The sequence below is a fragment of the Pantherophis guttatus genome, chromosome 8, assembly GCF_059756535.1.
Source record: "Pantherophis guttatus breed Tessera chromosome 8, ASM5975653v1, whole genome shotgun sequence".
Lineage (NCBI taxonomy): Eukaryota > Metazoa > Chordata > Lepidosauria > Squamata > Colubridae > Pantherophis > Pantherophis guttatus.
The window spans coordinates 25,790,733-25,862,821 of record NC_142070.1 but is presented as its reverse complement, the minus strand read 5'-3'; the positions used below and the strand labels follow the sequence as shown (position 1 = coordinate 25,862,821).

The following is a 72,089-nucleotide window of genomic DNA, read 5'->3' as shown; positions in this document are numbered from 1 at the left end:
CAGTTTCAATATGGCAGCCAATGTTACTATGTTATAGAAAAGAAAGCATAATGACCATGGTAATGTAAGATTCTACTTTAATTTTTGAAAGCTCTTGGTAACAAGGATATTCTGAAATCATTTCTCACTTCCAGTAACTGTTTGGATACAATGCATAAACGCATTTGAATTATACCAACTGAAAGTAAACCAGTACTTAACTTAGCAATCAATCAATCAATCAATCAATCAATCAATTGGATCTTTATTTGGTTGTAGACAGTAAAATACAGTAACCATAACATGTATGTGTGCCTCTCTAAAAAGAGTTGTTAATACTATGGTGTATTGTTCAAACTACATAACAATTGACTCAATAATAACATTTTGAGATAGAACAAATTGGAATACTTAGTGAATTTAGTGAAATATTTAGTGAAAAGTGGAGATAATTCCTGGTGTCCTCCTTCATAAAGAGGACAATAGAGTATAATACCTTCTGTTGAGTCTATCATTCCATCACCAGATGGGTAATTTAATCCAGCAAAAAGATCTAATAAATCTAGCAACTGCCAATAATTCTTTTTCAGAACAGTGATCTACAACAAAAGTTATGATTATTCACAAAAACCATGTATTAGATGAAAAGAACAAAAAACCCTTACCATGGACTAATGTTTTTGAAATCCGTAGAATTTACCTTTTTGAGTTAAGTTGCAAATTTATTATGCCATATATTACAGAAAGCTAGAATTATAGCTAAAGTTCCTTCTGATGATCTTTTTGACTATATTCTTAAATGCTCATTAAAAATGATTAGAAATAAAAATTAGTAATAATATCTAAAGCATACCTAGTATTATTTTCTCCTATTCTCAGAGTGGCATGCAAGGTTTGGATAGAGAATGAACATTGCTAATTATGGCTAAGGGAGCAGCAAATTAAAATGGAAAAGATTGTTGATATTCAGGTTTGAGTGAGATACTATTATTCCTATGTTAAAAGGTTCATAACATGGAGTAAAGTTCTCTAGTTGATTTCAACATCAGGAGAAGAACATTGAAGTGGAGAAAATGAATATCAGCTCAAAAAGCTGATATTAGAATAAAACTAATAAAAGAATCTAATTTGGTATGTTTTGTTCCCTGTCCCCCTTCCACCCCCTCATTCGGAATTAACCTTCTGATATGCTGTGCTCAGCTGTTAAAATTGTATGCAATAAACAGTTGGTGTGAAATGTCCAAGAAAAGTTGTTTTCTTTCCCCTCCTTTTTTTAGTGTAAAGAAAGGAATATGCCGGTGCATTAAACATTCAGTGTTTTTTCAGTGCCTGCCAGAATGGTATCCCCAAAGCTTTCACAAGCTGCATTCTGTTTGTGCAGTAAACAAGCAGCAGCTTCTGCACCTTTGCACATTTGTTTACTAAATATAAAGAAACAATGGAGTTCAATTAAAAGTAGATTAGTCGCACATGTACCAAAGGAACATGTACTTAACTGACTATGGCAAATCTGACTCCAATTAAATCCACAGAGAAGCTGCTTCAGCATGCCTGTCTTGGTCTTGCCAATAGCTTCCTGTTAGACTGAAGGCTGGGTGATTTTGAAATATGTTAAAATGAACATGTAATAATTGAAGGGCAGATGTTGTCTTAGCAGAGGTTTGCTGCAACTCTGCAGATGGGAGGGTGGAAGCATTGTTTGATGCTACGTTATTGCCTAGTTGAGCACCATATGTGCCTTTGGTCTCTCATGCTGGTTTTTTGTTTATTTGTTTCAAGGAGCATAAATAAAATTGAGACCAGGATAATAGCATGTAAAAATAGGGCAGCATTGTTCCAAATGTCTTTTATTAGCCTAGCTGAGATTTGTGTGTTTCACAATACTCTTGAAAAACTGGATTGATAACCTGTTGGGGAATTTGGTACTTTACACTTGATAAAGATCAAGAGAGAAATCTACTCAGGAAGGCAATAGCTAAGATGAATGTTTCTGAAGTTTTATATTTTAGCGAAGTCTTGGTCTTACTTTCACTGTGGTTCCTTAATTCAGAAATGAGTAGTGTATGCAGAATGCTTTCTAAAAATCAAGACAATTATAGTGGGGGATGAAGAAAGCAAAAGGCTACACTGAATTTTAACGTGCTGAGACTACATTTCCTAAAAACAGTAAGGCCAGACCAAGTACGTAATTTTAAAGTAGACTTAAGTTTGAAGGAATTAAATACTAGTTCTATTATTTCAGGTTTTTAAACTTCCTGCACCATATCAGTGTGGAGGCTGTCATCTATAAAACATAATTTTATAGCAACTTTTGGAGAAGCTTTGAGGATTATATTTAAGGCTTTGGGCCCATGTGCAATCCTGAGCAGTGGATGCTATAATATCTTGGACCTAAGTTACCATTCTGTTTTGTCTGATTTCTGATGATTTGGTGCATGGAATTCTGTGCATAAAAAGATGATCCTTAGTGGTTTCTCTGATATTAGCTATAAAACTTTTGGAAAAAGGAATAAATATTCACCTATCATCTGACATGAATTTATTTGTTTTCATTTGTATATAACTTTCCGTATCAGAGAGCATGATTTAAAACCTGCACATCTGAAAAACAAAACAAAACAAAAAGCAACAGCCTAAAGCCTTCCAGGTTTTATTTTTGCTTGTTTTCCCCTTTTCAATTATGGATATCCTTGGAAGCTGTCCGGACAAGTTCTTGCAGTTTTCTTGGCAAGCTTTTTCAGAAGCCTCCTCCTTCCTAGAGCTAAGAGACCGTGATTAGTTTAAGGTCACCCAACTGGCTTTGTGCCTAAAGTGGGACCAAAACTCACAATTTCCAGGTTTCTAGCCTGATGCCTAATGCTAATGGGTCTACTGCTGGTTAAGATTGAGGGCAAAAGAAGAAGGGGACAACAGAGAATGAGGTGGCTGGATGGAGTCACTGAAGCAGTAGGCATGATCTTAAATAGACTCCAGAGGTTAGCAGAGGACAAGAAGGCCTGTAGGAACATTGTCCATGGGGTTGCGATGGGTCGGAGACGACTTCGTAACTAACAACAAGAAGCCTGATGCCTTAACCTACACCAATTTAAAATAAATCTAAGTTATACTGAGTGAGACCAGAAGATGGCGCTATTGGCAAAGAATTCTGAATAACGACAAATACAAAATTGCATAGTTACAACAGAAAATCCAAATTGCCTTTTGCTATTATATCCTTTATAATTTTAAGGAGAAATATAGAAGCACATGCTTCCAAAGACTATACAATCTCCTAAACTAATGTCCAGTCCAGAATGTTGGTTTTGTTTTTCACTTTTCACATTATTTGAAAAGGTTTCTACTGGATTTAATTTTTAATTTTTTATTTAATTTGATGTCTGTTCAAAGGTTGGTGCCAGATCATTTTTCATGCAGTCAGTTTGAGGCTTTGGCCTGGCAATATTCTTGGAAATATATTTATGTGTTATACAGATAAACTCAGTAGCCACTTTTATGATCAGGAAGTCACAACCCAATTCTGAGAACTGTTTTAATATTAATAGTAGTAGCAACATTCAAAATAGGAACAACAAAAGTGATTTATTGCAATTCCTTTCCAGAAAACCCTCAAGAAGGGATATAGTTCTGATAGCCTTGGGACAAATAGCACATTACTTTAGATACATTTTCCATTGCATGTTTTTCTTCTAAAATAGCAGCTGTAGACAGGTCCCATCAGGATAACGATCATAGTAACTTTTTTTTTGTTATTTTCCTTCTGCGGCACTACATTACCCACAGTTGATATTTTAAAGCACAACCAGAGAAAGCATTAACCTAGAATGTAATTTGGTCGTTGCATGTATATTTGTCCAAGCTGTGAGTTAAATTTTGTTGCAGAAAAAAACCCTGCATATAATACTTCTTTGTCTTGCTGCTGTATAAATAAGATTGTCTGGATGTTTTAAAATAATAAAGATAAAAAGATTTGAAAAACAACAATCCAATTTTACCAAGCACAGAGAAGGCAACAGAAAATCTTTATATGTCCAAAAATATTTACAGAAACTAAATATACTGTAGATTCATAAACACATTAATCCCCAATACTGAAATATTTCTCACCATTTCTATTGTTTAAAACCTAGATCCTAATATACTGTCCCTGCATATGTGGCACTTTGTTGATCAAATTGACATTTTATTTATTTCAGTTTATTAAAACATATAAATCCATTGGAAACTTGCAAAGGAAAGTTTCACTACAACCCTTATTTTCAACAATGTTTCTAGCATCCAGAGGAATTGTTAGAAAACAAAATGACAGGGGCACAAACCCATTTTGCTTGAAAATATCCAGAAGAAAATGAAACAGGTGACACTAGATGGTAGCAATAGCAGGGAATATGTGTAGCTCAGGCTTGAAATACTGGGACCTTGATGGTCACTGAGCTTGGCCCCTCCTTGAAAATGTTTTATTACAAACTAGGTATCTAGGTTTGGTTACAAAATATTTACAAGAATAAATCCAGGCTCAATGAATATGGCAATTTCAACATGGTAGACAGTATAACTGAGATTAGTAAAATAAAATGTCATCAGTTTGCCTGTTGTAAAAGATGGCTTAATTCACCAGGGCCATCATCACATTTAATACCTATAAAATATAAAATTGAGAATGTCAATAAAATCCATGATGGGCCCATGGTGTGGATCCTGATTTAACACATTGTATAAGCGTATAAATTAATCACTGAGATGGCTTCTGTATGCCAACTACATTATTATCATTATTTTATTGATTTTTAAGGATGCAGCTCAAAGAACATCCTGTAGGTGATTGGATAATATATAAATAGTTAAAAATCTTTAAATATGTCAATAGCCAAAGTAGCCTTTCCTAGTTTTATACCCTTCCACATGGAAGAGGAGTTAAAGCCCAACATATCTGGGATAGCAAGAAACATTTTAAACAAAAGCAGAACAATTTGATTCTGGCAATGTAAGTCATTGCATGGATAGTTGACCTATATCGACGGTATAAATAAGCTGTGATCTTCCTTATTATCTCTGGGATGAGAAATCAGATACACATCAGAGTTTTAGGCATCCCCTTTCCTTCTGTGAATCTGCGCACCTTGTGTAGTGATGAGCGCCCAACGCAATAGATGTTGAAAATCTTGCCTCTAATTCTATGGAATACCTCAACTGTGTATGAGTGGTTTTAAAAATCATTTTAGGTAAAATGTTACATATTGCCCTTATGGAAGATTTACAACAAGATAATGAGATAAAATTACCCCGATACAAGACAACTAAAATAAATTCTGAACAAAACCAACCATTATAAAAACAATTTACAAGTACAGTGCTGAATTATAATCTACTCCCAATTTTACTGGAATAACTGGAATACATGGTCTTAAAAGCCTTACGAGAACAAGCAGAGTAGGCGTCCCTTGATTCTCTGGGGGTGAAGTGTTCCAAATTGTGGGGTCTACTGCCATATCTCTGGTCTTTACCTGTTTTAATGTCAGCAGTTTGACAAATGTGTAAACATAATACAAGAGGAAATTCCAATAAAGGGAGTGATTTCCACCCCCCCCCAATTCATCTGTGTGAAATGTATTAACTAGACTAGAGTACAATTCTGATTGTTTGTCTAGGGATATTTAATCTGTTTTCCCAACATACTTACTTAAAAATATAACTAATGTATGAAGTACTAATGATGAGGCAATGTCCAGCACAGTTTCTGAGCATTCATGAACTGGTTACTAACATTGCACACCAGTTGGTTTTAATTACGGTTTGTTGAATTAATTAATTGTGAATTTTCAAAAGATGCTAAATGGAAACCAGCCAGATGATTTAATGTATAGTGTGAAACCAGATTCTTCTTCTCTCTGTGTGTCTCAGCATATTTGTTCCTATGATCTTTTTGAAAAACCCAGTAACGATTTTGGTAGAATAAAACCTTGTTCTAAATAAAGTGAGAACAATATGGCATATTGCCTGAAGGAATCCAACATATTACTATTTCAGATGGATTAACTTGTCAAACTGTAAGTGATTACTGTCTTCTACAGAATCCTGGAAGTTTATTTAGTAAATCAACATTTTCCCTCTCTTTTATGCACCCATGCACACTCAGAGTTGCATGGATACACTGTAGGTTAGTTTAATTAATACATTTTAATCAAGTTCTAGGTTTAGTGTAGTAAGAATTAATCTTTGAATATTTCTGGATATAAACATGCTGTCGGCTTTGTGATTAAATTTAGATTTGAAAGAACTACATAAATAACATAAAAGATCATCAACCCCATCTCTAATTATAAGACTGAAGTAATTATGGAAGTTTTACAAAGTTTTAAAAAAAATCCATAGACAAATGTTAATAATAATTAAAAGACTATAAATTAAGCAAAGTCAATAAACTGATGACAAGGAATAAACTTTACTAAACCAAATGCAGACATCCTCACATCCTGCAGACATATAGCTACTACTTTAATTAAAAACAACTCCATTCCTATTATTGTCAAAATAGTATCACAAAACTCACGGTCGATGCTCATAAAAATGGGCCAAGTGTCTATCGTACTATTGTGGCAGTCTCCTTAATTTTTTCCACCACATCCCAAGAACACTGTGATCTTGATCCTATTCAATGCCACAGAAAAAGACTCCTTTAAACTGTAAATATGTACGGGTAACCATGACATTTGCACAAGGAATATATTATGAAACGCACTGCATTATAATTATACCAGGACTTTATTAGCATGTTTAAAAACAGACTTTCTTATCTTAAAAGTAAATATAGTACAGATCTAAGGTTCAGGCTCTAGGGACTGTGCGGTGTGTGTCTGCAAGAAGGACAAGTGATAAAATGTGTATCACGATATGAAGCAAACCCTGTGATTTGCATACTGTTAAGATATTAAAAGTTGACTCAGCCTTCCATCTTTCCGAGGTAGGTAAAATGAGGACCTGGATGTGGGGGCAATAAGCTGACTTTGTATAAAAAAGAACACCGCTTGGGGGGGGGGGCGAAAGCCCTACTAAGCAGGTATATACAAAAGTATGAAGACTATTGCTTAACGCATTGTAAGCCACCCTGAGTCTCCGGAGAAGGGCGGCATTTAAATTGAACCAATAAATAAATAAATAAATAAATAAATAAATAAATAAATAAATAAATAAATAAATAAAAATTTAATCTCTGGAGCAGTGAAGGTTGGATAATGAATAAGAACAGACAGTTATAGCTAATAGATTGAAGAGAGTTGGTCACTGCATGAAGCAATCTAAGTTGAGATTGTTTGCTGTGAGCGTAAAGGGGGAGTTTCCTTGTTTCCCGCCTTTTTCTCTGGGTGCTGTGTGTGCTCTGTAATTTACCTCAAGATATTCCTGCAATTGATTTACCTGACCTTGTTCCTGTTTGTCTGTCTAGTTTGCTATATATATAGTTGTAAAATATATTTATTTATATAAAACTACAAGTTACAGTCAGCGTCTCTGATTCCATTTGGACACCGGCTGCACAATTCTCTGACACATACTCACTTCTAATTTGGGACTTTAGTACAATGCCAAAAGGATGAAGTTTTCATGCGACATCATCATGCATTTGTCGCTACTCTTCTGTCATAATAACTAGCATTAGCTATATGGTGAATTTTCACAAGTTTAAGTCTTCATGCTGAAATTGTTCATTTACAGAATTCATCACCTCTCTTAATCTTTCACTCAAAATTTCCTACATGCTAACACTACATCACTTAGTTAATGTTTATTTTTGGCAAGTTTTCGGGAACAATTTTAGACTATTTGCAATTAGAGAACTCTTGGAAGACGGGGAAATGATGCCTTATTAGATTAAATTAGGAGTCAGGCACATTTGGGAGGGGGGGAAATATTTTCCTGAATACCCTTGTGGAGAAGGATACAAAGCAACAATGTTATTGCTTGCTTTTATCTGTCCAAAGCCACACTACCTTGGTGTTGATACAGTTCTTTTCAACTTGTACTTCACAAACCTTTCCTTGCTATCTGTAATAAGAAGGCATGTGAACAAAAGCTTTGCTATGGATCCACTTCTGTTTCAATTACTAGCAGTTTTCTGCTGCAAGTGGATAGGTTCCTATAATAAAGATGATTATCATACAGTATTTAAGCTTGCAATAATTATCATATACTTGAATACGTCTATTTGATAATGGTTAGATATATACATAATAAATAAATGATAGTTATGAGAAAGCTACAGAAATATAATCAGATGTCTTCACGTGACACAGAAAATAATAATTAATCCTATATATCATACACTTGGGACTGTTACAGTGGTGGGTTGCCCCTGGTTCGTACCGGTTCATAAGAACTGGTAGTAAAACTGGCGGGAGCCTCCGCCCACCGACCCAGACGTTCTCAGGAAGCTTATGTGCATGCGCAAAAGTGCACGCGTGAGTGAGCAAAGCAAGCGCACATGTGTGATCCCGTTGCGAACCAGTAGTAAAGGTAAGTAGAACCTACCCCTGGACTGTTAGTTATATCAGTGCTGGCTGAAAGCTTGAAACCAAATTTTCTAAGTGCCCAATTGAAAACTATAGAAAATACATTAATTAAAATCATTTTGTGTTCATACCATAATTTCAGGACTGTAACCATACTGGGTATATTGAATATGAAGTACTTTTTTTGTCATTAGTTAATCCTATGAGTATTTTTATAATTTGATTGAAGTCAAAAAGACTAATTGAAAATTGCTATTGGTAGACTCAAACAGTGTCCTTTTAAAAGGAAGAATATGGAAGAAAATGAGTAGTTTTTTTTAAAAAAAACAAACAAACCACATGACCTGTTTCACATGGGCAAAGCTTTCATTGTAGTTTTGTATACCTCCTTCCAAGACAATGGAAGATAAAACTCCAATTCTCAGAGGTTGTCCACAGTTTACTAGGCAAGAAAGAAGGAAAAATGCATCTAATTCCATTTATACTATATTTTTACTACTATTTTTAGGCTCATACCAATTTTAGTACTTATAATTTCTAATGTCTACGTCACACAAAATACTCAGTATTTCAGGCACTAATCTGCCTTTCTACGTTTTGGCATATGCTACATGAGATTACTATTTCTATTTTCAAACTCATAATATTTCATGCCTGGGTTTCTTATCCTTTTAGTTGTCAGAGTTTAAATTAATTACACAATTTGAATGTCTTCTGGGATAAATACATCTATACTTCTGGATGACACTTCGGCTCTTCTGCTTTCTTCCTTATGGTTACATCAACAATTATGATATATCTGGTTAATTTTTTATTCTCTTGCAGTGGATTTCCTCATGATTTTCACTTGAAAACGTCTGGCAATAAACACCAAGCATGCTGATATTTCCTTTTCCTTCTTAAATTCTACATTAGGATTGTCTGTGATTAGAACTCTGTTTTATGTTCATTGCAGGTTCATTGGATTTTCCATCACACTGCCATGGCTGCCTTCTTGACTTTTCTGACCACGCCTTCAGTTTAATGGAGGGTTTTGAGTTAAATAAAAATTTCAGAAAATAAATAATATTTCACTTTGTCTCATTGTTTCTGATTACTATGCATTGACACATTTCCTTCTGCAAGAATCCAGTGAAAGTTTCACATGTGAGACTCTTCCTCTCCTTCTGCAAGAGCTTTTCCATGATGTCAACAGTACATCCTTCAGATATATCTTTGGATTCCAGCCGTGGAATTTCACAGGCATGTCAAAAGACATGATGACTGATTCACTTTAGGACAGTAATTTCTTCACAGATCTGTTGTTTTAATTAAGAAGCTTCTGCTTTTCACCAGCTTGCTCAGAGGCAGCACAATGACATGATCATAAATGGAGCAGATGAGTGAATGCTGATCACATAATCACAATGTGTGACTCACATTGAATAGGCATAGAGTTTAGCTTATCAGGAGGAGAACATCCCATCATTTGTGATGTTCAGACAATTAGCTGTTCAGTAAGTTCAAGTGGAGTTCTTTTTGGCCTGAGCTACACTTTCCTGTCATGCCAAGACAGGTAGATATAATTGTCCTCATTTACAGTAATGCTGTCAATAGGAAATCTGGTACTAAATAACACTTTTCTGAAAATTTATCTTTATGTTTCTCCAAATTCTATGTATATTTGTTTGCTCTACAACTAAAATCTGTTAATATCACAAGCTTCCTACTTCATCTATGACAAAAGACTTGTATGTCAGCCAGTAGGTTGATGCATTTAGATTAACCTAATATATATCTGGACATGGTGGCTCAGTGGCTAAGACGCTGAGCTTATCGATCGAAAGGTTGGCAGTTCAGCGGTTTGAATCCCTAGTACCGTGTAATGGGTGAGCTCCCATTACTTGTCCCAGCTTTTACCAACCTAGAAGTTCGAAAGCATGTAAAAAATGCAAGTATAAAAAAAGGGACCACTTTTGGTGCGAAGGTAACAGCGTTCTGTGTGCCTTTGCCATTTAGTCATGCCGGCCACATGACCATGGAGACTTCTTTGGACAGCGCTGGCTCTTCAGCTTTGAAACTGACCTGAGCACTGCCCCCTAGAGTTGGGAACGACTAGCACATATGTGCAATGGGAACCTTTACCTTTACCTAATATCTATCTATCTATCTATCTATCTATCTATCTATCTATCTATCTATCTATCTTTCTATCTATCTATCTACAATCCTGGCTTACATAACATGCTAGAGAAAGCTAAACAAGAACATATAATGACTTGTTATAACCATGTTATATAAATATAGGTTAAGATTTGAGAAGTGCCTGTTAGCCTGACCTGATATTGTGTCAGTTTAAAGTATGTTTGAGAAGTGCAAAATTTGAAGGAAAATTGAATTTAGATTGCAATTTAGACCACTTTAATGCAAAAATAGATAAGTTGTGTTCCAATGCAAACCTTCGCTTCAGAGGCATCAATTTCATAGGAAGAAAAAAAAAAAAGAAAGAGAGCAGTATGGGGAGCGGATTGCCCCCTTTTGGCTTTGACTTTACCCAGTGCCATCATGAAGCTACAGAGAGGTTATTTTTTTTCAGGAAAGTACCTCTCAACAACAACAGAAATTTTCTCTGCATGACATGCATACAGTATCTCATTGCAATAGGTATGACTGTCGCAACATAGTTCACTTTAATGAAAAGGTGAACTCTGCTTTGGTATGTTGAATAACAGCTGTGCTATTGCCTTTATAAATTCTTCCCCTGCTACTGTCTGAGCTATATATTGATGGCCTATCTAGAAAAGAAGATGAGAAAACCAAGATAGTCCTGGAATAAATTGGGGAGTGATTAAAATGCAAATAAACCAGAGTTCCATTTGGATTGGTGGGTGTAAATTTGTAGATTAAAAAGGGACCCTGCTTCCCTTTACCAGATGACAGGTCACTGTTTCTAATCTCAGGGTCATGTACAAGTTCTTCTCTTAGTAATTGCTTAGGTTGACATCTATCTTGACCTTTATTTACTTTGTTCCCCCTGACAGAATCAGTGCAGGTGAAGAGGCCATACAAACTCAGGAGGAAAAACTCATAGAATGTAATGAGGGCTAAGGAAAAAAGGATGCAAACCATTTTAGTCTTGGATAGAGATAGAAATACAATCTGAATTGAAGCCTAGTCTGGTAATCTTTCAGAGCACAGATTTCTTTCATGTTTTCTTGGAATTTTCCTTTCAATTTTGTTTTTAATAATGTTGGTACTCCCGTTACATTGCTTTTAATAAGGTCAGTAAAGTCACATCATTACATATCTATGGACAAAATAATCAGAGAAAACTTTCAGTGAGTATTTAGGAACTGGTAGCAAATTACAATGAAAGATGAATTAATAATCAAGAGAGACAATATTATTATTTCTTTATTTCAATAGACACGCATGTACATTTTTTTAAAAAAAGTGTTATTTTTTTTTTAAATCACACTATTGGAGTAACATGCATGTATTGTTACTGTTAACATTTAACTTCTGCTTTACAATGGCTTTTATCTGCAAAGACCCCATTCTCTAAAAAGACCCTAATACTGGGAAAGGTAGAAAGAAATAGAAGAACATGACTAGCAGGAAAGAGGATGGACTCAGTTACAGAGGTGATGAAGGAACTATTGAAAAACATGAAAGAGCAGGTTAGGTAGATCATCTTGAAGAAAATCTATGTGTTTGCAAGGAGTTGAAAATGGTTTGATGGCACATAATCAATAAATTCCAATAGCTACTGTTAATTTATTTGTTTATTTATAAAATTTATATGCTGCCCATCTTACCTCAAGGTAACTCTTAATATTGCACTACCACTGTATGTAGGTCTGAAATTCACTTTCCTCTGATTTCACCCAATGCTTTTACATTTATGGAGATATATACTTTTAATTTACAATATCTGCATATATGCTTATATATCTGATCAAGTGGTCCTCAAATCAACATTTGTTGATTTGTTGTTTTTCCTCTGGTAGACCAATGTCCTGGAGACAAAAGTGGTAATCATACAGTCACTCTATCTACCATTTATTAATGTGAACAAAGAGGATATAATCTGAGATTTTAATTAACAGATATTTTTTCTTGAGAACAAAGGGGCAGGCTAAATGTCTGGATCAATTTTATCTAATTTTGATACTAGGATTCTATGACTCATTTTAGCATTTTTTAAATAATTCCTTTCTTCCCATTCAACAAATGATTTCCAGACATTTAGATTTGACCAATCTAAAATTTCTCAACATCTACATCTATAAATGAAACTCTGAACTGCCAGTTGAATTTGTGTGAATAATGCCTAATAATGCCAAGTATTGGCATCCAAACAATTGTGGGGAGCAATTATTCATAACTAGGGCTGTTTCCAAAAATCAGGACTCCTCCCTCCTTGTGCAATATGCCAATGCCTCTGACTTATTGTTCATAAGTATAGGTTGTCATTTTACTGTCTTAAATAATTCTGTAATTGATTAATCATTGCTCAAAAGAATAATTATCTCTTTTCATAAAGACACAATGGGATTATCATGTACCACCATTTTTCCCTCCCACTCTCTTGTAGTTTAGTAGTGCTTTCAGGATACAAGGATTCCATCTTGGGTGCAAGCATTTTTTACCTCGTGTCCTGGAAATGATTTGGCTGTAACACCTACTTTTCTCTAATAAAAGATAAATATTATTCCAAGCACTATGATCTTCCTGAATCAAAATTTTTGTAGGTATATAGTCAATCACAGTTAGCTATCTGATATAAGCTTCTGGAGGGAAAGGCTTAAAAAAATCAAGATGGCAGCCACCAAGCATGCAGGTCTTCAACCACAGTCCAGCAGAAGAGGTATGCTCCAGGGCTCATCCCTTAAGGAGGAAGATAAACTTTTCTTTTTTCTTTTTTATGAATTGTATAAGACAAGAAACAGCCAATACTCTGTTCAAAAAAGATGTGGGCAAATGTGTGTGTGTATGTGGGAGGGAACCAATACAACTTAAAAAAAAAAGATAAACTTTTCTCTTGTGGAGTCCAGCAGGGCGGTTAAAATAAACCAGCATTCAGCCAACCAGTCAACTTTTTAAGAAAGAAAACATAGCATTCAAAAAATGAAGTAAAACCCAGGCATACTTAAGAAAAGAAACTGCTGACAAGAAGATGTATGCCCAGTGGTTTTTTGACTGCTCTCAGAGGAAATCTTCAAGACTCCTAGGTGGGTCCATGACTGTTCAAAAGCTGTCTTGGGTCATTCCTAAGTGGTCCCATTCAAATCCAGGGAGCAGCACTGCCAAAGAACCAGCTTTAGCAGCAAAACCAGCAGATCATCAGCAAGATAAAAAAAATCCCTTACTGTTCAATAGGCATTTGGGGAGGAGTATTTCTGAATACTTCCTGCTTTTGAAAATAGAAAAAATTCCAGCCTTTAAGACAACTTAAATGCCCCAAGCAATTTAATATAAATCAGGCACGTTGAAGATAGTTTATTTCCTTTTCATTTTAGAATAAAACATATAAGAGCTGAGTTTAAAAAAGAAACTGAACAACACTCAGGTTAAACACTGGAAAAAACTCGTATCCAATTAAAAACATAGAGAATTAAAAATTGGGGAAGATAAAATAGGATAGGATCAGGGATGGTATTCACTTATATTCGCTACACTCACACGGACCTCCTCCGCACATGCGCAGACCATGTCAAAAATGGGATGTGATGATGTCTGGGTGGGCGGGCAGAGCCTCCTGCAGCTGGCGCTATCGGATCGCGCGATCCGGATAGAGCCTGCTGAATTTCACCACTGGATAGGATTTAAAATACAATCAAAAGATCAACATTGAAATCAAGGGAACCATAAATTTTCTTGAGAAATGCTCCTCTCCCCAACTCCTGTATTAAAACAGTGTCAACATAATATTTAATCTGTTATTCCCATCAGCTAAAGGAAGTTCAAATATGACATACAGGAACAAAGAGTTAAAAATAAGTGGAAGCCAAAGATTTAACTGATTAAATTGGTGGGATAGATGGCTTAAGATATACTGCTTGTATCTTTGCTAATGATTCACTGCAAAGAAATGTTGCTAGCTCTTTGGTTGTATTCATTTCAAAACATGATTCATGAAATACATAAGTTGCTCATCTGGGTGGGATAAAAGTATACAGATATGGGAACATTTTTGTGCTATTCTAACATATGCCATTTGTAATATGTACACCAAATGAGGCCACCCATTTTATCTCTCTCTTGAATTTTTTTCTTCCCCATTAGCTAGTTTCTGGAGATAGAGAAATCACACTTGGAAAAGATAAGGACTGATAGTTTTCAGAATGAAGGCCATGGACATTAGGTTTTGGATTATTTGTTTTTAGATTTGCAGCATCTAGCATATGTGATGTCCAGTTTTTTAAATAGCCCCTTTCTTCCCTCATTGTTTAGAGCAGGGTGGCTCAATTTTAAGATGTATGGACTTTATCTCCCAGTTTCCCCGGCCAGTGTTTATCAACCTCATCGACTTTCTTAGAAGAATAATCAGCATATGCTCTGGCATACATTTTATCTTTCATATTTCCACATTTTGTCACAATCTGTACAATCAATGATATTGTTTTATTTCTTTATTTCTTTTGATTGATTATATTTTTATTTCGAAGATCTTAAAACTTTGCTTCCATGAGGAATTTGTACAATTGTTCCCTAATTTGCACATTCTCTTGCCTCTCTGTTCTTTTTTGATACATAGGTGCCACAAATACTCCATATTTACTCACACAATAATTGATATAATGTAATAACAATATATAGCTTTTCTATGGCATTTTCTTCTATCTTTACTTGCAAATGGATCAGTTGCTCAGCAGGTCAATTGTGTTGGCAGTAGGCCATTCTGTCCAAAGGCATAAATTGGAATGTACTCTGGGTGATACAGTTTTCCACTTCAGCATTAAAACATGAGCATGCTTGGGAGAATGGATTTATCTCACTTCTTAATCTAAATTGAAATATATGAAAGACTTTTGTGGTGGGAGAGACAGAGATATAACCCCTAGCAATAATTGACTGGGCTGCTGTAGTAGCAAACCAGCCAACTAGCCAACCAATAAAAAATTGACACTGATTGTATTACTTGAATCTTACAAAGACATTAAATTAAGCACATATTTTAACTAGTTGTAGTAGAAACAAGCTCCCAAAAGAACTGTCTTAAGACAGTTACTGTACTTGGAAGTACAGTATAGTACTTGGAAGAGGCATATATTGGGAGGTGGCCATAGTGTTAGAGGAGTTGCCTAAGGCTCAATTTATTATTTTGTTCATTGAGGTGAAGTAGGTGATAGAATTCCATTGTTAATGCTGAAGAAAGGCTATCTTATTGATTGAATGTAACAAACTTTAAAACGACATTAACATTCTTTGCAGTAAGCAGCAGATATCATGGGAAAAGACACTGGGTGAAAAGAATGAGGAGAACTGCAAAATAAATTTGAAGGTGGGTGAATGGATTAGGAAAATAAGCATCGTACATTATTTAAATGCAAGGAAGGATAAAAGTCATGTATGATTGAAATGGCTAGCACAAATCTCAACTGCAACCATCTAATATTACAATTACAATGACTTGTAATGCAGGTAATTGTAAGATATTTTCCATGTTGTGTGCCACTTGTGCCCTTATCTGAACTGTGAGGCCCTGCACAATCACTCATGCCCTAGTCATCTCTCAGTTGGATTACTGCAATATCTTCTACATAGGGATATCCTTGAAGAGTATTTGGAAGCTACAGCTGATGCAGAATGCAGTGGTGCATAGATTCTGGGGACCCTAGGGTGGCACTTGTAACACTGCTATTGTACAAGTTGCATTAATTATTAGCTTGCCTCTGGGTCCAATTCAAGGTATTGTTTAATACAGCCCTATATGGTATATGTCCAGGGTATCTGAAGAGCTGTTTCATCACAAAGGAACTAGCCCACCTTACTTGCACCTGCGAAAGAGGCCTGCTATAGACCTTGTTTGCTAAGTTATTTTGACAGGTGGCGTCAAGGGGAACCGAGCCTGTGGAACACTCTACCACTGGAAATGAGAATTGGTCCCACTCTTTTGGCCTTCTGGAAGGGTATTGAAACTTGGTTTTGCTGGGTGGCTTGTGGCCCCGAGAGGGGCATTCACTGATGAAAGCGATTGACAGACTAAGACCACCACATTCCTATGCCATTCATCTCTTAGTCCTGGTTTTTATTTATTTTATTTTTATTAGATTAGATTTATATACCTACTCCTACTCCCGCAGGACTCAGGGTGGCGAACAGACAGATAAAACACATAAATTACAAAATTTAAAAACAGTATAAAATCTGATTAAATAATTTGGCCCGTGACAATTTAAACAACCCTAATATTTTAAAGACAAATTTAAATTCATCATTTGAATTAAAAAGGGAAAAGAAAAAGTTAGGCCAGGCCGGCCTGTTTTGTTTAGCCTTAAAATTTTAATCTGCAGAGTTTGGTGTATCATACATGTAGTATATGCAGTCATGGTAATTTATCATAACGGTTGTCAAATAAGAAGGCTAACACTGGGAACAATCCTCAGGAAAAAAAGACGGGTAGAGAGAATTGCAGCAATTGAATTAATTAAATTAAAGATTGTTAATTTTTTAAAAATATTATCTAGCTTTGTAATAACTACAGTTATTGTCACACAATGGCATTACTGGTTTCTTCAAAATAGATGTGCTTAGATTGAAAACACTCTATTGAATCTAGGCATATAACAGGAAGATATAATCCATTGATATTAAAAATAGAAGCTTACCTTTATCTCTGGGCTAAACAGTACAAATCCAGGAGAATAGGTGAATATTTTGAAGTCAGAATGAAGGGCAATGCTGTGGTTGAAGTGGATTTGTCAAAGCATTATGGGTGATACTTTAGATATGGTTTAATATTAGGTCTAATAGAGAGAGCATGAAAAAAACAAGTTAAAGATAACATTTTCTGCATCTTTAAGCACTGAGCAAAATAAACGTAACGTTTAAAAAAGAAATAGTAGTTCGTCATCTTGCTCTAAGTATTCAGAATTTAAAAATCCTATATCATCATGAATGCTTATCTATTGAAGAGTTTTCACTCGGTCAGGCAATCTGCCTGCAATAGCAAAATCTATTAATTATCAATAGAAACTGTTCTAATATCACCTTATGAAAGATTGCTTGAAGGGACAATCTGAAAGGAAATGACACTTTTCTGGTTTCCCCAGTTCTTTAAAAATAATATCCATGATTCCTTTTCAAAATGGCTAGTACTTCAAGTTCACCTTGACTTTTGATACTTACACCAAGTAGATATATTAATGAACATTTTAGGGTGAATTATAAAATACTTAGCTTTTGCTTTGGTTTTTCTTCTTCTTCTTCCCAGGTCTACAGCCCTTTGATCTGCTGCTGGTCTCCCATTCGTTTAGTAACTAGATCAATCCTGTTTATTTTTTCAAGATCAGCCAAGGTTGGTTAGATGCTGCTATATAGTTGAGTTTTACAGTAAAAGACAATATGAGATAATATTATGCTTTACTGTGCTTCAGGTATCTGAAATTATTTTGGCCTTTTTATTTGCAATCTATCAGAAATGCAGTTAGAATCAGAGGTGGGTTTCAGCAGGTTCTGACCAGTTCTGGAGAACCGGTAATGGAAATTTTGAGTAGTTCGGAAAACCGGTAGTAAAAATTCTGACTGGCCCCGCCCTCATCTATTCTCTGCCTCCCAAGTCCCAGCTGATTGGGAGGAAATGGGAATTTTGCAGTATCCTTCTCCTGGAGTGGGGTGGGAATGGAGATTTTAGAGTATCCTTCCCCTGCCATGCCCACCAAGCCACGCCACGCCCAAGCCATGCCCACAGAACTGGTAGTAAAAATTTTTCAAACCCACCACTAGTTAGAATGCTTTTAAATTGCATTTTGACCATATTTGTAAGCTATCTTTATTTATAAAATGAGGACCCAGATTGTTGGGGGCAATATGCTGACTCTGTAAACCGCTTAGAGCGGGCACTGTGAAGCAGAATATAAGTCTAAGTGCTATTGCTATTGTTTGAAGATTTTGTTTTCTCTGATGCATCTTTCTATCACTGTATAATTTCCCTGCGCTTCTAAAAATAACCCATTAAAAAATTTCTCATGATCTCTTCTTAGGTTTTAACTGAATTATGAGAAGATGCATATCTCTGAAGGGAGCACTGTTCAATGGAGCTCTCTTATAAGAGAAATCGCTTATAAGAGATTTCTTAATCTCTTATAATTAATATATAATCAGTACCCTGTCAGTGTTAGCGTAACATATTTTTAATCCTGTAAGAGAGAAATAAGTTTCTTTTCCACCCAAAGAAATGATAATGAGGGAAAGAAATACAGTGCACATGTGTGTGTGTGTGTGCACACGCATGTGTACACACGTGTGTTTATGTGTGTATGTGTCTGTATAAACATTTAGTAGATATTTCAATGTCTAAAAACTAATCACATGTGGATAAAATTATTTTCTGTATCTGGCCTAAAGATATAACTTAGATTATTCTTAAACTGGACTAATTATACACAGTATACTCTCATTTTTGCGGTATGCTTATTAAAATGGAATGAAACATAGAATTTAATTCCTAAATAAAATGCAATGTCAGGATATATAGTGCCATAATTTACGATCACATAATCAAAAATGAAAGATAAGATTCTGAGCAAAAGCAAGAATTACTGCTACTTGGGACACTTAGTGATATAGAATGAGCAATTAAGAGCAGTTAAAGGTGCTCAGATAAGCTACTGACCTTGATCTTTTGTCTCTTTTTAAAATCTGAAAAGCCTCTTGTGCCAACATTGGAACACCACTTCTCTTGCTTTTCAGATAAGGAAACAACCCCCTTTGCATTCCTTGTAGTAACTAGCTGAGCCAATGCTACAAATAGTCCAAACTGAATGTTCTGTGGACACCTCTTCAAAGCTGTCAATTATTATTAACTTCAAAAGAAAGCTTTACCAAATCTCAGATTAGGCTACTGTGAAAAAAAAAAGGACTAAGGGTAATAGTTAATTTTACTGGAAGCCAGTTTTTCCATCCAGGGCCTAATTTTCAAATACAGTGCTCAGACGCAACTTATTTACCTTTTGTACTTTATTATTATGAAAACTAGATGAACAATACTTGAAATAATAACTTGAAATAACACGGTCATAGAGAAGTGGGGACAAACATAATAAGTAATACAAAATAGTATCCTTCGCTTCCCTTAGTTTTATTGTCTGACATTTATAGTTATATAAAAGTGAGGTAAGCTACCTTGTTGACCTTGTCCCATCTGCCATAGGTATATAATCTAATGCCAACATTATGGTAAAAAATATTCACAATCAGTTCCAAACATGGTATGGAAGAATTGTTGCTTTCTAAACAATGTAGAAAGTTATCCTAAAAGAAAAAGGCATGATTTTTCTTTTATTCATGTTGAACATGCAAAATAATAGTTATTTTGAAGATACTTATTATAGCTTGCTATTCAGACACATGAACAACTGTTCAGACTGGCTGGAACATTGAAGTTTAAACTGTTCCTAGCAATAAACAGCATACAAGTAGTCCTTAACTTACGACTGTTTGTTTAACAATGGTTCGAAGTCACCATTGGTATCAGAAAAAAATGACTTATGACCCATCCTCAAAGTTATGGCTGTTGCACCATTCCCTGTCATATGATCGCAATGAGCCCTGGTGGCGCAGCAGACTAAGGCACTGTTATTAACATCAGCTGCCTGCAATTACTGCAAGTTCAAATCTCACAGGCTCAAGGTTGACTCAGCCTTCCGTCCTTTCTAAAGTAGGTAAAATGAGGACCCGGATTGTGGAGGCAATAAGCTGACTTTGTATAAAATATACGAAAGTATGAAGGCTATTGCTTAACACATTGTAAGCCGCCTTGAGTCTCCGGAGAAGGGCGGCATATAAATCAAATAAAAAAAAAATTCGGGTGCTTAGCAACTGCCTCACATTTATGATGGTTGTAGTGACTTGCAATCACATGACCTTATAACAACAACAACAACAATAACAACAACAACAATAATAATAATTTTATTTATATACCGCCCTTCTCCCGAAGGACTCGGGGCGGTGTACAGCCAAGATTAAAAACATAAATATACAATATCATAATTAAAATTAATTAAAATCATTAAATAGTTTTGGCCAAATTTTAAAAACCCAATATTAAAACCCAATTTAAAATCATTCAGTTAGACAGCCCCATCTGTCGGAACAGTAGGGTCTTGAGGGCACAGCGAAAGACCCGGAGGTCAGAGATGTTACGAATATCCGGGGGCAATTCATTCCAAAGGGCAGGAGCTCCGACAGAAAAGGGTCTCCTCCTGGGTATCGCCAGCTGACATAACTTGGCCGACGGTACCCTGAGTAGTCCCTCTCTGTGGGAGCGGACTGGTCGGTGGGAGGCTATTGGTGGCAGAAGGCGGTCCCGTAAATATCCTGGTCCTATGCCTTTAAAGGTGGTGATCAACACCTTGAATTGCACCCGGAAGACCACTGGGAGCCAATGCAGCTCGCGCAGGAGAGGTGTTATATGGGCGTAATGAGGTGCACCATAACCACCCGTGAGGCCGCATTCTGGACCAGCTGGAGCCTCCGAGTGCTCTTCAAGGGAGCCCCACGTAAAGAGCATTACAATAGTCCAGACGGAAGGTGACAAGGGCGTGAGTGACCATGCACAAGGCTTCCCGGTCCAGAAAGGGACGCAACTGGCATATCAGGCGAACCTGATAAAAAGCCCCCCTGTCTACAGCCATCATATGCTCTTCTAAAGACAGCCGTGAGTCCAGGAGGACACCCAGATTGCGAGCCCTCTCTGTGGGGGGCAAATATTCACCCCCAATAGTCAGTGATAGCACCACTGACTACACCGGGATGCCGGAAGCCACAGTCACTCAGTCTTGGAAGGGTTGAGCTTGAGCCTATTTCTCCCCATCCAGACCCGCACAGCCTCCAGGCAGCGGGACATCACATCAAGAGCATCATTGGGGTGGTTTGGGGTGGAGATGTACAGCTGGGTGTCATCAGCGTACTGATGGACTCTCACCCCAAAACCATGGATGATCTCACCCAGCGGCGTCACATAAATGTTGAACAGAAGGGGTGAAAGGACCGACCCTTGCGGCACCCCCTAAGCGAGGCGCCTCGAGGTCAACCTCTGCCCCCCTGCCAACACAAACTGCGAGCGGTCAGAGAGGTAGGAGGAGAACCACCGTAACACAGTGCCTCCAATTCCTAACCCCCTCACCTTGCAGTGAGATGGGCAACAAATAAATTTAATAAATAAATAAATAAAAAATAAATGATCTGCAATTTGCAATTAATCCTCCCCAATCGGTTTCCGACAAGCAGAGTGAATTGAGGAAGCTATATTTGCTTGACAACAATGGGATTCACTTAATAACAATATGATTCATTTAAGACTGTGCTAATTCATTTACCACAACTGTGATAAAAATGGTCATAAAATTGGGTCTGATCACATGATGACTCACCTCATGACTGCCCTAACTAACACTGGAAATTACAGTCCCAGTTGTGGTTATAAGTTGAAGACTATCTGTGTCTTATCAACAAGAGTTTCCCTGCTTATTTAATTCATTTAAAATACTCATATATCTCTTGCCATCAAAGTACTTCTGGTAGTATATATTGTCCAAATACAACAATTGCTGTGATTTATTTATATGATTCCTTTATTCCCCTTTATCCACTTTTTCTTTCCACTTTTTCCCCTTTATTAAGGATGGGTGAAGGGCAGTAAATCTGAGGTAAACCAGAATACATGGGAGAAATCAGTAAACAGGATTAAAAGACAGAAGATAAATCAGTGCTATAGCCAGGGAAGTTGCCAGAAGGTAGAACTGAACAATCTAGGAATAGAATTCATGAAGATCATAAATGCTTAATAGAACATATATTTGTGTCTTGAGGATCTAGTAACTGGCCTAGGTTTATGCTAAATAAATCCAGGCAATTGCCTAAAAATCTATTAATTTTTTATCCTTTCTGTTCCTCCATTATTTCCCCCAGTATCTAAATTCTAGATTTTAACTGCAGAAATATAGTTATAATAGGTAAACAATTTGTTATTTCTCTGTCTCTCCCTTTCTTTGTCTCTTGCACTCATTCTTTTTGAGTTTTTCAATTATTTTTTGTTCTACAATTAATTGTAATCCTTCTATTTCCTTTTCATTACTGTTTATTTTTTCCTGTTATACAAAAAAATCTTAATGAATGAATGATTAATAAAAACCTAAACAATCTCCAAACAAAAATACACATGTGGTTTGTATGGTGTAATTGTTAAGATTATGAGTCAAAGATAAACTACTAGGTTTCTCCAAACAAACTGAAACTACTCAGTTAATGTAAGGCATGGGTTAATATTATTAATTTCCCTTATTTGGTTGCTTAAAGCAAATTGAGCTCTTGAATTTTATTCATGTCAGATATATGAAATCAGTGGAATCCATAGCCATAGTCAAGTATTATGATGGACTTTAAATATGTATTTGTAAAGTATAGATCCCAGATAAAAAACATCAACCTTCTTCAGTCTGGTGCTCCAGATGTTGGACTCTAGCTAGAAATATGGCGCTGGATTGGAATAATTTGGAGGGTGCTACTTTGAGTGAATTTTGGTGAGTGTATAGTACTTACATCATATCCTCTCAAATCTGTTGGGAAATTTCTTAGTGTCTTATCAAAGATAGTTAGCAAATTATGTGTGCAAAATTTATAGATTTTTCATACTAAAATTCTAAAGAAATTTAAGTTTTCTTACTTTGAATATGGAATGCAGTTACTTGCCCATAAAGCATATTGGGCATTTAGCTTCTGTTATTCTTTTTCAACAGTGGATGTGGAAATGGCAAACTATTTGGATAAAAGAATGGATTACAAACGGAATTAATAAAAATATGAAATCTTGTATCAATTTATGGACTGCAATTTTATGCCTAATATATACTTCTTACACTCAGAGACAAGCCCCATGAGTTTTAAGGAAGTCATCGAGTTATTCATATCTATAGAAATGTATCTTTAGTGTCAGAAAGTGCAAATCACAGGGCATATGCATGTGATCTTTACTCTGCACTTATCCTATGTCCTACTAATTCCATGATGTCATTCCTGTTCACCAACTTAATTTATTTCCAGTTTAGCTTGAAATTGCTAAAATCCAAGCCTGGCTTTTGAGACACCATGATTCTGTTAAGCTTGAGGGCAGTCTGTTTCCTCATAGGCAGAAACTGTCTTCACCCTGCCACCCAGTTTCTGGGGTTGCAGCCACTCTAACAGATCTTTCAAGAGGAAGGCATCTTAATGCCTTTTTAGTGCCTGATCACAGGAACTGCTGGGATATTTTTATAGACAGGCATACAAATGAATGCAACATGAATTAAGGAAAGCGGGGGGGGGGCTTATGTGAATGTACATCTTTACACATACAAGTGATTCATTTAATTTCCCTTTAGTAGAAAGTGTGGCTGAGATGTTTTGTTGATTTGTTTATTTGTTTCTATAGGAGCTATGGCAGTTCTGGTGAAGACAATGATTTTTGCTCCTCATTTTCAGCAGCACAGAATTGGCAGCAGTGAAAAACCTCTGCAGATGACCTTAAGACTGTTGCTGAGGTATTGGGGAATACAAGTGATGGTAACATGAAGCTGTCCTTATTCATTAACTACACTGTTTATATGGATTAGACATTGTTCCAACAAGTCATTTGGACAGTGAAATATATTCCACTACTACAGGAATGGGAAATATGTAATTGCCAAGTATTGAAAATGGAGAATTTTGATTGCTTCTTTACAGCTCTTGGCCATTGTTATACAATAATGGAGATCCAGAATCCATATAATTGTGTCTGGACCTATATCTGTATGAAAGAAACAACTGCCTTTTGGCTAGTGGTTTTTGGCATGCATTTTTAAAATGTATGCACAATATTGAAATATAATTAGGATGTGAATGGCGGTAGTGAACAGGGGAAAAAAGGCCAATGCTTTCTTCATTGCTATTTTCACAAAGATTATATTTAATAATACTGGCATGCTCTCTGAAATTTATTTAATTAATACTATTTGACCCAATACCAAATTATGACTTCCCACATGTATGACATATCTAATGAACTGTGAAAGAGAAGCTATTCAGATGGTCACCAATAACCAATGCTTAGTTAATCTTTTAAATAAACCAGAGCTCACAATGTGTCCCTTTGAAGTCATAAATAATGTATATTTTTCTTTTGACTTTTAATAAGCCAGCAGAGTTCATCTCACAGTCTCCAAACACATATATTTTATTATGGGCCTCTGCAGTTTACTTTAATTAGTGTGTCTGAGTGCTTTGGGAGATTTAGCCCTACTGAAAACAAACAGAGTCTTACCATCTATAAAACATTAGCTCCCTTTGGTTTATCCTGATACAGCCGAGCTTCAGTGAGAAACACATGGTGTAAGTAAACACTCATAATTGCATTAGAATTCTCTAGTGTATTGGTAATTCAAGCTCAGCTTCATGATATTGTTATAGCAGTTAGAATAGGCTTACCAATCTGGGTATCTTTAGGGATTTTGTGAAATTCCTCTTGGAGAGAATTTTAAATGATAAATCTAATAGATACACCAGATGACAGAATAAAGCAGAACACAGTGTTAAAAATATTACAGAGTATATGGTGAAAACAAATGTCTTTCACTCTTTCTGAAAGTGATAATATTATTGCCCATTTATCAATATTTGAATGCAGTGTAGAAGATGATTTATTTGTACTGTTTAGACATTGTGAATTCTGGTAGGAATATAATTTCCCATTTGTATTTATGAACTTCTCTTTCCTGTCATAAGACATGTTACATCTCAATGAATATGTTAACAATAAATCAAACAATTTATTTAAAGGACATAGTTCAATGGACAGACAGAATGTTCAGAGGACACATCAGTGGGGAATATTCATATTCTGGCAGATTTTTGTAAGTAATCAATCACATGTTTCTGGAATACAGAATAATTTATTTAAAAAAATTCGCAAGGGGAGCTGGTACAATAACAAAACAATGTACAATAGCTTACAAAAATAGATCTTATGAAAGCCATCCCTGAAATGGAGGAAATGACTGACTGAAAGAATTTTGAGATATAACAGTTTTAAGTTACTCAAAAGCAAGCTATGACTTGAATGGTTACAGTGAAACTTAATCCTAGGAAACTTCTGTTCCTGAATTTATAGCTTGTATAGCTCAGGGCTGACCTGGATATTTTATGGGACTTATTTGTCTCATAATATTTTGAAAGAAGGATTTGCTTTATCTTTATCAAGGTCTTGAAATAGCTTGGAACAATAGAACTAAAATTGTATGCTATATTCCACCTTCCAGGCAGGAATGAACCACTTAGGCAATTTCAGGAAAAAAAATTGAAAAATTTCAGATGAGTATTATTTATTAAAGAAAGTAGGAAGCCATAACTAGCTTTGATTCAAGAATGATAACTAAAGACAAACGCACACAAACACATTTACACAATGTTCAAACTCTTGTCATTTCATTTTTATTTCTATGTTATATAGTAGACTATTTGGCATTGCCTTCTTTGGGAAGACTTGTTTCTATCAGTCTTTTTTTTTTTTTTTGTAATTATCAGATTTGGTCATATTTTGTTTTTTACTGACTACAAGAACTAAATCTTACACTGTGATGCCATATAGTGGGCAATGCATACAGTATTCAAGGTCCCAAGATGGTAGACGTAGTCTTAATATTTAGTGCATGAGATGTGACTTAGTGTCTTTAAAGTGTATCATTGGGCAATTACCAATGTATAAGACAGACCTTTCCCACCCAAAAAAGAGAGTGAAAATCTGGGTGCGTCTTATACTATGAATGTAGCTCCGCCCAGCCTCCCAAACAGAGATTTCAGAGGTTGAAAAAAGCCCCTGAAAGAAGCTTCAGAAAAAAAGCCTCAGAAAGGCTTTTATCTAAAATAATATGGCAAGCAACAAAAGAAGAATCAGTAAAGGTTCTAACCAAACTATGCTAACAAATCTGGAGAATGACACAATAACCAACAGATCAGAAGAGGTTAATCTACATACCAATACAAAAGAAAGGAGATTGAACAGAGTACAAATAGTCCTTCAGAATAAAAGCCTCTGAAAGAAGCTTCAGAAAAAAAAGCCTCCAAACAGAGCTTCAGAAGAAAAGCCTTTTTTTCTGAAGCTCTGTTTCGGAGGCTTTCAGAGGCAGGAAATTTTTTTTCCCCTAAAACAGAGTTTCAGAAGTTTCAGAGGCAGAAAAAAAAGCAAGGCACAGAGCTCACAATCAACGAGCCTGTTGCTAAAATTCAACACTGGGAACAGCTGATTGGGGGTATTCCGGGAGGCCAATCCACCCATCAATCAGCTTTTTTCTTATTTTCCTCCCCAAAAACTAAGGTGCGTCTTATACTCCGGTGTGTTTTATACGCCGAAAAATACGGTATAAGCATGGCTCAGGTTGGCTTTGTAGCCAGCTGACTTTGTATTTGGTGAGACAGTGGAATGTTACCTACAAGATTGGGATCTTAAATGAAAGAAAAGAGAAACTGATCTTCAATTGATCAGAAGAAAATAATATTTTATATATAAATATATTAATTTAATAAATATGCTCATAATCATATTTAAGTAAGAATACTTTTTAAATGTGGATAAAAATAAATTGATTATGTTTTCCATTATTCAATATTTGGAAATTACACCTATACATTTTATAAACACATCTGTTGATACAAACCTTTGTTCATCCTGTCCAATCCCATTGAAATTAATTATTACAGAATATGCTTAAAATGTTGATTAAAACATTTATATTGAATTTTTACCTGAGGCATAGATGAGACATTGAAGCAAAGAAGTTTTTTCCAATAGACATGAACCTAAGGATCTGGGGAAAAAAGGGGGAAAATATCAGGATAACTTTGATGAACTGGAATATCTAATCATAAGCAAAATAAATATATACTTAAAGAAATGTGTGCAAAGCATATAATGGACGATCATGTCAGCAGATATATGAAATGACTATATGCTAGGGTTATCAGTTTATTGAAGGTCCTGGATTGCTTACAGAGAAATTCATAACACTTGGTTTGCTAATGGGACATTGACCATATTGTTTTGATCAACTGAAAAGTTAATCAGCAATGTTAATCTTAAGTGACTACTGTATTTTTCGGTGTATAAGATGCACTTCGCCCCCCCAAAAGTGGGTATAAATGTCAGTGCGTCTTATACAGCAAATGCTGCTGAAGCTCCGCCCACCTGCCAGCCCCCACCCTTCGGTCTCTGCCTCCCAGCAATTTACCTCCTTGCAGCAAACAGCAAACAGCCTGGTCAGCTTCAGCACAGCCTGATTTAGCACAAGCAGCTGATTGGCAGTTGGTTCGGCCTCCTGGAATACCGCTTATCAGCTATTCCAGGCTGCAGAGATCACCACTGCCCATTGCTGTCCATCGTTGCTGCCACCTATCGCTGCCTCCGCGCGCCCCATTTTCAGCTTCCTCACCTCCCATTTTTGGCCTCCGTGTGTCCCATTTTTGGTCCGTTCCAGATGGATTAATCCCAATCTTTGTGTCCTGTTACAAACTGTAGTGGGTGTCATCCAGTGGCGAGTTACCCCCGGTTCGCACCGGTTCTATAGAACCGGCAGTAAAACCGGCGGGAGGCTCCGCCCACCAACCCCGATGTCATCAGAATGCGTGGCCCCATTGCAAACCAGCAGTAAAAGTAGGGAGAACCCACCCCTGGTGTCATCAGAATATCAGCAGCTGTCTCAGTTCAGTCATTGTATAAGGAAGGTGGTTATCAGCAAAATGGGACAGAAAAAATAATATAAAAAATGTAAATTATGACATGAGAAGAGGTAAAGAATTGCCTATATATTTAACATAATAAAATAGAATTGCAGGAAAAATGGCAACTCTGAGGCAAATGAAAGATGAAGAGAATTGTGTCATTGCTGCAGCAAATATAGCATAAACTACCTCTTATACTATGCATGCCTTTTCAGCAGTGAACTCCACTGCATTCTTAATCTCAGGTAAGTGCATGTGGGATTGTAACCTTAATTCATTATACCTGGATAATGGCATTGTCATCAGAAATTGTATAAGTTTTAGGAGGAGATCTTGTGAAGGTGGAAGAATGTTTTGGCTAATTTGAAGGAAACTTACTATGGTAGAAAGCTAAGTAACTATTCCAACCCCTCTTTTGTTTTGCTTTTAAATTATTTTAATTGCCCTTCTCCAAGGGATTTAGAGAAAAAATAAACACAGAAGAAGACAATATTCTAACCTAGATAAGAACAGAGTTTCTATCTAATTTTGAAACAAGATTATATATTAATTCTTTTTGGTTAAGGGCAGCTATATATATTGTTTAATAAAATAATTAATAAAATGCAAATAAAAATGGAGATGATGACACATGTTAACCCATAATACAGAGTGAAACATTTATTTCCAAATATATTGATCAGTTAAGGAGAAAAGAGTATAAAATGATGATTGATATTAAATATTCCAGGTAACATAGATGTTAGATTTAATTGAACTTCTAATTTTCCATACATTCAAAGATAATAATGAACTTCTGTGGGTATTTCCCTCCCCCTCTGCATTAGTGATGTGATGGGTTATTCTAGAACAATCTTTGAAAATTTGTAATCAGAAATCTACTATTAAATAAAATCTCAGCGAAATTCCAGTTTTATTATATTATAGTCAACTTCAAGTACTGATTGCTGAGGAAGTTTACTTTAAAATGATTTTTTTGATAAAGTACTTCTTTTGAAACTTGGACTAGTACTCTCTAAAGGATAACTAGTTTTGTGCAAATCAATAAGTGTTTTGTGGATATTTGTATCCAATGCATAGAGATATAAAGTTGCAATTAAATTATATTAATTTCTAACTCCAGAAATCAATTATACTTAAGAATAATTCCTTAGTTTTCTTTGAAGTATATGTATATACTCCGAGTGCCCTTGAGGAGCACTCGGAGGCTCCAACTGGTGCAGAGTGCGGCTGCGCGGGTGGTGATGGGAGCGATGTGGCGCTCCCATGTAACACCTCTCCTCGCAAGCTGCACTGGCTCCTGATGGTCTTCCGAGTGCGCTTCAAGGTTTTGGTTATCACCTTCAGAGCGCTCCATGGCTTAGGTCCTGGTTATTTACGGGACCGCCTGCTACCACCAACAGCCTCCCGCCGACCAGTACACTCCCATAGAGAGGGGCTCCTTCAGGTGCTGTCGGCCAAACAATGTCGACTGGTGGCCCCCAGGGGGAGAGCCTTCTCTTTGGGGGCACCTACTATCTGGAACGAGCTCCCCCCGGAGATACGGAGGATCTCGGATCTGCATACCTTCCGTCGCGCGCTTAAGACGTTCCTATTTCATCAAGCTAGCCTGACCTAAATTTTCCCCTTTTTAAATGGGAATTTTAAATTTGGTTTTAAATTATTGGGGTTTTAAAATGGTTCAGCCAAATTATTTAATTTGTTTTATTTCTATTTTAAATTTTGTATTTATATGTTTTATTCTATGGCTGTTCACCGCCCTGAGTCCTTCGGGAGTAGGGCGGTATACAAATTTAATAAATAAATAAATAAATAAATAAATATAGAGAGATATTAAAATCAGATTTCCAGTAAACAAACAAACAAAAAAATCTGCATTGGATGTTTCCATAATTTAAGTAAGTTCTTAGTCTGCTTGTTAAAATACCATATTTATTTAAAACTCCTGCAGGAAGTTCTTAATCTAGGGAATCCTTGGTGCTCTCTGAGTTTGGTTGCTTGTTTGCAGATATTTCATTAGCTAACTAGGAAACATCCCCTGTGCTAGTGAGTGTGTGGTTCACTCCCTGTTTCCTGTAATGGGTTGAGTGGTCAGGCACTTTTTTAATAGAGTATTTTTTAAAAAGTGCCTGTCCACTCACCCACTATAGCACAGCCAGTATACTATAAACTGTGAAAAGAATAATACATCAAACCATCTCAGAAACAACCAACAGGCTATTATAACCACATCACCATAGCATATAAATCAACTAAAGCCCTCAAAACTTCTTAAGTAGCGCAAGAAGAAAAAAGCAGGAGTCATCTACAACCTACAGTGTAAAGAGTATAGGAGCCATTAGGTAGGACAAACATTAGACTAAACGATCCCATTCATGAAACACCGATTAACAATCAGAAGACTGACAAAAACTCCTTAAACTCATAACAGACAGACAGACTCAGTCACTGTTTCAACTAGGAAACTGAGCATTCTACATGAAGCTAAATCCAATAACGGCAGAGAATTCCTGGAAGCTTGGCATTCAGTCAAATCAGACATTGATAAACACATAGAGATAAACCACCTTTACAGATCATTCAAAAGAGAAAATAAAAAAGGTAGAAAAAAACAAAAAGGCCAGAACACCTCCTCTTCTGCAGTCTATACCACAATAAACAGGGATTAATGCCAGAGAGACAATCGAAAAGCAGAAAACAATACCCTAAATAAGGAACTACCAATCCATACTCCCACCAACATTGGCAGAGCAAGCTACTATATATAAAGAGGAAGCAAATCCCTCATTCACTAGCACTGATAAGGTTATCTATGTGGTAATGAAATGTCTGCAATAAACAACCAAGCTCAGAGAGTACCAAGAACTCCACAGTTCAACCCTGAGCGACATATACAGTAGATTCTCTGAGAAAACATCTCACCCCAGTGGCATTAACCCGCCCCATTTGTTCCAGCAGAAAGAGTCTACTTTGGATCCTATCTTGGTCAAAGAATTTTGGGTGGCTGAGTTGAGGAAAAGAGCCTTTTCTGCTGTGGCCCCATGGGCTGGAATATTCTCCCTGGATTTGAGAACCAATCCCACATTCCTGATCTTCTGGAAAAGCCTAAAATTTGATCTGCTGCTTGGCCTGGAACCTGTGCTACACTGAGAGTGGCTGACAAGGTGGAGAAGATTTTTACCCTAGGCCACCCATCTTCTTGGCTTTTAACATCTAAGTTATTTTTTTTATAATTCTAATTGGTTTTTTTTAGCACTTCTTAATTTTTTATTGTTTTGTAAACTACCCAAAGTCACTGTATCAGTGAGATGGGTGGCATAGAAATCAATCAATCAATCAATCCATCAATCCATCAATCAATCCATCAATCAATCAATCAATCAAACAAACAAAATGTTCTCTTCTATTGGAAGTTCTTAATCTCCCTGATTGTTAAATGTTGCAAGATGATATTGTACATTAACTAAACTTAATAATTATTTATTGTCACCTTTCAAATCTGAATTTTAGCCCTCTTCCCAACGCAGCTGATTCCCAGATTGCTTTGAAACTACACAGTTGCTGCCAATGTTACATTAGTGGCAGGATCTGGCTGTCTGTTATGCTTAAGCAAGGCCTTCCAGACTTGAAGAAGCTGGTGAGGAACCTAAAGTATGCTTTAATCCAATTCTCATTTTCACGTCACAAAAGGTGCTATGGAATGATTGCCATTTTCAGAAGAAGAAGGCAAGCACAATTAAAAGCTGAACCACTAATCCCCTTTGCCTATGGCTTAGAGTTGCAGCCAAAAGAAATATTGTCTTAACAGGTACATTTCCCCCGGAGGGAAAAGCACACCCTCGACCACCTAGCAGGCAAGATGAAGAGATAATAGGATGCTGGGCTGTATCAGTGGCCAACAAATTGTGCCTTGGCTTCTGTGGCTGACAGAAGAGCATTGAATTAATGGGTGGCAAAGAGAAAGCTTTCCTTTTTGACAGTGGGTGGGTCAGCATTGTGGCGAAATCAAAGAATGCATTTTCCAAGCCAAGCCGCCAAGTCACGTGGTATGTGAGAAAATCTGTGTATGACTAACTGACATTTGTGCAGAGGGATGTTTCAAAAGTGATTGAAGGGCCCTCTAAGCAGCAAAAGCAATAATTAGGCTAATTGACACTAAGAAGGCATGACTCAGCCCTTGCAAACCATCCTGTGATAGCAGCATTAGATTTTAGACACCTGAAACATTTCTGCTATTGCTTTCAAGTTTTGATACATTTTAAGGGAGAGATCTATTAATTTATTCATTTGCCTGTTTGTGTGTGTAAATTATAGGCCATAATTAGAAAAACGAGGCTTATTTCGAACAATCCTTTTAATTAGCTATTCTTACTTTGCAAAACATGCAGGTAGGTGGTTTTGAAAATAGAAAATATGGAAAATAATGAAATTATTCTTTATTTAATTGGGAGTAAAAATTTCAGATATACTCTTTCTCAATAGCAACACAGAGAATCAGATTATTTTTCAGATTAGATGGCTATTTTGGCCGGAGATTTTGTGAAACTATCACCAAATGGTTATAAGACCATGTTCACATGCATAGCCTAACCTTCTACCAAAGAATTCAAGGCTTCTTTTATTAAATTTTTCACATTGGCCCTTAACAATTAAATCCTGGAACATGTTTGGCAGCTAAGAACTATAGGTATGATGAAGTCACTGGAGACATTAGGCAGAATAGAACTATACTTTTTTTTACATTTTTTAAAAATAAAAACCACAGTATTATAATCTTAACATATACCTTTCTGTTGAAAACATTCTAAAAACTGTGAAGAATTACTACTAATTTTTGGTGGCATGATCTTAGAATGGAACCATAAAAATGAGCCTTGAGAATACATGGAATTTACAGGTTGTCCAATCCTCTGTTGTATTTTGACACAGACAAATATTAGGAAATTGTTTAAGGGACACAGCTAGGCAATACTTTTATATATAAGTTAGTTCAATATGTGCAGCACTTAGGATATTTCATAGGCAGGGAGTGTAGTCCATGAAGCAAGGTGTATGTGACAAATAATATTATAAAAATAAAATACACTGGATTTCCTCAAGGTTACATAAATAGAATGCTGAGTAGGGCATAAACTAAGGCAACTGAGTACGATGGGTTGTGAATATTTGGACTAAAACTTTTTAAAGACATATGAATAGATCTTGTTTTAGAAAGATATATATTCCATTAGGTATCCATTTATTTGCTGTCATATCAAATTAACAAGAAACTAGACTGACAGGATCAGATGATAGAATGGAAAAACCTTAAGGTCTATTACAGGGGTGTCAAACTCAATTTCATTGAGGGACACATCAGGGTTTCATTTGATCTTGACAGGCCGGGGTGGGTGTGGCCAGGGTGGGCATGATCAGCTTGACATCACTCATGTCGGGGGCGCCTGTGGTGGCCCAAGAGCTCTGCCAGCAAAAATGGGCTCCTGAGCTCTGTTTTCAGCCGTGACAGCCTCTTGCAGCCTTCTGCCAATGAAAACAGAGTTTGGGGGGGGGGGCAAGCACAGCTCTCCTGGGCCCCATTATCAGCTGCAATGGCCTCCTGCAGCCCTCTGCCAGAAGCCCTCCTGAGCTCTGTTTTTGCTGACAGAGTCACTGTGGGCCAGTCGTTCACTGTTTTCAGGGAAGCCCCGCGGGCCAGATCTAAGCACCCCGTGGACTGGATCTGGCCCCTGCTCCTTGAGTTTGACACCCCTGGTCTATTTCATTGTGATAACTCAATATACTGTACTTAAAAAAAAAAGTTTATCCAGAAACAGTTGAATTTAAAGGCTAGTTGAAAATACATTATAGCTCTGCTCAACTGTTTATGTCCCTGTGGTGCCACACATTTTTTTAAAAAAATTGAATGAATCAATTTTAGTTTATAATTTTAGTTTTTTTTGTTTCCATAACATTATGTTATTATACTTTGTATGGAAATGGTATTAGATTCAAATCACTTACTGTACTGTGGAAGAGGGTAATTTATCTATGTTTGAGCTAGTCATAAATCTAATTTTGCATTTTATGAATATTTTAATGGGACTCATTAACATATGAAAGATGAGTTAGTATGGCAATATGTGCCATTTCTACCATGTATTTTAATACATGGTATTATAATAGAGCCAGGAATTGGGGAATGCCAGTCTATTTCTCCAACTGTGCCATATATTCCAGTATAGTATTATGTTATGGTGTGGAATACAGAATTGTCTACTTATTATTTTTCAATATATCTCAGGGCAAAGGAACAGCTATGCATGCAGAAAATTCTAGCTTTGTTATGGTTCAGTGAAAAAAAGGAGACCCCAGTGAAGGTAAGAAAAAGCTTCCGCTAGATTGTTGCATTTTAAAAGTAGGAAATACTCTTTTTTTCCAGTTACATGAGGAGGAGGAGAAAGAGAAGGATGAAGAGGAAGAGGAGGTGGTTTATGATATTCCCAGTAAGGACATAGTATAGTCTTTATTGTCATTGTACATCACGGCATAAGGCCTAGCTATCTTCGAGATCGCCTGCTGCCACCGACAACTTCCGATCGACCCGTGTGCTCCCACAGAGAGGGCCTCCTCGGGGTGCCATCAGCCAAACAGTGCAGGCTGGTGACCCCCAGGGGGAGGGCCTTCTCTGTGGGGGCACCTACCCTCTGGAATCAATTGCCCCCAGAGATAAGGAGAATCCAAGACCTCACTGCCTTCCGCCGTGCCCTTAAAACCCACTTTTTCCAGCAAGCAGGGCTGGCCTAATTTTTAAAGTGTTTTTAATTGTTTTGTTTATCATTTTTAATTAATGGGGCCAAATTTATATATATATATTTTAATTGTATTTTAATATTTGTACTTGATGTTTTTACTTAGCTGTTCACTGCCCTGAGTCCTCAGGGAGAAGGGCGGTATACAAATTCAAAATAAAATAAATAAAATAAAATAAATGTAAAACCAACGAAATTGGTTTTAGCCTCACTGGTGCAATCCATGACAAAAATTACAAACAACATAAATAGTATAAAGAATAATCCCTAGGCAAATAATTAGGGGGGAAAAAGAAAAGAAAGAAAAAGAAAAACTACTCATAAATTTGCACATGTGAGTGGAGTGATTGTGGTTGTGTTAAGAGTCTGACAGCCCAAGGATAGAAACTATTTTTAAACCTATTTGTTCAGCTGGCTATGCTTCAATGTCTTCTGCCCGATGGTAAAAGTGCGAAGAGACACTGACCAGGGTGTGAATCATCACTGAGTATCTTCCTTAGTCTGCTAAAGCAGCGAGACCTGGCGATGTCATCCAGTGGTGTTAGAGGGCAACCAATAGTTTCTTGTGCCAAATTGATCACTGTCTGTAGTGCCTTCCTGTCCGCAGCAGTTAAACCAGTGTACCATACTGTATGCAGTATGTGAGGACACTTACATACATAAACATACATAGTTTATGGAGATTTGGGGTTTTCTACATGCAGTTGTAATATTATCACAATACTATCAGCCATGATATTCTTCTTGGACCAAGAGCAGAATTGTTCCATTTCTGTTTGGTTAAATGTTCCCACATGGATGTGATGAGTGATTAATGCTTGAACTCTTAGCAAGAGAATGGTTCAGAAAAATAACGGTATAATGTATTTTTGTAGTGCTCGATCTGATCGAGATAGGAAACTTGGTGGTATTTTTGGACCATGTTATAGGAACTCCTCAATTTACAACCATTCATTTAGTTAAACAGCACTGAAAATAATGACTTGTGATCAGGGATCGGTTGCCCCCGGTTTGCATCGGTTCTATAGAACCGGTAGTAAAACCGGTGGGAGGCCCCGCCCACCGAGCCCGACATCACCAAAATGCTTCTGCGCATGCGCAGAAGAGTGCACGAGCAAAGCGAGTGCATGCGCACAGCCCCATTGCGAACCGGTAGTAAAGGTAAGTAGAATCCACCCCTGCTTATGATCAATGTTTACATTTACGACTATTGCAGCATTGCCATGATCTCATGATCAAACTTAGGACATCTGGCAACTGGCTCATCTTTATGGCTATTGCAATGTCCTGGGGTCAAGCAAAGTCAATGGGAAAGCCAGATTCACTTTCCAACCATTTAACAACTTAACAACAGCAGTGATTCATTTAACCACTATGGCATGAAAGGTTGTAGAATGGAGCAAAATTTACTTAGCAGCTGTCTTGCCAGCAACAAAAATTTTGGGCTCAATTGTGGTTGTAAATCGAGGACTACCTGTACTTGAATCACCCAGATAATTAGAAGAACCTCTACTAGGTTTGTTAAGTATAGTAGCAGAAGTTCCTCTTATGATTCCAGTCTTGTGTATGGAATCTAGATGAAAGTCCTTCATGGTACCGCTCAGAAGCTACATTTTATATGAAATGATATGACTATTTTTTGTTAGGAACTGTTATTTAAATTTATTGGTCTCAACTATAGTGGGACTCTGGGTAATGTAATGGAATGGCTTTGTTGTTCCTATTTCTTTGCTTATGGGGACAACCTCACTAGTTTCAAATTTTTTTAGTCATAGATTGGGGTATTGGTGTTGACTTTTAAACTCTTATCCAATTTGGGACAAGTAATTTGAACTGGTTTTCAATTTATAATAATCTCTGGAAGGCCGGTTAGAGATCTTATAGTCTGGAAAGAGGTTTTACTGTAGGTACTTAAGATATAACCTTTCAAATGACAGCACCCTTCTGGTAGAATTAAAGGGAGCATTTGACTGTTTTGTTACTTAACTTTAGTTTAAAAAATAAAGGGTTTTTCCCCCAGTTCTGCTTGGATTTTAATACTGCTCTTTAATGTTAACACTTTTTTCTTTTTGGTTTTTATTACTCATTGTCACTGATCCCTTTATCTAGTTTCAGTGAGGTATCAAATGTGCAGTTATCTGTAAATTAACAAAACATATAAGTTAATAAAACAAAAATTTATTATTAAAATATGTTTGTTTTGGTTCTTCACATAACCTTCATAAATTAGATATCTACTAGATCAATTTCCACTTTAGAACCTTAAAAACTAAAATTTAAGTTATAAAAATTAGATATTATTAAAATCTGTCTCTTCAAGTTCTGGAAGCAGTTTAGAAGATATTTATATCTAAGTTCACAACCACCTTAAATTTAAATGGAAGTGTTCAGTATGAGCAACTACTTTCCTCAGGCATAAATGAGCACTAGATGTCACTCTAGCTACTCTTTATTCATGGCTGTATGCATTATTTGCCAATCAAAGATGAAACTCTCAATACCTTATGGGCTTTGATTAAAAATGATCATTTGTAAAAAAAACTAGTACTAAAATGTATTATGAAAGTAGGGCATCAGGCTTAATTATTGTCCTCAATTAAAAAAAATACTCTGAGACTTATGAGAAGTTGATAAATGCCAGCTTTCTACAATGTGGAACTCATTAGATGTGGTGGTACTACAACTCCAGAATTTGCACGTGGTGATATTTGAAGAGGTTGGGGACGTAAGGCCTGTGGGCAAGGTTGTCATATATTCTTTAAAGTTGGCAAACATGTTTATGAGTGAATAGTAAAACAGTTCCATATATAAAATATATATTATGCTATGCAAAATTGACACTCTGAGGATTTAAAGTTTCTTTTTTAGATCAGTCTGGAGTTCCCAATTATTTTGCATACAGTAGTGTGTTTCACCATTAGGCTACAGCAATTCTTGAGACATATAAAAGTGTAAAATCTACTTGCCTTCCTCATCGGTTCGGAAGTTCACGCGCCACTTTACTCACTCGCTCGCGCGCTCATAACATGAGTGTGCAGACCTTCTGCGCATGCGCAAAACCTGCGCATGCACAGAAGATAAAGAACAAGAGCCTTGGTGGCGCAGCAGACTAAAGTGCTGTTAATAGGCACCAGCTGCCTGCAATTACTGCAAGTTCAAATCTCACCAGGCTCAAGGTTGACTCAGCCTTCCATCCTTTCTAGGTAGGTAAAATGAGGACCCGGATTGTGGGGGCAATAAGCTCACTTATTGAACACCGCTTGGGGGGGCTGAAAGCCCTACTAAGCAGGTATATACAAAAGCATGAAGGCTATTGCTTAACGCATTGTAAGCCTCCCTGAGTCTCTGGAGAAGGGCGGCATATAAATCGAACCAATAAATAAATAAATAAATAAATAAACACATTACTTCCTGGTTAAAACCAGGAAGTAATGACACCCAGGCAGGTGGGCGGAGCTTTGCTCCATCATTGCTACCGAATCGCCGAACCACCCGCCACAATCGCTACCGGATCGCCGAAACTGGTCCAAACCGAGAGCATTTCACCCCTGGTTCATTTGAATCTGGTCAATGTGATTACAGTTGTTATATTGTATAGGTTCCCATTCATAATACTGGTTATTTTAATGTCATTTAAAACAACAGAATGAGCACACAGTATAATACAGTAATATAAACTGATCATCAAGTAATTATATATTATAATGATTTTTGCTTAGTCTTTAGTCTTATTTATATACCAAATATATTCAGAAACGCAACACATTTACACACAATTACAGTAAGAACTGTAACTGCAGTAGAATTGGGGAAGAAAATATATGTGCAATTTAAAAACACTTTGATCAATATGATCTGAAAAAAAAAATTTCCTCAGGAACCCCACAGGTCTAATAGTTCCCTGGCCACGATTGATCTAATAGATCTTACCTCCCTGTGGGGAGCAGCAGTTAGCCAAAAAGTGATTATCAACCCTTGGCAAAGGGTTGATGGTATTGCCTCATATTACAACTGCTTTGAGACAAAAAAATAAGAAAAATAAATCTAGCATTTGGCCTCTGGTGTGTCTCATTGACAGGTGAAATCCATGATAGCCATAGTGGCCATTGACTCTCAGACTCTATGCCATCTGGGAGCAAGTTGAAGTCCCCAGAAACTATAAACCTTAGACATAATATCACCAAGACAGTGACAGAATCTAGCACTTCAGATAGTGATGGCAGTGTGCAATAGGAAAGCTAACCTAATAGCAACCAACTTAATTCTTCCCAAGAATTAATTCTTCCAATTCTAGCCAAAAGTCTCACACCCAATTATCTGTAGAACACAGCCTCTGAAAGCCATCAAGGTCTCCATGTCACGGCTGATGCCAAACCTGAAATTCAGGTGGTCATATCTCTCCAGGCCCATCCAAGTCCTGGTGATTCATGCCACTTTGACTGCCTCTTCTACAACAAAACCATAGATACAGTTCAAATGATATTGCTATCTGCTGATACAGTTAGCAATATCATTCTCTCAATTAGTAATTTGGAATATAATTCTCCCAAGGCTCCTTTGAAAGCTAATGCATTCAGCAGCCTTCTTGAGTTGACCAAGTGTCACCCACAAAAGCTTAGTAGGTAGAACCTTAACCAGAACAATATCCTTTGCCTGGCTTTTAAAAGTTATAAGTGTAAAGTGTAGGGGACCCCTTTCTCCCCCAATGGTTCTTTTCACATTATTCTCTGCCTAATCCCATGTATTGCTTCTGGGAATACCTGCTTTGAAGTTATCATTTGCCTGTAATAGCTATCGTAATGCCTGGACATGTACATTTAAACCTTTCAGGCTTTAAAATGCCTTCATCCACCTATGCCTCTCTGGGTGCAAAGGTTACTATTTGAAGCCCACCTCAATTACAGAGACCTGGAGTTTAGCCAGGTGATGAAGAGAAAGGGGGAAGAGCCTTCTGATTGTGGTTGCTTATCTATGGATTGCTCTATCCAGAGTTTCTTACCTTGTATGTATGAGATCCATATAATAGCAACAATTGTAAATATGCAATTGCTATTTTCCTGTGAAGTTGGAGACTGCAAGGAATGATTAGTAATGCTGTACAGAGCTGGAAGGTTAGGATTTCAGGGAAGTTAGCCTTTATTTATTTATTGAATAGAAAGGATTTTTCATTTTATACTTTAAGCTTAAAGGAAGAATTTTAATAGTTTTAGTGTTTCCCTCACGCTGAAGGACTATAAGAAATAAATCTTTTCTTTCTTAGTGGTGAGGTTTCTGAAGGTAGCAGATCCCACAAATTGCTTAGCCCTTACTTGAATCTTAAGTGAGTTTTAGAAAAAATACTACTGTGAGCATTCAGAATGCTATACCAGACAAAGGTAACAGAAAATTTGGATGTATGAAGATTATTTATTCCTGTATTATTAATCACAAGAAAATATTATTATAACTATGTTAGGGTTATTTTGTTCTATTGCAGTAGAACGTATATTATTAGGGTTAATATACATGGTTCTGTTTTGTTCATGTTTTGCATTTCTAGTGTGAGTTAGAAATTTTAGTTCTAATATTTATTCAGAATTTATTCCAGTGACAGGCAAACATTGCTTCTTCTCCAAAACAGAAGAGAGAAAGCTTTCAAATCCTCCTTTCTTGATTTTTTTTAAAAGTTTGATCCAGTTTGGACTGATTTTGAAGACCTTACCTCTTTTTATGTGATCTTCACTGGATCCAAATTTATTTTTTGATACAGATACAGGTATCTGTATACTAGGTGATAATATAAAATGGGCATGGAAGAAAACAGTTCTTTTCAAAATATTGCATTAAAACATTTTGAGTTGAATATCTTCTGTATCATATCAAAACAAAGCTCTAAGATTTCATGACTTCTGGCTATTGGGGAAAAAGGAAACTTTAACCAACAGCTGCTTCCTTGTTTTTCCCTGAAGACTGCAAGGATAGGTGGGGTGGTAGTCTTTAGTAAGGATTCTTATCACATAAATTTCAGAAAATTTGGAAAATGATCCCAGTGATAATTCTTGGAAAATAATCATAAGGCTAAAACTTTTTTCCAGCAAATTTGCATTGGGGATTCTACGTGATTATTAGATTTTCTTGTTACTTTATGCAACTTTTCTTTTACTGCAGGAAAAGTGCATTGCAGTACACCTGGGAAAGGAGAAAGACAGTTTATCTGCCTCATTTTGAAAGTAATTTTTGGAAATGTTTTAAATTAGTGTCCCTGATATCAGCAATGCATGGTTAACAGTTGATCTTATAATAGTGATGGACTTTTCAGTTCATTGTGTAAAAAACATACATCTGTCAAAATAATTATATAATAATTATATAATTATAATTATATAAACTAAGAGCCTTGGTAGAGCAGCAGACTAAAGCACTGTTAAATAGCACTTAGCTGCCAGCTGCCTGCAATTACTGCAAGTTCGAATCTCACCAGGCTCAAGGTTGACTCAGCTTTCTAGCCTTCCGAGGTAGGTAAAATGAGGACCCAGATTGTGGGGGCAATAAACTGATTTTGTATAAAAAAGAACACCGCTTGGGGGGGTCCAAAAGCCCTACTAAGCAGGTATATACAAAAATATGAAGGCTATTGCTTAACGCATTGTAAACCGCCCTGAGTCTCCGGAGAAGGGCGGCATATAAATCGAACCAGTAAATAAATAAAATAAACAATAAATTGTCAGCAAGGGGAAAAACTGAAGAGACATTAAAATATCCATATAACACTGTTTTAAAGTCTAAGAAAGGAATCCTTTGATAAAAAGACACAGACAGTTCTAATGTTTATTAAGATTAATCTAACAGTGTGCAACACATCATCCTTCTATGTTCTTGTGGTGTTTATGTTTCTCATTAAGCAATGTAAAAGAGTAGATGGAGAAATAGGATTTGAAAGTAGGCATTTTATCCATTTACTAAAAGCCTATAGTTATGCCACCAATCCATAGTAGTGCTGCTTTACAACTCAATTATTCTTTGATTTATTTCTTTTAAGAGCAATACATATAAATATTTAAATGAGAAGACATATTAATCATTTATCTGCATCAAAACAGTAGGGTTGTTCATACTACAAATCAGAATTAGCTATGGCCCACAGGGGAAGTACTTATTGCTTCAAACAGCATGACACAGCTCACATAATTCTTCACTTCTCTGTTTGACAATGTAAACAATACTGTTTGATCAGAAGTAAAAAGAGGAATTTAGTTGTTCTCCTCCTACACCAATTATAATTGGTTTCCATATCCCAAATATATCAGGCTTCCTAAGTATTGCTTTATTATGCAGTCCTTTATTATGTAATTTAAAGAGATTTTTAAGAATGCAATTGGTACGTGAACTTAAAAAAAGGCAGACATGATTGATTTATGCTGGGATCCAGCTAATGAAGCTTAATAATAGAATTATTCTAATAATAGAATTAATGAAAAAAATATTTGCAGAGATAAGATACAGTGCTCATGTGTCAAGCAAATACTGTAGCAAAAAGTGATGTGAATCTTCTTAACATTTGCTTCTTTTTCTACAAACTCAAATTGAGGCGCCCTTAATATCTGCAATGTTAAGGTAAAATGCTAATTTCTCCAGGCTCAACAGCTGTAATTTAGCTTTAGGTTTTTAGAGGTTAAAAGTCAATCTGTTAATCAATTTGGTATAATTTACAATATCCCTTGAGAGGGAATGTGAAAAAAGGTTCAGCTGAGATTCAAGATGAAAACAAGTTGTGTTTTTCAGAAATGACAGCAGCACGTCTCGATATAAAACTGTATATTCATGGCTTCTCCAGTAATAAGTTAGTGCCCGAAAATTATAAAAGTCATGATGCTAAGAAAAGGGATGGCCGTTGCTGCTATTAACTGATTGGTTGTGATTAGATTTTAGGACACGAAGCTGATAATTATGTAGCAGTAAGAGAGGCAGGTTTCTTAACTGTAGCATCCTGATGTAGAATGAATATTGTGTTGCATTTTTGTATAAGTTTTTCTACTATAATCTCTTTTAATTAATATATATGGATCTGAAAGGTTAACCTGTTCTCTGGAAATATTATTTATCAGCTCTTTGTGGTTATTAGCCACATGTAAAACACAACAATATATACTAAGGCTATCTTCTCTAAATCAGATCTTAAATACAAAAACATACTGATCATTTCGCTAAGGATTTGTCATCCCATGAAAGGAAAATTTTAGTTCTGCAAGCTAACATTATAGATTCCACACTTGGGCTTAGAGTTTATTTGCTTGTTTATTCATTCAATTTGAATAGCCACCCAGATTGCATATTTGATGCTGGGTGGCTCACACAGTTAATGTGTGAGCCACCCAGCAAATACAGTACAAAAAACAAACAGTAACACACATGCATAAAATACTAAAACACAATAAAACCATTAAAATCTTAAAAAGCATAATCTGCAAGAAAGTAGAATCCATTTTATGAACAGTGTAACCATTTCACAGGTTTCCACCCCTCAGTCGCCAAGCATCATGGCAAAGCACTGATCTTCAGGCCATCTGGAAGGCAAGAGTCAGACTGGAGAAATATTAGGAAGCATTAATAATCCTTATGTGGAATTGATATTCTTATAGCATACACCAGAGGTGGGTTTCAACAGGTTCTGACCAGTTCTGGAGAACTGGTAGTGAAAATTTTGAGTAGTTCGGAGAACCGGTAGTAAAAATTCTGACTGGCCCTGCCCCCCAGCTATTCTCTGCCTCCCAAGTCCCAGCTGATTGGGAGGAAATGGGGATTTTGCAGTAACCTTCCCCTGGAGTGGGGGAGGAATGGAGATTTTACAGTATCCTTCCCCTGCCACGTCCACCAAGTTATGTTCACCAAGCCATGCCATGCCCACCAAGCCACACCCACAGAACCAGTAGTAAAAAAAATTGAAACCCACCACTGGTGTACACTTATGTTAGATTATACAATTCTCAAGCTTTCTGAACTCTGATAACTCTGATATTCTATGCTTCATTGTTTCGGATGGAGTTTTGCTTTCCATAAAACAACTACTAATGTTACTATCCTAATTTATTTTCAAAGTAGGTATTCAGAGAATGAATTATTTATTGTGTGAATTTATTCTTCAAAGGTTGGTCTGAATTTTCTCTTCATATTTTGCTACACATGTATTTTTCAGGCTTTCTCTGTCTTGTAAACGGTTATTTACATATAAAGATCATTTTAAAGCACGGGCTTATGGTAAAATGAATTCATTTATTGCCTCTAATGATCATGCTACTGCTTTAAAAAGCAATATGTGAGAAAATCCAGTCAATCAAACCAGCTTGCCCCAAATTGGATGCAATATTTTAGATATGGTCTGATCAATGAAGAATAAAAAGGAATGCTGGCATGTTGATCTTCACATTATTCTTTTGCTGATATATGCATTCTAGAATTGCATTTGCTTTTCCCCCAGCTGCATTACGCCATTAGCTCATATATCGTTTGTCATCCACCTAAATGTTTCTTTTGAAATCTTATGTGCATGTATCCAATTTATTTTTCTGTAGTATCTTGAATGCTAAGATGACATGTTACTTCATCCTAAAGTTTCCACTGCTTTTGACTCTTCAACTAGGTCTTTGTTATTGGTTAGACTCAGATCTAGGAAGGTAATATTCTTGGGTCTTCTTTAACATTTTGTAAATGTTAAAATGTTAAATGAACCAGTCAGCAACATCACAGAGGCATATTTGGGATCTTGCAGTTCAGAGTGAGTGGGGTTTCCAGTAGATTTCCAGGTAATTGAAATCTTCCATTATTACTACATTGTTCCCCCTGAAAAATTCTGAAATGTGGCTCAGAGGTTATTAGCCGTATTTCTGTTTAGCTTGATAATCTATAGTATTTCCCCTGCTCCAATATCTGGACTATTTATCCTTTGTATTCTTACTCCAATGTTCTAGACCAGTGGTTCTTAACCTGTGGTCTGTGGACTCCTGGGTGTCCACAATATCATCATACAGAGTCTGCAAATGCTTGAATACATTTTATGATTTAAATCTTAAGTCTTTTGGTAGTCTATGGCCATGGTCCATGGCCACAAAAGGTATTTAAAGGTAAAGAAAAGGTTGAGAACCACTGCACACAGAATCCTCATGCTCATATTCTGGATCTCAATTCACATCTGTACTTCCTTCACTTCTAATGCCACTTCTCATTCCATTTTGTCAGGCTACTTTGAATAAATTATACCATTTCATCCATTTATGAGTTTTGTACTATCAGGATTCAGTAATGTCAGTTTATTTCTGTTTGTTTTCCATACTGTATGCATTGAAGACACCGGAAATCTTGGATCATGTGATTTGATAAATTATTTTCTGCATTTACTGGCATATGCTCATTATTGGGTGACTCCATATTCTGTATATCTTCTAGTTATCCTACTATGTATTGGAGTCTTTTTTCTTTCACTGGATTACTTTAAAGCAAGGCACCTTCCAAACATTCATATCCCATTGCTTATGAGCTACAGTCTATCTCTTGTCAGGAATCTCTCATCTTGGAAATATATTACATTAGCAAAATATCCAAACTATAGGCATAACCAATTGCTAACTTCCAGGTGTCTTCTTTCTATCTTCCTGGCTATGTCTTTTAACAACAAGGAGTAAAGAAAGTTTTATCTTTACCCTTGGCTTTTTCACCTTTCTGCCCAGTGCTTCATAGTCCATTGCAATATCCTCAAGGTTTTGCCTGGCTTTATTGTTGTTTTTATGGACCATAAAAAGCAAAATTTATCAGTGGGCTTAAAGAGTCTTTGGAATCTGTCTGACACATTCCAAATGTATACCCCAGAAAAGCAGCACACTGTTATTGATCCAAAGTCTGGCAAACAGGTTCCTGCTTCAATCTCATCTCTGATCATGACTATTCATTGCTTTCTCCTCTTCTAGGCAAAAGCAGGGATCTTTGCAAAGTCTCTACAATTCTCTTTAAAACTTGTGCAAAGGGTTTAAAGGTTAAATTTATTAAAATAGTACGCTGCTCAAGTGCCAATGATTCTAGGTGTCTCACAACAACCAAAAAATTACAATACATTGATAAAAGTTGGCCAGGTCTTCACCATTCTTCTGAATAATACTAGGTCATTTAGACTTAGATCCTCATTCCAGGCAGGTCCTGCTACAGAGAAGATGTGCTTCCAAGATCCAAAGCACACACTCTGCTAGAAAGTCGTTCCCTGAAGATGGGCTTCAGTATGAGTCCGGAAGCTCGGAAGACAAAACCGTTTGTCCTGGTGACAGACCCAGTGACCGACTCAGATTGGATCCTGCAACATTATCCTGGGTCATATACATTCACCTTTATTCATGTGCTTCCAAGGTTCTATAGATGACATTATTTAATCAAAGGAACCCAGAGCATGCCCACCATGCATGATGGAACTGATTGAACAGGTCCTATAGGAGAGAGGTAATTCCTCAAGTAGCTAAATCCTATGCTATTGATGGGAATATTTAGAATCCGTTCTGAACTCCAGAGTTTAGATAGGCTTTGATCTTTGTGCCACATTCATCCATCTCTCAGTCATCTTCTCCTGGCTTTTATTATATCTTGTAGGCCCCCTAGTGCATTATCTGTCTGCAGAGATCTCTATGTCCAATTTAAGTATTACTCATCTTCCTTTATAAACAATTTTGTCTCTAATATCTTCAAGATAATCTTGTGCTTTTAGCATGTATTGTCATCTTTAGAAAGAAAAGCAAACACGGAACAACCCCTGCAATCCAGGAGAATTATCACCCTCTATCCCCATGTCCTTCTGATGAACAATAAACCACAACAAAAAAGAATGACTCTCCCTTGACCTCTCCTGCAAATGCATGTTTGCTCTCATTTCACTCAGTGAAATCATTCTGGGAAGCTGGTTTCCTTACATGTTTCCTGAAAGTGGGTCAACGAGATCAACAGAAGACAATACTAAGTTGCGTGTGTTGTGCAATCATGGTGCAAGCACGATACACAATCAGCAGTACTCAGATCAGCACTAGCAGTCAGTCTCTCCATGTGTTTGGCTCTTCTTTCTTCTGTCTCCTTTTCTGCCTGTTGCCTCTCTTCATTTGGACTTTCCTGCAGAATTCCTTTTCCTGTTCACATGCTCAACGGATGACTGACAGTCAAAGACTATAATTTTCACTGTTGCCAATTCAATATTATTTTTTTCCCTTGGTTAACAAAATGGTCTCCAAGCAGCAGCAGCATACAAGGAAAACTGAAAGAAAACAAATTCAGCAGTCACTACAAATGACAAAAACCCACCATCAATAAATATAAAGCAAACTTAATTAGATAAAGAAAAAAAGACATGCAACTTTGCATCTCTTTGGATATCAATAAAGTATTTTATTACCCAGTGTAAAGTATTTTATTACCCAATGTAAAGCTTATTACACAATCTTTGACAATTAATGTGAAGACATTACAATACTTCTATATACAGTAGTTGTATATCAAAGTACAAATGAATTCATAATCTGGAATTTTCTGAGATTAGAATAGGTTTTTCAAGCTTCTTCTAATTATGACATCTTAACGCCATCATTTTAAATGTTTGCCCAAGTATGCAAAGAACTTTTACAGCAGAAACAACAGAAATGTTCATAAAAGGTAATGTTTAACCAAGTACAGTAGCATGAGGCAATTAACTAATAAAAGTCAGACAAATGCTGATAGTCTATTATTGTATTTTAAAGAAGTTCTATAGCATCCTTGCTGGGAGCATTGAGAAGAGCTCCTTAATTATTATTCAGGTGGCCCAAGTTAGTTTGCACCTTGGTGAATATGTTTGTGGTGTGGCTTGCTATGTTCTTCAATTAGGAATATGACTGGAACCAGCCCTGGCATCAGAGCAAAATTTAAGACAAGCTCCAGCAAATCTGGCTTGAAAACTAGGCAGGAAGATATTCCTGGTCTTTGGAAAGTAATCCAAAGAGTTGATCTTATCCATATCTATGCACGCAGACTATCATAGAACCTTAATGTAGGTAATCAAGATAAAGATAACTTTATTTTTTTGATTATTATTTATTTGATATATGATGAGAACATGATAGAACAGAAGCAAACATATCCAAACAATCCACATAATTATATACAAAACTTCTATGGAGATATGGCAATAGCTTCATAACTGGATGTCCAATTCAGCTATCTAGGTCATTGCCTTTGGTGTTGCTTTGTATGGATCTTCTAAGAAACCAGAGAATACAAGCAATGAGCAATCTTGCACAATATATTTAATAGTTTGCATATCAGCACCACAATTGCAACAAGGGGCATCTTTCTATCCCCATTGAGAGAGGACAGGGGCATTTCTTCCAGTATCATATCTAATTCTGTTAAATTTTGATGAGACAGAGGAGGAAGGTCAAAATCAGGTGGTTTGGTACAGGGGATTACTATTGGTCAGGCCACAAGAAGGTACTTTGGACCATTCCTGTCTCTAGGCATTCTCAGGGCTAAACTGGATATAAGCAAATAGCTGTTTTCCGTGCTGGCCTACGAGATTTCAATCTTGTGATGGGCTGGGTATTATCCTGGTGAATAGGAATGGCCTTATTGTTCAGCATACTTGACCATAGCTATGCACTCTTTTGATCTTTTTATAAAATAGCAAGAATTATTATTAAACAGCAAGCAAAGTACTTGGCTAGTAATTGGAAAGCCTTTATTTGTATGGCATACAAATAAAGGGAATAGTACCAAACAAGCTAGATAAGAGGGAAAAATGAATACTTTAGGTTTTGTAAAATGTTCCATTCTGCTAAATATCTCAGGTCTTGTCTCATCAGAGGCAGAGAAAATAAGAATCCATGTATAATCTATTTTGAATCCAATAATCTATTTGATCAATATTATTGTGGTTGCCTCTTTTCCAGCTGCTAGCTGATCATAAGAATAGGAAAGGCAACTTCATCTAATTAATGAAGGCTGGCTTGGAGTAATGCCATGTTAATGAAAATGTCCTTGCTTTGCTTGTTCAGTAGGAAACAATGGAAAATGTATGTATACAGAAGGACGTTATTGGGAGAAAATGCCATAATCTTCCCGAATTGGTACTTTGAATTCAAAACTTAGTCTACTTGTAAGCAAAGCAATACTTGAAGGGGCTAACATGGATTCCTCAGTTTCTTTTGAAAACCAATATGGTAAATTATGAAAAGATAAATTGTTTGTAGAATTCTTGCTAACCTGTAAAGAAAAAGTAAACAATATTTGTGCTAAAACAATATCTTGTTTTATTTGTTATTTATTTTCATATAAAACAATGTGGACCAATTCTCTCTTTTAGTCAAAAGATAAATATATAATGTTAGATTATAGTCTTTGTAACAGAGGAGATAATGATTTGCTCCAGTTGAGCTTGATTCTTGATGTATGCATGGCCTAGCCAAACATTTTTCTTGGCAATAGTGTGACATTTATTTTGCCTTTACCTACTGAGATTTGTTTTCTTTTTTCTTTTAAATTCCAAGTCTGGTTTCTATTTCTGGAATTTCTTAATAGTCTCTCATTCAAGGAATAATCAGGTCTAACTTTGTTTAGTTTGTTTAAATAATCTCTATAGTTGTATATTTGCTGCCATTCACTGGGTAAATCAGCAGAAATGTTATTTTGGAACTACTTGTTGCTGGTCACTTCAGCTGCTGTTCTGTGGATCTTAGTTCCTAAGCTTGAGAATAGTAGCAAAGATTGAACATTTAAAAATCACTCAAGCTACAGTCCTTTACTAACAATTTAAGCACACTAAACACCAGACATACAGTATAGACATGGATTGTCCATACTTTTGTAATATAGCAGTGTACATAGTTGTGTATATAAATGGTAATAAAGGTCCATAATTTAAAATAACTTTTGTAGCCTGGCATGGAAAATGGAAATATGTTTACTTTCCAGCTCTGAACAAGACAATATTTTGAATGCCTTACAATGGAAAACTCTTCTGCTTTATCTTTTGTTTTAAAATGACAAAACTAAAGGATGATGGTAATCCACATGGAGTACTACTCACCATGCAACCTGCAGAATGCTTCCATAAAATATTCTTTTTTATATTAAATTATTTTAAAACTCCTCTTAGGAAGCACTGAAAACAGGTCCAAAATATATTTTCTGTAGTCACATCAAAGTACTGTATTTTTTGGAGTATAAGACACACCTTTTTCCCTCCTAAAAGAGGCTGAAAATTTGGATTCGTCTTATAGTCCGAATGTAGCTTTTTCGAAGCTTCTTTTCAGCCCTAACGAGGCGCTAGCGAGGTGCTAGCAAATTTATGTGCTGAAGCTGACCTGATTAAGGATGCTAGCCAGATGAATACCTGGTAGGCAGATTTCCCCCCCTATTTTCCTCCCCAAAAACTAAACTGCGTCTTATACTCCAGTGCGTCTTATACTCTACTTGGAAACCTTCTTGCAACTCATGTAGCTTCAACAGATAAATGTTACACTATTATGGGAATTCTCACCACAGTAAACAGCAAGTGGCATTCTGTTATCAACAGTAGTTTCTGGGTAATTTTCAAAGGCAGTCCCAACTCCAGTCCATTATAGTATTCTAACTTTAAGGAGATGAGGGCACGAGTAAGCATTAGGGAATATTCTCTTTTAATACACATGAATACATCTGTACCATGAATCTTGTTTTTCTGAAAGAAGTTTACAAAATGTCACAGACACCCACAATGTATTTAACTGGTTTACAAGGACGGTCTGAATCACAGCATCATCACAATGCCTTTGTATAAAAGTACCAGTGTGGCAGAATTTACCAGCTGAAGGCAAACTCTAGTTTCTGCATTTACTAAACTGAAACTGGTCTATAATCTTACTGTCAGTTGAAAGGCACACTTCGTTTTTCTTACCTTCCATGCTGTCTGAAAATAAAGCCCAGCAATACAGATGGAAGAATAGCATGACATTATCATATGAATGAAATTCAATTCCAACTTCTCCCTGTAAAAATAAATAGAAGAAAATGTATATGGAGATTCTCAATCATCCAGGTCATGGTTGTCCCAAAGGTACCTTTTCCAAAAGGCAACTGGACTTTCTTGGGGTTTTTTTCTCTTTGAAAACATTTCGCTTCTCATCCAAGAAGCTTCTTTAAGCTGAAGAAACTTCTTGGACGAGAAGCGAAATGTTTTCAAAGAAAAAAAAAAACCCAAGAAAGTCTAGTTGCCTTTTGCAAACAGCACCTTTGGGAGAGTAAATGTACATATCAGGCAAGCAGTAATCTTTTTCTTATGTCTAAAATGGTCTAATTTTCTGAACACATGCTTAATTGACCGTTCCAACTCCAGTCTCCACTTTCCTCAATTTATAACTCTTTCCCCCTAGGTTTCTATCTAATAGCAACACAGGGAGTGAGAGATAGAACAGACTAATAATTAAGGATAAAAATCAGTACTATAGTTATGCTAGTAACAGCTCTGCAATCCATATTCCTCTATTATCCAATCTTTGTTCCTCTAGTTGTAGTTTCTTTCTGCAGTGGTGCTATTTAGGATTTGAAAGTTGAAGATCAAAACTTAAAGTTAGAGTACCAAAAATTTCAAGGACTGCTTGTGTTTCAACTTTCTGATATATGCCCTTCTGGATGTTTTTATTGTTTTAAATGTTTTTAAATGTTTAATTGTTTTTATGTTTTTAGATCTGTAGGCTGTCCAGAGTCACTGGTTGAGATGGGGGGGGGGAGAGGTGTAGAATTTGAATAAATAAGTAAATAAATGAATAATAAACAGGCCGGGATCCGTATTATAATTTCCTAAGAACCAATTTCTTTGAAGAAGTATCTGTGGTGGAAATTGCACTACAGCTCCCATGGGATTAAAATAACCACTTCCTGAGAGTTACTTAAAAATTTTTTTATAAAAAAAGACTGATTTTTTCATTGGGCAGATATGTTCATCATAGCTCAGTTGTACTTGTACTCAATTGTAGAGTTCCCAGATTTAGATATTGGAAAAACCTTGACTCAGAGTACACAAAACTGACAAATAAGTTGTCCTAGTATAAGGCCAATTGCTATAATATTCTGTATGATTACTGTATGCCATGGGATTCACTATAGTTCATGCCATTTTCTCCATGCCACATCATATTCTAGAAGCTAGACCTAGAAGAATTCTTCTTTGAGTAGGATAACTTTGTAAAAAGACCTACAAATGAATATGCAATTGGAACCAGGTGCCTAATCTACAAAATAATCATCTTTTCCCTGAAAAAGTCTTGTTTCTATATACCTAAGAAGTTGTCTTCTTAGATATGAAGTTATAAGTAGATTAAAAACAACAACAACAAATAGCTATGGAGAAGTGAAAAGGCAAGAAGGAGATGGGAGGTGACCTGACGTGGCTCACAAGGCTGAGTTTCATTGTATTGTTATAAGGATTGGCTGACATATTAAACTAATGAACATATACCAGATAATCGGCCATTGGCATAGTGATATATTAAAGCTGTATTTCTGAGCAATGTAAACATGGAGGCAAATATAAAGCTGTCAGTTTGAATACTGAGAAAAAATTATCAGCTCATGCTGAAGCAAAGCTATGAGGCCTCTTGCAATAATTAATTTGGGCCATTAGCTACAAGTCAAAGTTCATTGCAGCTCATCTGTCTTCCTCACACTTTGGCAAAAATCCTGTACAAAAACAAACATTGGCTTCATGTCTGTTTTGCCATTGAAGAACCTATGATTTGACAGATCCATTGTTAAGTACATCTGGTGCAATTTGGCTCTGACAGAAATAGCTTTCTCTGCTTTTGTTAACTATGCCAGGACTTTCCACACACATCAGACATACACAACTTTGACACACGCAGGGCAGCAAATAAAATTGTTTGGCACAACTGCAAAGGGCTTTTTACTGGTGGCTAGTCAATAGTTACTGATTTAAGCAGAGAATTTACTACACTTGCATTTAGTATAAATATCACCCACAATTGTAAAATACACAAAGTATGTTTAAATCTTGAATAATTCATTGTCTCTTGTGTTATGGATTTACCATCAGAAAATATACTGTGGGTTGAGTTTCTTTGCAAGCAGAAGAATTCACTTCATGGATTTCTTATTTCTTGCTTTCAGAATAACAGAGTTGGAAGGGACCTTGGAGGTCTTCTAGTCCAACTCTCCCCTGCTCAGGCAGGAAACCCCATTCCATTTCAGACAAATGTGGTCCAATCACTTCTTAAAAACTTCCAATGTTGGAACATTCCAACTTCTGGAGATAATTTGTTCCACTGATTAATTATTCTAACACTTTCAATGGGGGTCAAGGAAATATAGAATGAAATGGAAAATTAAACTGGTAATATTGCAGTCGTTGCTAACTTTATTTGCATTGGATTTCAAATTCCTTATTCTGTATAAACATAACCAACAATGATATGCTGCATCATTATTAGTCCTGTGTAATCTGATCACTATATGGAAGCAAAAGAGTTAGTTTTCCCTATCTCCATATCTCCATCTAGTTGTCAACCAGATTTTAATACCCTCACATCAGTAACTATATTATTATGGAAGGTGAAGTTTCTTTTTATTGTTTAGATATAACTTTTATTAATTTTTAAAAAAGACAATAAAACAATACAAAATTTGAAAGAAAAAAGTAAAGAAAGCAGAGCATTATGAAAAAGGTACAAAGAAACAAAGGGAAAGAAAAAAGAGGGGAAAAAGGGAAAGAAATGAAAAAGGTATAAAGAAGTTGGTTCATATCTTAGCACCAGTTACGTACATTTATATTTTACCCTCTCTCTAAGATTACAATATAATTTCCATTTTTCCATTGCTTATCCTTTCCCATCATCAAACCCATAAGTCACAAATTCCTTTTTTCCTTTTTTCACCAAAAAGCCCATAAGTGGTTTCCAGTCACTAATGAATGTAGTAATTGATCTTTCTCTAAGCAAGCAAGTTAATTTTGACATCTCTGATAGTGCCATCATCTTCAACAATCATACCTCTATTGTCGGTTTTTAAAAATATTTTCTATTTTTAATTATATGCAAGGAAATCTTCAGTTGGCCTTTTTTAATTGTTGTCCATTCATTCCAGCAAAAATGTTCTGGTTTCAATTAAATATTAATTTTTAAAATTCCTTGTTCCATTGTTTGTGTTTGAATCCAAAATGATCTTGAATCTGAACAGTTTACCAAGCATGATAAAATGATCCTTTGTGTTGTCTACATTTCAATATAAATATGAAGTACCTTTATACATTCTAGACAATTTGTCTCTGGTTATATACCAATAGTACATCATCTTGGAAAATTTATCTTTTAAATTATAATGTAAATTTCAGTCATCTTAACCACTCACTGTTATATCAATATGTTATGTCCAAAGTTCTTAGCCCATTTTATCATACATTCTTTTACTACTCTCCTTCCATTTCAAATTTTGATAATGGTTTATACATTTTACTAATTATAAACTAATTACATAATTTATATACAGTTCAACTTCTGTTTTCTCCTGCTCAATTCCAAATATCCTATTATCTACCTTAAATCTTTCCCTTAACTGTGCATATAAAAAAACATTGAAATCTAAATCCCTCCTCAGCCAGCTGTTCTTTCAATTTCATCTTATATTCTCCATGATCTTGTTCTACCAACTCTCAATGTATTAACCATTTTCTTTGTCTGTTGTTTCTTTCCTATAAAGTGCTTCTTGTACTGAGACCCATATAGGCATTTTTGGGTGGAGTTTATATCTACAGGTAGACCACAATTGGGACCTGAATTTCTGTTGTAAATCTTAGTCATAAGCTGAGTTGAACCCAATTTTACGACAAGCTTTACAGTGGTTGTTAAATGAATTACACATTTGTTAAACAAATCCATGGGGGCATGATGTCTCAGAGGTTAAAGACACTAAGCTTGTCAGTTGGAAAGCTGACAGCCTGGGTTTGAGACCTCAGCACTGCACGATGGGTGAGCTTCTGTTAGTTGCCCACCTAGGAGTTTGAAAGCATGCAAATGCAATTATATAAATAGATACCACTTCGGTGGGAAGGTACAGTGTTCCATGCACCTCGGCGTATAGTCATGATGGCTATATGACCACAGAAATGTCTTCAGACAATGCTGGCTTCCTCGGTTAAGAAACAGATAAGTATCACCTTTTAGAGATGGAAACGACTCGATAGGGGAAACCTTTATCTTAAGCAAATCCAGCTTCTTCAACGGGCTTTTTGTTGCCAGAAATTGGCAAAAAAGTAGCAAATTGTGACTTTTTCTTGGCCCACAGGACCATGGATGCTGAAACTGGTTATAAATATGAGCCAGATGCCAGGCATTCAAAATGTGATCACATGACAAGAGTGGTGATGCAGTTGAGTACAAGTCATAAGTAATTTTTTCCAAGGCCATCATAACTTTGAACTACTATTAAAAAGACCAGCTGTATTCTGTATTTTCAATGTGTATTTTTAATATAATGATCCGTTCAATCTACCAGACGAAGAGACAAATCACAGAAACTAAACTATTACAACCAGATGGTATCACCATAGTACACAAACCAACTAAAGACCTCCAAAGCATCTTGAGTAAACCAAAAGACCTTGTAGCCTAAAAAGGCTAGAAAGTGGCAAGCAACCGTAAATTCTAATCCACTTTAGCTAGGAAAGCAAGCTGTGTGACCTTGACCTGTCACTGTCTCTCAGGCCAAAGTTCTTGTTGTAGGGACAATAGGAGAGGAAAGTGTATCCGTATTCACTACATTGAATTATTTGTAAAAATAATAAACAAACAAACAAAAAAGAAAATACAGGAAGAATCTACAACATAAAGTTCAAGAATTGTAACAGCCATTATATACGCCAGATAGGCAGAAGATTACATGCATCCCTGAATACCAACTAGCAGTCAGAGGACATGATGAAAATTCCTTAATTTCACAACACATGGAAAGACTCATCCATAGTTTCAACTATGGAAATCGTTGAGTATTTTATTCCAAGCTAAACCCCAAAACTCCATACTTTCTTTCCCTTCCCCTTTCCTTTTCCCCCTTCTAAATCTGCCTTATTTAAGAATTAATTTATTTTAATGGCTTATTGAGTAAAATGTTCTTTGCTTTTTACTCTTGTATAGAATGTAATATGAAGAATAAGAACCACTTGAATAATTGGATTGTATGGTGCTTCAGTTTGTTGAGAATAAGAATTTCTCAACAAAATATGAAAAATATTTTCAATGGCTGGAGTGCACATGCAGGTTCTCTCATAATATGGCAAATGGTGGAAGCACCCATATTTGGTTATGGAATCCAACAACTCAAATCTTCTTCTAGAATAGGCCATCTTAAAAATTGTGCCAGACTCATTGGTATTTTTGACCCAGGTGTTTTTCAGGTTGAAAAGTAGTTTTATTTTTATCTAGTCAATTTAAGGATTTATTTTTAGCCAATAATTCCCTGTCACTTTGAGCACTAATATCTAGGACTCTCAGTGTACAAATCTACTCTTGTCTTAAGAGTAGAACTTGGGTAGAAAACCCATGTTGTGAAATAACTTGGGAAACTTTTCTGATCCAGGGGTTGGCTGGGCCATGCTTATCTTTCCTGTTAAGTGTATTTTGGGAAGTCAGTCAGGGTCCATTGAATGGATCTTCTGTCAGTATGTGAAAATTTTAAAAATTTAATGACTTTGTAAGGAATGGATTCATTAGATTAGATTAGATTAGACTAGATTAGATTAGAATTCTTTATTGGCCAAGTGTGATTGGACACACAAGGAATTTGTCTTTGATGCATATGCTGTCATAAAAATATAAGATACATGTTTCCCCTCTGACCACAGAAGCAGATGTGTTTTTATCAGTTCCCAGCATGCATGCATTTAAAAAAAATGGATCTGAAGGTATTATTGTAAGTTATTGTATTCTTTACCATATAATTAAACCGAGTGAAGACTATTTATTGGCATACTGTGAATATTGAAGTTTAAAGTCCTAAGATTTAAGTCTCATAATCAATCAGTTCTTCTTATAAACAACTTTGCCTTGAATTCAAAATCAGTGGTTATAAAGAAATCCGAACATACTAGACATTTGTTAAAAAAAAAGCTTTGTGAAGAATGTTCTTTTACAGATGAATATGTAGAACCCTTGACATGAAACTGGCCTACAGCCCATATATTTTAGTTGTTGAGACTATAATCCTGGTACATGACATTTAAGCGATTGTGTAATATGCTCCTTCATGTCTCTGAGAATCACCAGACAATCTTTGGAAAAACTGAAAAGTATGTTATACCATTGGCTGTGCAGGTGAGCAGTGCTTTGAAAAATTGGCATAATAAACACTGTTTATTGTAACTGAAGTAGAAGAAACAATAAAGAGATTTCCAAAGAAGTGAGTCGAAATATGGAAAATGCATTTTATAAAATAAAAATGCCCCCAAGAAACTTGCTTTCCAATTTGGTGATTATTCAGTGAATTTCTAAATCAGATAATTGTTTTCACTTTAACAAGTTTGAATATTATATTCCACCTTCTTATATATTGTGTGTAATTTTTACAGCTGGTCAAATAACTTTATAAAAATTTACTCTGCCAATGTCAGAAATGTGACATTTTGCTGCACAAAAATAGTAAAATAATGCATTCTAATTTATAATAAGATATTACTTTGTATCATGTAAAGTTGTATCAAGTTCTGTTTTGTGAAACATACATTTTGATCAGGGTACCTAAATTTTTGCATGTAAGTGTTTGTACAATTTTTAATCCAATTGCCTTTCACTGCAACAGTCTTTGTCTTATAAATTATGGCAATTTTTCACAAAGTTCCAGGAAACTATTTGCTGTTGACAGCTGCTAAGTTAATTCCCTAATTCATTTCCTAGATCGTATGGCACAACTTTGTGATGGTGTGTTGGAGCCAGATATTTAGGCATTAACGGCTTCAAAAGTGCAAGATAGCTTTCTTAGTGAATTATTGCTGTGAAAAATGGTCTATTCCTTCCATGCCCATTTACCAAAGATAAAGGAAATATGTGAACTGTCACTCAGCTGATCTTGACTGGGAAAGCCTAATGGGATTGTATTCAGTTGGTATTTAGATGGAAAATAATAAAAAAAAATCCCATGGTTGAAAGTCATGTTGAAAAGTCATCCTAGAAGATAGTAATTGTACACTACTTCCATATTTTTTACCAAGAAAGGAGTATGGACGTGTCCGTGACATAATCAGGAAATGAGCTTGATTTGATAGTGAATTGGTTTTAAACATTATACAATAGCTGTAGTTTACTGATAATAATAATCAGATATTGGAAATAAACACAACATAAAGCAAAGGATTTTAAATGCATTGAACTAGTTATGAAGTAGCTGCTATTATAGTGCTAATATATATTCCTTTTATTTTCAAATGAAGAAGTTACATAGGGATGGAAGGAAGTACCATTTGTGCCTGCCTGCCTGTTTTTTTTTTAATTATTATTATTTTCAGAGAAATTTTGACTCTCTTCAGATTAAGAGATGGCTAACTAAAAAGATTAAAAAGGTTTGGCCTGCAACTTGTTGCTTTAATACTTCACTGGGGATAATTTTTTAAAAGAGGGGAGAATACTACAGCTTTTAAAAGAGGGGAGAATACTACAGTTTACAACACTTTGTTTAGTTACAATGGCAGTAAAAAGAAGTAACATACCTGTTTTTCATACCTATAACTGTGGTGGTATTCCCATGGTCATGTGACCAAAATTCAGATGATTGGCAACTGTTTCATATTTATGATGGCTGCAGTGACCTGAGGTAATGTGATCACCTTTTGTGACCTTCTGAAAAGCAAAGTCAATGGGGAATCCAGATTCACTTAACAACCGTGTTACTAACTTAACAACTGAGTGATTCACTTAACAACTGTGGCAAGAGAGGTGGTAAAACGGGGGAAAATCACTTAACAACTGTCTCATTTAGCAACAGAAATTTTGGGCTCAATAATGTTTGTAAGTCAAGTACTAGCTGTACACGTGACTTACTCTTGTGACTAAAACGAAAAGAAAGTACTTGGAAGCTGATTTTCTTTTGTTTGCTGTGTCTGGAATCTTCGAACAATTTTCAGTTTGCTAATAATTTTCATGCTAATTATTAGCATGGAAATAATTCCATGCTAATAAAACATGGAACATTCAAACCATTTCATGTTTTATTTTATTGGCACAAAGCCAATTCAAATGGTAACCATCCGAATGGTAACAAAAAACAAAAAATTACCCCCAATATGAAAAAGGATTAGGCACCCAAAGTCTCCCAATTCAAATATTCTGTACTGTACTCACAACTCATGACGTTGTTAATCCACAGGATCAGTTGTAAAATCATAGTTTAGGAAGAATATTTCTGTATTTTTCTGTCAATAAACTAAAATGTAAATGAAGTGGAAATTATAGCTTCACAGTACTAGCCTTGCTTTTTCCAATAAAGCTGAAGACGGACTCTATGCAAACAGAATGGAAAGAAGCTGAGAGTGTAGCAAAAAATTGATTTCATTAAGAAGTATCTATATTCAAATGGACCTTAGTATTGATGGTGACTGGCATATCTTTGCCCTAGAAAAAGAAGGAGGAAGAGGAGGAGGAGGAGGAGGAGGAGGAGGAACAGGAGGAGGAACAGGAGGAGGGAAGAAGAAGAAGAAGAAGGAGATGGAGAAGGAGGTGGTGGAGGAGGACAAGGACAAGGACAAGGACAAGGACAAAGAGGAGGAGGAGGAGAAGGAGAAGAGAAGGTGATCATCAGATTTTACATTTAAGGATTTGTGCTTTACAAGGCCTGATATATTAATGCTCCCCATGGGGCTCCTCTTCAAGACTGCAATGCACAGGTGGCCTCTGCAATTTATAGACAAGGTAAATGAACAGGAAAAATAAGAACCATGAGCCTTGACATCACATCTGATGCAGCTGGCTTGGTTGCCTAAGAGGTAGGCATAACTTTCATATGAAAAAGTCTATTTCTAAGAGCAACAGAATTTTTTGCGCTTACCAAAAACCCAGAAAGTCCTACTTTCTTTTAGTGGCTTTTCTAATGGAGATACCGAGGCATGTTCCTGGAATCACTTTGTCAAGCTCCAAAGCGAACAATATAGTCCATTGTAATTTATATGGCCATGGAATTCTTTTTTGTGAACATCTGTTGGATCCAGGTCTTGGTTTGAAAATTGTAAGAAACAAGCAATTGCTGAGAAATGGCCATTAAAAGACTAACAAAAACAAAAAAAATGTATACCTCTCCTTTTCAAATTTTTATGGGCTAATATCTACAAAGAATTTGTGGAAAGTTCTTTTTATGTCTGATGTTTGGAAGTAATATATGACTGGAGCCCTCTGTTCCTTAGTTTTTTATTCATCTTCCAATTTTAAGTAAAATGGCCATTTTAGGCTGGGGCATTTTGAATGTCATGGTTAAAAAAAATTGAATGTCATGGTTATTGTTTAATTCTAAAATATTATTAAGAATATTGTTTTGCAATTAAAGTTTGCATATACATAAAAACTGAACTAAATATCAGTTCTGATTAAACTGTTAGAAAGGGATTTTCACGCCTTTACTGTTGTTTTTTTAACATTTTAAATTTTTCTTCTCCTGCTGAAATGAGTGTAGAAAAGGGATGAGGAGAATGCTTCAGATAGAAACTATACATTTCTATCAAAAATGTTTTATTGAATAGGTTTCAACTACTCTGTCCTCTTATTCATTTGTATTACATTTCAAGCTCCAGACATTGGTCTTTAGAAAATACATATTACACATCGGATAGTACATTTATGTCTCTACCACAGGAGGTCACTCAATAGCAATGCATACATTTCTAAATTTGTGCACAATGGAAGACCATAGATTCTCTGGAAAAGATTTTGAAATCATATTGGGAGAGGAAAAAAAAGAATCTATTCAGACATACCCTAAACATGGCTCAAATATGCCCTGCCACGATCTAATTTTAGCACTGTTTTCCATGACATTAATATTGGACTAAAATAATGAGACAGCATCATGCCACAAACTCCATCCCTTTGATATTTCTGTGTATCATATTGTGACACATGTAAAAAAAAAAAAGGATGGAGCTTGTTTTGTACATAATGGCACTTTTATCAGTCTGTTCACCCTGGTTTTCTCCATTCCCTCATGGGCCAAGGTTTTGCCTCTCATAGAGTCTATCCATCCAGCCACCCAAAATGAAGGAGAACTTTCCTATTGTAGAACTTGATTTCTTCGGTTTACCTCTCAACATTTGAAGTTCTGATAGAAATTTCCAAGCTCATCAGGATAAACTCTCCTAAACCCAGCAATACTTTACATTTACTGTCACTGCCATATTTATTTATTTATTTATTAAATTTATTTATTTATTTATTAAATTTATATACCGCCCTATTCCTAAGGGACTCAGGGCGGTGAACAGCGAACGATAAAAATACATGTAATACAAACGTTAATAAAAAAAAAACCAATTAAAATATACTAAACACTCTGGTCCTAGATAATTCAAGACATCCCAGTTTAAAATAAAATCAAAAATCAATATAAAGGGAAAGTTAGGCCAGGCCGGCCTGCTGAAACAGGAATGTTTTGAGGGCATGGCGGAAAGTGCGCAGATCCGGAATCTTCTGTATCTCTGGGGGGAGCTCGTTCCAGATGGTGGGTGCCCTCACAGAAAAGGCTCTCCCCCTGGGGGCCGCCAGTCGACATTGTTTGGCTGACGGCACCCTGAGAAGCCCCTCTCTATGGGAGCGTACTGGGCGATGAGAGGCTATTGGTGGCAGAAGGCGGTCTCGTAAGTACCCCGGTCCTAAGCCATGGAGCACTCTAAAGGTGGTAACTAAGACCTTGAAGCGCACCCGGAAGACCACAGGGAGCCAGTGCAGCTCGCGCACGAGGGGAGCCACATGGGAGCGTCATGCTGCTCCCATAACTACGCACACGGCCGCATTCTGGACCAGCTGGAGCCTCCGGGTGCTCCTCAAGGGGAGCCCCATGTAGAGAGCATTACAGTAGTCCAGGCGTGAAGTGACGAGGGCATGAGTGACCATTTTTAACGAGTCCCGATCCAGAAAGGGACGCAACTGGCGAATCAGGCGAACCTGATAAAAAGACCTCCCGGCCACAGCCGTCAAGTGTTCTTCTAAAGACAGCCGTGAGTCCAAGAGGACGCCTAAGTTGCGAACCCTCTCCGTGGGGGGCAATGACTCATCCCCAATAGTCAGTGATGGCACCAATTGACTATATCGGGACGTCGGAAACCACAGCCACTCGGTCTTGGATGGGTTGAGCCTGAGTCTGTTCCTCCCCATCCAGATCCGTACAGCCTCCAGGCACTGGGACATCACTTTAAGGGCATCATTGGGGTGGTCCGGGGTGGAGATGTATAGCTGAGTATCATCAGCATACTGATGATACTTCACCCCAAAACCACGGATGATCTCACCCAGCGGCTTCACATAAATGTTGAACAGAAGGGGTGAGAGAACCGACCCCTGTGGCACCCCACATACAAGGGGCCTCGGGGTCGACCTCTGCCCCCCAGTCAACACAGACTGCGACCGATCAGAGAGAAAGGAGGAGAACCACTGCAACACGGTGCCCCCCACCCCTAACTCTTCCAACCGGTGCAGCATGATACCATGGTCGATGGTATCAAAAGCTGCTGAGAGGTCTAATAGGACCAGGATAGAGGAGCAACCCCTGTCCCGGGCCCTCCAGAGATCATCTACCAATGCGACCAATGCCGTTTCCGTGCTGTATCCAGGCCTGAAGCCCGACTGGAACGGATCTAGATAAGCCGATTCATCCAAGTACTGAGGAAGCTGTCGCGCTACCACACTCTCAACAACCTTCACAACGAAGCGAAGGTTGGAGACTGGACGGTAATTAGCCAACACTGCTGGGTTCAGGGAAGGCCTCTTGAGGAGAGGCCTCACCACCGCCTCCTTCAAGGCGGCAGGGAAGACACCCTCTCTCAAGGAAGCATTTATAATCCCCTGGAGCCAACCTCGTGTAACTTCCTGAGAGGCCAGCACCAGCCAGGAGGGACACGGGTCCAATAAACATGTGGCCGCGCTTAGTCTGCCCAGTATCTTGTCCATGTTTTCCGGAGTCACAGAATCAAACTCTTCCCAGGTAATATTCTCAAGACTTGCCTCCATCCTCCGTCCCGAATCTACCCAGTCAGAGTCCAAATTTTCCCGAATCTGAGCGATTTTGTCATACAGATATTGTACAAAGTCCTCGGCTCTACCCTCCAAGGGGTCCTCCCGTGCTTCCTGGTGGAGCAGGGAGCGGGTCACCCTAAACAGGGCGGCCGGGCGATTATCTGATGATGCAATAAGAGCGGAAAAATAGTTACACTTTGCCGCTTTTATTGCCACCAGGTAGGTCTTTTTTTTTTTTTTTAATTTGATTTATATGCCGCCCTTCTCCGGAGACTCAGGGCGGCTTACAATGCGTTAAGCAATAGCCTTCATTCTTTTGTATGTTTTATACAAAGTCAGCTTATTGCCCCCACAAACTGGGTCCTCATTTCACCTACCTTAGAAAGGATGGAAGGCTGAGTCAACCTTGAGCCTTGGAGAGATTCGAACCAGCAGAAATTGCAGGCAGCTGTGTTAATTACAGGGTGCACTAACCCCTGTACTATCAAGGCTCCTCTAGGAGCCTCTAGCTCCTCAAGGTCTTAATATGAGACCTTACCAGTGTTCGGTCAGATTCAGAATGGCTGGCCCTCCAACTGCTCTCCAGGCGTCTTTTCCGGCGTTTCATCTCCCTCAGCTCCTCGGTGAACCAGGGAGCCAGGTGAGATCGTCGCCGGGTCAGAGGCCGCAAAGGCACGACCCGGTCCAAAGCTCCAGCGGCCGCCCTATCCCAGACAGCCACTAGGTCTTCAGTCGAGCCGTGTGTCAAGAACAAGTGATTTCTTTTAAAGGACAAATTGGGCTTGTCATTTGCCTTCCTTTTATGCCTTTTCAATGTAATGTCCCACTTTCTGATTAAAGAAAAAAAGGTGAAAGGATGGTTTCAGGGACTTTCTCCTTTTTTCCTGGATATCATGCTTTTCTCCTCAGCTCTTCACATCTCCCGCAACTTCTTATGAATTTCTTATTTTGACCTATAGGGAGGTGGATATATATATACTTTGTATATATACACCCTTTTTTTTAAGATTCCTTTCTCATGGGGGGCATGGCTTAGCAGTTAAGATGCTAGGCTGATCAGCTAGAAAAGCTGGCAGCCCCTGAGACTCAGGCATCATGCAACAGGGTGAGCTCCCATTACTTTCCCCAGCTCCTGCCAACCTAGAAGTTCAAAAGCATGTAAATGAGAGTAGACAAATAAGTGCCACTTCAGTGGCAAGGTAACAGCTCTCTGTGATGTCATGCTGGCCACATGACTGCATAAACATCTTTGGACAGCGCTGGCTGAATGGCCTTGAAACAGAGATGAACACGGGCTTCTATAATTGGCAACAACTAGCAGAGTAAAATCTGTAGGGACTTCTTTCTCATAGATTCTGATGAGTTTTAAGATCTTCTGAATTGTTTGGCTTGATTGAAACTCCCCCCACATTCCTGACTTTGGCCCTTTTCTTCCCTGCCTACCACTCTAATATATTATTCCTATTATTTATAAAAACACCATGGGATTCTTATTATTCTTGGAAAAACCACTTTCTCAGTGGAATAAAATAATGAGAAATGTAGAGTTCTGGATTGAGGCATAGATGTTACTCTTTGGCTAATTTTTTTTCTGGGTATTTGAGAAAGTTGTGAGATTATTTCAGTTATGCACAAAATCATTAAGTAGTTGCACAAAACTACTATCAGGGCAACCCCACAGAAGGAAGAAGAATACAGATTGGCAATATGAACAATGAACTCATGGTGGCTTAGTATTTTGCTGACTCATAAATAGGAAGATAGCCCTTTAACTCAATAGTATGTATCAGCCCTTATGTCTTTATATTTGGTAGGTGAACCCTGGTTGCCTATTAACCATTCTGCTTTTAGTCTAGGGCAATGGTGCAACCAGAGGGCTAAAGTAGTACTTTTCCTGAAGAATCTAGGCTTTGCAGATGAAGAAAGAAAGGCTTAGTGTAGCTGAAAGCTTTGCCTCTTTAACTAAACTGCTATGGTAACATCAGAAGAATCCAACTCTTTCTTATTTCTTGGGCATGTTTATTTATTAATTGCTGTTGACCAATTCCTATGGACTCCAGGTGGCACACAAAATATAACATAACAAAACAAAATCTATAAAATCCAGACAAAATAAAAATGGGGGTCTGGCATTGAGCTGGTGTACTTATTTTTGCTTATTAAGATCTATTTATGAAGGAAAAATGAAAAGGAAGGAATATTGGCAAAGGATCAACCAAAGGCATCTCCATTTTGAATTCTGGCTGCATGAACTGACTCCTCTGGCTTCAAGTATTGACTGTGTCTTCTGCCATGGTCTGCCCTTTGCTGACTTGCACGATTGTCCTTCTGTTTTTTTTTAAAAAATAAAATGATATATTTGATTTTGGTGTTTTTCTCTACTCTGAGGAAGATTCTTAATTCTCTTTCATGAATGTGTTGAACATAATATGGCTCTTTGCTTCTTTGGCTAAGGTCAAATGTGTGCCTACCTCACAGAATTCTTGTGACAATAAATAAAAGCAAATATCAGAGAATGGAAAAAAACCATGTACATTACAGCATTTACATGGTTTTCCTTAAAACTTGCATAAACTCACAGCTCAGATGATCACAGAATGGGGTTGTGATAACACATTATACAATGTCTGTGGCAAAATAAATAAAATTGCTTCAAATTTCTGATTGGTTTGTTGATTTGCTTACACTGTCTTTGATGGCTTATTAAATGGATGGCCCAGCAATTTATTAGGTGTTTCTTCAACTTTTAACTGCACTCTGCCTTTGCAGGGAAGCACGCCATGTCTGTGGTGTGGAAGATGAGTCCGTGTGTGATGAGAGCCATGTGTGCTAAGTCGTCATTTTTCATAACAGCTGTCATTTACAGATGTATGACCCTCTTTGCCTGGTTATAGAGAAGGGGTGGGGAAATGGGAAAGCAGATAATGCACAGGGTTAAGTAGAAGGAACTCTGCTAGTAGGCAGATACACAAATCATGTCAAGCAAACCAGACGGGGCAAAAAGAACATTGCATCCCTCTTCAGAAGACAATAACAGATAGGACAGAGAAAGATGGAGTCTGAGCTGATTAGGAAAACAGGAATGGTTAATGGATAACAGCAATGTGGCGCCAAGTAGTTCATTCCATGTCATAAAGATATGAGAGGCAGCACGAATAGAGAGCAGGTAAAAGGTCTTTGAAACTCATCCAATGTTTGCAGATGATGCATTATATTCTCAGGGTTTCAAACTGAAGTAGATACAGATTATGAAAATTAAGGTATAGTTTTCTTTGGAAGTTATTGTTATTAATTTGTACTGGTCTCACAAACAAAGGTAGAGTGATCATTTGGCTTTTGATAAAACAGATACTTATAGCCACATTTGTCCCCAGTTAACAGTAGTTCTTCATTATATTGAAAAGTTGAAACCAAAATATTCAATATCTTTTTCTCCCCACACTGGAGGCAATCTTCAAATTCCCTGAGAATGATGAAAATTTACTCAAGATTCCTCCTTTTGATAAAGCCACTTAAAATGGATGGGAAACCCCAGGAATTCTACTTTAAGATGTGGGTGTGAGAGTAAATTCAAGATTTCAGTCAGTGGCATTCAGGGTGGAGATCAGTTTTCACAAGATAGAGGATTAAGAATCATGATGCAAGTTTCACTCCATTTATCACACAAACATAAAGTGCCCATTTATTTCTCTCTTCTTTGACTGCCATCTTGTCAATTTTGTTGCCTCTACAAATAATAGTGCTGAGAAAGATTCTCTAGATATACTTGCACCAAGGCTAGTCTATAAATGAACAAAATACACTATGAAAAAGAATATGTACTTAACTAGACTTTTCCCCCACTGTGCTATATCAGAATCTCCTAAGTAGACTTAGGCGTTCCAATATCCCTGGATATAGATCTTGAAGCCTTCCAGGGATATTGGAACTGCAACTTCCAGAATATCTAACTAGCATAGATATAAATCTGGAGAGGTGTAATTTCAACAGTTCTCTACCAGGTTAGAGAAAGCTGCTTTGGAAAACACCTTCTTTCTTTTGAACATTGGGATGAAGCAATTGGCTGCTTAGGACATTAGTACTTCCAGGTTGCCTTCTTGTGTGTATGGAACACCAAACTTTTTTGAAGAGCATGAATAGATGATATCAGCTTCCACTCACCTGCAACCCACCACAATGTAACTACTATCTGTGTTTTCCTAGTCTGTGTTGAAAGTAGTGTTTTACAGTTTGGGTCAACTCAAGCATTGATGTTAGATTTGTCTTCCATAAATTACCTTTTTCTAGGCAACTCTGCATTTTGATTGGTGAAATGTCCCACATTTGAGTCAACGGTTGCTGCTTTGCTCCTCTTTATCATACTAACATCTGCTGCAGCTATTGATGAGAAACAGAAATCTTAGGAGCAGAGTGGTTATAACTTTTGCCTGAAATATAAAAAATCACGGGTGTGAAACACATCAGAAATCTCTCTCTCTCCCTCCCTCTCTCCCTCCTTCCTCTCTTTCTCAAGACGATGGATTCAGTTTGGACTGCCAGGACAATCAATCCCTTGTTGCTGCACTGTCCCAACTTTCTGTTCCAAGCAAAGAATTACAAGTAAACTCTATATAACTTTATATCTATCTATCTACCTATCTATCTATCTATCTATCTATCTATCTATCTATCTATCCATCCATCCATCCATCCATTCAACATCTATCTATCTATCATCTATCTATCATCTATCTATCTATCTATCTATCTATCTATCTATCTATCTATCTATCTATCATCTATCTATCCATCCATTATCTGTCTATCTGTCTGTCTGTCTATCTATCTATCTATCTATCTATCTATCTATCTATCTATCTATCTATCTATCTATCTATCTATCCATTGACCCATCATTCAATCCATGTGAGTGGCTGAGTGTGTACATACATACCACCAGGGTGACATTCTTCTACTCAAGGACCATTCTGATTCAAACTGGAAAAATGTAATAGAGTGATGTTTATTTTTAAGTTGGTTGTTCTACCACCATACACATTTTGTTTTTGCTTTGCTCTGCATACATGTTTATACACATAAAGTAAAGGTTCCCGTCGCACCTATGTGCTAGTTTTTCCTGGCTCTAGGGGGCGGTGCTCATCTCCATTTCAAAGCCGAAGAGCTAGTGCTGTCCGAAGACATCTTCGTGGTCATGTGGCCGGCATGACTAAATGCCAAAGGCACACGGAACGCTGTTACCTTCCCACCAAAGGTGGTCCCTATTTTTCTACTTGCACTTTTTACATGCTTTCGAACTGCTAGGTTGGCAGAAGCTGGGACAAGTAATGGGAGCTCACCCCGTTATGCGGCACTAGGGATTCGAACCACTGAACTGCCGACCTTTCGATCAACAAGCTCAGCATCTTACCCACTAAGCCACCGTGTCCCTTTTTATACACATACATACATACAAATTTTGTACACATACAAATGACAAAATAAAAAATGTCAAATACATATCAATAAGCCACCCCCAGGAAGTAAATGACCGGTAACTTGGAAAGGGAAATTGGAAAGTCATAGCAGTAGAAAAATAGTCTAATGGGTGGCTGGGTGGCTATGGATAACTGAATCTCTTGCAAGTTGCTGCAAAATTGTTTGAAGCCAGATGGGTTTTTCTTAATCTAGCTGAAAGTTAAGTCAGTTTGTATTTCCCCAGACCATACCTGCAGATAGCAGTCCTAGAAAAAAATACAGTTGGTTGAAAAAGTTGTGAAAAAGTTTATTATTTAGCCCACAACAGTCCTGAAGCAGCTTTTTGGAATTAAACTCAATTGCTACACAGCCATACTATTTATACTGTTGATCCCTCCCAAGATTCCTGTCCCAACTACAGTCAGACTTTCGAGATAACTTCAGTATCTGATGAAGTTAAATACTGTATATAACTTTTAATTTAACTTTAGAAAAAAACCTACCCTCCTTCGTCCAAAAGTTTGTTTTCTTGACTTATTGTCCTATGAAAGAGGATTTTGTTCTTCTATCTCATTCTAAGAGTTTCTCACATTACTTCTGATGAAAGAAATGATTCTTGGATTGATAATGTGCTGTAGAGGAGGGTGCTATTTTCTTTTTCTTTCCAACATATCTATCACTCTGCAGCTTCCTGCTTGCCAATGTTTCCACTTCTGAAAAAGCATATTATATATTCTTTTTGGGTTGAAAGTGAAGAGTGAGAAGCCAAGGAGGCTGTGGACAATTAAAGAGAGGCACCTAGAATGACAGACAGGACACTCAGAAAAACTTTTGGCTAACCTATAGTGAGAGTTGAAGATACTATATTCTAATCATGACATGTCACCAGATTAATAAAAACTAAAAAGCAATTGTCTCCCCATCAGAATGAATGAAGTTGCTTTGGGGAAAAGTACAAAAAAGGCTTGGCAGAACTCCACTTGTTGCTGTACATCTCGTTTATTATCCTGCTTCCCCCAAAATAAGACATCCCCGATAATATGTCCAATTGGGCTTTTGAGTGCATGGCAATAAGGCCAAGTGCTTATTTCAGGGTTCAAATATATATATATATATATTTGCTCCTGGAAGCACGAAGCCGAGAACACCAGCCTGAAGATGACGAATGAGACTTCGTCGAAACGTCGCCAAGACACTTCCAATTTTACGTGGGAGAAGACCTGAATAACCAAAGACCTACATATATATATATATATATATATATATATATATATATATATATATATATATATATATATATGTGTGTGTGTGTGTGTGTGTGTGTGTGTATATATATATATATATGTATATATATATATATATATATATATATATATATATATATATATATATATATATATAAATAAAACACAGGGTCTTATTTTTGGGGAATCATGTAACATTGCTGTTACTATTTTCTTTATACAGCCTCCAGTCTGTGGTGCAGATGGGCTTGCCCCATATCTGAAATATGAGCCCCCCACCTCCCCAAAAGAGAGGTCCCAATCAATCAGCCAGAGAATGGGCTTCAGACTAATATCAATATCAGGGCTTAAAGTGAAGAGCTCATTAGAACTGATGCTCCTTGTTACTACTATTTTTTCTTTTATTTTAAAAGTATTTTATCCTGAAGACGCAGTTAGCTGGGCGTATTATTATTTTTAGTTTTTAAAAAATATTTATGGTTTTCTAAGGATGATCCCATAAAATTTGTTTTAATAAAACAAATTAAACTGATAGGTACCCAATGAATGTCAATCCAAATTTAGGTTTCTGCTGTGTTTATTCTCTATGGCAGTTCAGTAAAATATGAATGGATTCAAAGGTAGACTCCAAATTGATTCTACGAAACAAGACATAATGAGAAACATCAAGATATGAGTTTTCTGTCTCAAACATTTATCTAAATAAAAACAAAAAGAATCTCAATATTTTACGATTATGCATCAAAATTATTCTACCAGTATTTTCAGCAACTGACTCTATAGCTATATGATAAATGCTAAGTGAGTATGAGTTGCTTTGATCACTTCCATAGAAGGTAAACATGTAAATGCATAACATCTAACATAACATCTGAAATAATATCAATTTGTTAATTATTGCAAAATTCATACGGCACTTCAACAAACAATACCGCTTTTAAGATAACAAATGTAGGGAATCATGAAGATTACTCTCTGTATGCATTGATTACATTGCCTTTCATAGAACTATCCAAGATGCTATTGTGTATTTTAAAAATAAACATCCCAGTTAATAGATGATTATAGAGAAAAAGAATGCAGCTGAGAAAAGTACATGAACTATGGAAAGTATAAGGTAACTACTGAAATGACAGTAGGTTTTGGAGCACAACTCGTCAAGAAATAGTTGCAGTTTTTTCTGATCAATGGATTTCAAAAATCTGCTTTGTAGATATGGGAAGTACTTAGATCTTTGCTTAACAAACAGATAAGGGGCTATAAATTGAGTTAAGATACCACATTGCAAACAAAATATTTCAGATTGCAGATGCTCTTCATGTCCGTAAACACATCTCCCTCAGTGTAGATGGGAAAGCCTGCTCAGGTTATTGACTGCCATATACAATCATGGAAGATTTTAGCAGGAAATGTTTGGACTCTAAGCCAAGGTCGTCCAATCTCAGCAGAATCCTTGGTGTGATCCCACCCACAAGCAAACTAGAATCCATGGCAATAACACCATCTTTTCATGAAGGAGTTTAGCTGAAGAGAGTTCTTGGGATAAAGAATGGGGGGGTTGTAATGTCCTCTTCTGTTAATGGACAATGCCAATATTGCATGAAAACCCTCTGCCTCTCTGCACGGAATATATTTTTTTCCCATTTCCCTTCTATTTGTTTGAAGACAAATTTGGGGTGAAGGGCAGAACCTCCAAACTTGCAAACACAATATGTTTTGTGTCTTCCAGTGATCTGGCTTTGGGAATGAGTTTAAGGATACAAGCTGCGGTTCTCATGATTGTACAATTAGCACAGCCCCCCCTCCCCCCAAGGCTGTGTGCTCTCTCCACTTCTCTTCTCTCTATATACCAATGACTGCATCTCTAATGATCCATCGGTTAAACTACTGAAGTTTTCAAATGACATAACAGTGGTCGGTCTCATTTGAGACAATGATCAATCCGCATACAGACGGGAGGTTGAACAA

General features: G+C 36.7%; 2 long non-coding RNA genes across 3 annotated transcripts; both read right to left on the bottom strand.

Annotated features, from left to right (window-relative positions):
- Positions 1-15,079: 15,079 nt before the first annotated feature.
- On the bottom strand, positions 15,080-19,390 carry LOC117679868 (uncharacterized). The gene is made up of 3 exons (XR_004595474.2): positions 19,300-19,390; positions 17,294-17,997; positions 15,080-15,468 (listed from the first exon to the last, which is right to left on the bottom strand). It is a non-coding gene; the product is annotated as an uncharacterized LOC117679868 (long non-coding RNA).
- Positions 19,391-43,458: 24,068 nt separating this feature from the next.
- LOC148112571 (uncharacterized) lies at positions 43,459-68,462 on the bottom strand. 2 transcript variants are annotated; one of them, XR_015729305.1, is made up of 4 exons: positions 68,357-68,462; positions 67,701-67,800; positions 51,111-51,201; positions 43,459-47,459 (listed from the first exon to the last, which is right to left on the bottom strand). It is a non-coding gene; the product is annotated as an uncharacterized LOC148112571 (long non-coding RNA). The 2 variants fall into 2 exon arrangements; XR_015729303.1 differs by lacking the exons at positions 67,701-67,800; positions 68,357-68,462 and having other exon boundaries at positions 51,111-51,408.
- Positions 68,463-72,089: the final 3,627 nt, after the last annotated feature.